The sequence below is a fragment of the Glandiceps talaboti genome, chromosome 15 (assembly GCF_964340395.1).
Source record: "Glandiceps talaboti chromosome 15, keGlaTala1.1, whole genome shotgun sequence".
Taxonomy (NCBI): Eukaryota; Metazoa; Hemichordata; class Enteropneusta; family Spengelidae; genus Glandiceps; species Glandiceps talaboti.
Genome location: NC_135563.1, coordinates 5991731 through 6061921, shown reverse-complemented (window position 1 = coordinate 6061921; position 70191 = coordinate 5991731). Strand labels below are relative to the sequence as shown.

The 70191-nt window shown below is 35.9% G+C and overlaps 6 protein-coding genes across 6 annotated transcripts in view; 3 read left to right on the top strand and 3 right to left on the bottom strand.

Annotated features, from left to right (window-relative positions):
• The window catches only part of LOC144446876 (uncharacterized), an 8507-nt gene extending 6538 nt beyond the window's left edge, over window positions 1-1969 (bottom strand). The window contains exon 1 of the mRNA XM_078136721.1: window positions 1796-1969. Within this exon, the coding sequence (XP_077992847.1) occupies window positions 1796-1969 (174 nt within the window). The remainder of the gene's footprint in view (window positions 1-1795) is intronic.
• Window positions 1970-13016: 11047 nt separating this feature from the next.
• On the top strand, window positions 13017-18523 carry LOC144446393 (testis-expressed protein 36-like). Its single transcript, XM_078136142.1, has 4 exons — window positions 13017-13405; window positions 13901-14047; window positions 16683-16763; window positions 18085-18523. The coding sequence occupies exons 1-4, from the start codon at window positions 13355-13357 to the stop codon at window positions 18424-18426; spliced, it is 621 nt and encodes a 206-aa protein (XP_077992268.1). The 5' UTR covers window positions 13017-13354; the 3' UTR covers window positions 18427-18523.
• A 4424-nt stretch (window positions 18524-22947) lies between these two features.
• On the bottom strand, window positions 22948-27112 carry LOC144446583 (TM2 domain-containing protein 2-like). The gene is made up of 4 exons (XM_078136383.1): window positions 26945-27112; window positions 26463-26550; window positions 25230-25345; window positions 22948-24564 (listed from the first exon to the last, which is right to left on the bottom strand). Exons 1-4 carry the CDS (start codon window positions 27097-27099, stop codon window positions 24351-24353), a joined length of 573 nt encoding a protein of 190 aa, XP_077992509.1. The 5' UTR covers window positions 27100-27112; the 3' UTR covers window positions 22948-24350.
• Window positions 27113-27375: 263 nt separating this feature from the next.
• Window positions 27376-40738, top strand: LOC144446436 (syntaxin-18-like). The gene is made up of 11 exons (XM_078136198.1): window positions 27376-27525; window positions 28419-28486; window positions 28954-29069; window positions 29423-29500; window positions 30181-30247; window positions 30446-30528; window positions 32898-32983; window positions 36406-36464; window positions 36757-36826; window positions 37559-37639; window positions 38281-40738. Exons 1-11 carry the CDS (start codon window positions 27376-27378, stop codon window positions 38371-38373), a joined length of 951 nt encoding a protein of 316 aa, XP_077992324.1. The 3' UTR covers window positions 38374-40738.
• An 854-nt stretch (window positions 40739-41592) lies between these two features.
• Window positions 41593-54072, bottom strand: LOC144446439 (fucose mutarotase-like). Its single transcript, XM_078136200.1, has 6 exons — window positions 53988-54072; window positions 51930-51998; window positions 50139-50209; window positions 44366-44467; window positions 43206-43279; window positions 41593-42478 (listed from the first exon to the last, which is right to left on the bottom strand). The coding sequence occupies exons 1-6, from the start codon at window positions 54070-54072 to the stop codon at window positions 42421-42423; spliced, it is 459 nt and encodes a 152-aa protein (XP_077992326.1). The 3' UTR covers window positions 41593-42420.
• A 7213-nt stretch (window positions 54073-61285) lies between these two features.
• LOC144446940 (uncharacterized) lies at window positions 61286-63176 on the top strand. The gene is made up of 2 exons (XM_078136785.1): window positions 61286-62051; window positions 62773-63176. Exons 1-2 carry the CDS (start codon window positions 61574-61576, stop codon window positions 63003-63005), a joined length of 711 nt encoding a protein of 236 aa, XP_077992911.1. The 5' UTR covers window positions 61286-61573; the 3' UTR covers window positions 63006-63176.
• The last annotated feature ends 7015 nt before the right edge of the window (window positions 63177-70191 follow it).

The following is a 70191-nucleotide window of genomic DNA, read 5'->3' as shown; positions in this document are numbered from 1 at the left end:
TGCTTGCCATGCTCGAGCTCAAACGCATTCCTTGTTTATTGAACTAGTGCTACAGAGGGGTAGGACACGGCATCGAATAAACCAATCAGGGCGTTTCAAATCGACCATGTGACCCATGAATTTCCTCTCGAAAGCTTGATACCACCTGCTGCCCTCTTGTGGTTAGGTATATATTTCGCATGTTGCCGTATATTGTGGCGTTTGTGGGACATTAAAACAGATTGCCGATACAGCATATCATTTGAAATGAAGCTGCGAAACGTCGCGTCTTTTGCGAGGGAAATATACGAAAACTCAATTGATAATATTTTACTTTAATCAATAATATTTGATGCCGTAGAGTTGCGGTATAGGCTCCAACACACAGTTGATTCCGGTCTATATTATTTTCATAAAATTACGTAAAATAATCATTAAACAGTAGTCGTCATATCTGTGTCTCTTTAATATATACACTTTGAATGAAGGAGAAAACATAACAACATCATTTGAATGATTAAACAAACACTGGTAGGTTTGCACAAAACAGAAAGCGCCCGATGGACGTAGATCTATGACGCAATGATCACGGCGCCCTCTGGAGAGGCAAACGTTTGCCAAGATTCGCATTCGAGCTCGATCACGCGACAAGACAGAGAAGTAAATTATTCTACGACCGTTAGGGGCGCTATTCAGTCAGTACACTCCATGGATTCACATATCAGCTTTCCTTATATATTCTATTTATATTCCAGCGCGATTCGATCGAGTTAAATATATGTATTTTTCTGTGTATTATAATTAGATGGTAATTATCTATTCAAGATACTGAAATAATTATAAACAAGAACTTGACGGAACTTTTTGATGTTGTCTTTATACATACTAGTATGTTATTCAATATTGTTATAGAAGACACCAGAATTGTTGCCTCATGCCCTTGAGTGGACATATCGATTGATATTCTTTTCACTGGAAATAGAAACAATGTTAGGAAATGCTGGCTGGTCGTCTCTAAAAATAATGGCGCCAAAAATCCAAGATTCAGCGCAGACATAAAAAAGGGACTATTGGAAAATTATCCAGTTTAGGCATCTCCTTGACTAATAAACATTAATACACTGGCACAATAATATGTGGCCTATCGACAGACATGTATATCTCTGCGCAAGTACGAACAAAATCGTTGTAAACCAGACGGTAATATATTTTAGTCGCTTCAGTCGGCGCTTCGAGGAATAGGAAACAAATAGGTACCGGACCCGCATCAGTGTAGAAGAGGTGATTATGACGAACACCACTGACTGCATGCATGGTAAGATCTTGATGTAAACACACACCCTCCTCCACCTGTTGGTGGAGGGTCTATGATGTAAACATGACCCGAGTTGTCTTCTACTATATGGTCTGTGCATTTAACAACTTGAATCGAAAGTCCATTGACGATATGTAAAAGGCATCATTCGCAGCATTCTATTCCGACATCTCATTTCATATTCCAACAATGTAAAAAAAAATACTGAAGGAACTTGATAATGACCCGAAGCTTTGGGTCAATCGCCTGATAGACGTTTCTCTCCAACGTCTATGCCGGAATTCGAACTTAGCATGGATGTATTAGGAGAAGGATTATGAATGAGTCGTTAATCCCATTGCCGCTCTTTGTTGAGCCTTTGTCTTTACTGCCTATTGAACTTGAAGTAAAATCATTGTTACCTACATAGCTACGCACTCTGTCACGGCCTTTATTGGCAGTACTTGGCATAATTCTTCTCCTAATACAATGTACATCCATATGGACTTAGTAACAACCCACCTTTTCCGTGTCAATACCGTGATTTTTCAAATATATAAATCCAGTGGTGTGAAGGGCAAGATATATATCGTCAACTAGCTCGTTCAACTTTTCTCGGCACACGACGTCTTTTTCTACACTATATGCACCGAAGTCAATCACAGGAATTTCTTTTGACGTTAACGTCGTCGACATGTTTCGGTTGGTAGAGAGGATGTTGTTTACTGCCGGTAACTTTGGCACCTGGGGATCATGTACTACTTTGGAGGCGATGTGCTACAGTATATATTACATGTACATATCACGCAACCGCAGACTGCTGATGTACACAAAGTTCATGTGCAAGAGGTCACAGTCACTTAATATTGTCACGAATTGTGAATTCTGTTGCTCGGCCATGTGGCCTACATACCCGAGAGAGGGTATAAATGAAAGTACAATGTCAAATTAATATATTGCAGTATGTTTATACAAAGAAATGGTTTATTTGAGTATTTTTTACCCCATAATCATTGAATAAAATTAACCGTTCAGAAATAATTGAAATGTCCCTTTTTCTTTCCACAAGGGAAGATAATATGAATATCATAACTCTATGTGTGTGTGTGTGTGTGTGTGTGTGTGTGTGTGTGTGTGTGTGTGCGCGCGCGCGCGCGTGTGCGTCTACAAGACGATATATCAGAAACTACGTCAATTTTAATGAAACTTGATACGTGTTTATTTATTTATTTATTTACTTATTTATCAAACTTTATTTAAAGAGGATAGCCCCGTTGACCGAGGCCAATCTTCCCTGGGGCCCTCTAAATAAAAATAGTACAAAAACAAAAGAGACAAATACAAACTGTACAATAAGGACATATAATAAACAGCAAAAGTGTCTAAAATTTGTCATCAAATATTGGTGACAGTCATGTGTGAAGGAAGGCAACAATGTTCTGTTTCTCACTTCAAGTGGTAAGGCATTCCAATTAAATATTATTGCACCAGAAAACATAAAACTTTTCTTTAAAAAATCAATTCTAGGTCGAGGTACTAACAAGTCGTTGTTTTTGCTCGACCTGGTTCTATAATTATGACACTTGTGAGTCCAAATACTCAGGACAGAGTCTGTTTAAGTACTTAAAGGTAAAAACAGACAGACCGGCTCCCTGTAGCCTAGTGGTTAGCGCACAGGATTAGCAGTCGCAAGGGTTCGAATCCCACTGGAAACAGGGGATTTTTCTGTGACCGACCCAATCCGGCCCACAGGGTGAGTGTTTTGCAGACTTGATGGGTAGGCTGTATCACTCAGCCGTGTCTCACTTACAAGACGAGTGCGAATTTGGGGGGATTCCTGGAGTAAGGGAGCATTCAGTATTTACAGGGGGGAGAGGAAATCACACATGGTCTGTTAAGTAAAACATGACCCCCCCCCCCCATTCTCCATTTGTAAAAAGTGGCCCTCCCCTTTGTCCCATTTTGTAAAACATGACCCTTCCCATGAAAATTGCATATACTGAACGTTATGGACAGAGTCTGTTTAAGCATCATCATCATCATCATCATCATCATCATCATCATCATCATCAATAGTCCCATTGTACATACAAATTATATGATTTTGACGCTGTATTAGAAAGCAATATTTGTACACATGTAGTGACAAATATTTTTTTAAAAATGGCTAGTTACCTTTCTCTTATAACCATACACAATCTAGTTAGTATCTAAAACGTGTTTTGCATGTTGTGCATACTCTGCCTGATCTGGTCACTTGTAAAAGTTCCCTGATATTGTCACCATCATCACCTTCACCTTCAGTATTGCCATTATCAGTGTCACTGGTACTACTTGAGTCGGTACATGTATCACTGTCCGTGTTCTCTATGACATTCAAAACTAAATCATCATCATCATCATCATCATCATCATCATCATCATCATCATCATCATAATCATCATCATCATCATCATCATCATCATCATCATCATCATCATCATCACCACCACCACCACCACCACCACCACCACCACCACCACCACCACCATCATCATCATCATCATCATCATCATCATCATCATCATCATCACTGCTACCATCACCATCATATTTTAACAACAACATTCACGTACAGCGTGCGTGATAAGGTGAAATGGGTACACTCAACAAAATGCATCGTTCTATTAAACAACTTTCTTACAATATATGTATTTTATTTTTTGTATTTTTGCATGTGAAGTTCTCGTAAAAATAAAAGTTGAGTGCTCATCTCTCTTTTACATATACATCTCAAAAACACTCAAAACAAATTGACAATAATTGAATCTTCAATTTGATCACAAAACTACGGATTGTAAAATGTGACCCCCCCCCCCCAAACATTGTAATGCAAAATATGACCCTCCTCCGAGAACAGGTTTATAAAATGTGACCCATCCCCCCCAGCCCTGATCCCCCCCCCCCCCTGTAAATACTGAAGACTCCTTTACGCGTAACACCTTCACTGGACAATCATGTCTTGACGCGCTCACGGCTCAGTAAATTAAATTTAGCATAGTCGAAGAGTACGGTCATATTTACTACACTGCAAACCAGAATACAAATTTCAAACTTAGTGTATCATGTACATGATATTCAGTACTATAATATATGGTATTATGAAAGCCATAATTACATAATTTCAATATTTCATAGAATCGCAAACATTCATATGCCGTACTAAAATTTGAAAGACGGAAAACTTAACATTTTTCCTGAATGAAAAAGTACAACTATAGAGTTTTAGGGCGACATAGTTAGACATGTCATCTCAAATATTGGTTGCAAGTAACAGACAAATATAAAAGTTAAACCAAGGGGTTTTATGAGTCGAGGTGACGAGTATCCACGGCGATGCCGTGATTTTGTGTAATTTCCCATAGCCCACAATGGCGTTTTCTGAATTCAACAGGGGGCGGACTTCTCGTCGGTTCAATTTTTTCAAATTTCGACTTATAATTTTCAAATTTTGTATGCATTTGCCGAGTATAATAGGCAAAATTCGTATCGTTTTAGAATTTTGAATTAATACTCTATATTATTGTAATCTGTATTTGAGTATGATTTTATCGTCAACTGTTCTTTAGCCATTGACAAAACTAACGATATTTAAGCCAACACGCACCTTTAAAGTAGGCTTGAAAATACGAAAATAGGTCAGTAAATGTTATAATAAGTACAAATTACAAGGGCAATTCATCCTAAAATCAAAACCCACCAAATGTTGGCTGGTATATGTAAGATATAAGGTCCTAACACGACAAAATATCAAGGAGTGCGCAGCGAAGCTGCCGCGTAGCGGCTCAATGACTACCGTACTCTGGTCGTCATATAGGCGACATAACATCGCCATGCATTGCAATATTGTAACAGTAGGCCTGTTGGCACGATTATCATAACATTGCAACGAGTATCGAGGCATCACTTTACCCCTAGAAGAAAGTTTGACGGACGGTACGCGATACGGACCACTGATGACATAGCGCAGTTGAATTTCCGGGTTGTGGAACTGTGGTTTTGACATTTATATCGTCGCTAATTGAGTTTTTTGGACATGTTCTAAAAAGAGATAACTACTTTCCTATGTTTGTTGGTATAGTAACATTCCTAAATCATCAAGTTGAATTGAGAAATCGCGATGTTCGGCAACACTATGATGTCAACAAAACATTTGTCCAAAGACCAACGTTAATTTATAAGTTGGTGCAGGGTCTATGATATGTTGGCTGATTGAAAGTGAACAATATTAACCTAATGGCTATGAAGTTTTTTAAAACCAACAACTGCTTAGAGTGTTGACTTTCTTTAAAATGTTTTGTGATATATTGTGAGAGCCGTCGTTAATTAATTCTCGTCCATGTCAGAGATGTCATTCAATAAAATAAATTTTGATGGTCAACACCCCTGAAAAATGACCCAAATCAAGTGTACGAACCCTGGCCCAGGCAGCCTAACCGGTCACAAATGAATCTACCCTGCACGCGAGCTTATGGGCTTTGCCTAGTTATGATATTATACATGCGCGTCGTATATACTATGCGAAAAAAATTGGTGGGTCTCCCAGAGATGCATTGCGGCGCGCAGTGACTACATATGCGCCTTCTACATACTACGTGCATTCTCCGGGCTACCGTATCGTCATATAGCATAGGCGACATAACATCACCATGCATTGCAATATTGTAACAGTAGGCCTGTTGGCACGATTATGATTACATTGTAACGAGTATCGAGGCATCACACACTGTACCCCGAGAAGAAATTGTTACACTATTTGGAAGTGTGTTGCATGGTACACAATACGGACCACTGATGACATAGCGTAGTTTAATTTCCGGGTTGTGGAAGTGTGGTTTTGACATTTATATTGTCGATAATTGATTTTTTTACATGTTCTAAAAAGAATAACTACTTTCTTATGTTTGTTGGTACAGTAACTTTCCTAAATCATCGAGTTGAATTGAGAAATCGTGATGTTCGGCAACATGTCAACAAACATTTGTCCAACGTACGTTGGTGGAGGGTCTATGATAAGTTGGCTGATTGAAAATGAACAATAATATCATAACTAGGCAAAGCCCATAAGCTCGCGCAGAGTAGATTCATTTGTGACCGGCTGCCTGGGCCAGGGTTGATACACTTGATTTGGGTCATTTTCCAGGGGAATTGACCATCAAAATTTATTTTATTGAATGACATCTAATTCTCTGACATGGACGAGAAGTAAAGAAAGTCAACACTCTATGCAGTTGTTGGTTTCAAAAACCATCATAGCCATTAGATTAATATTGTTCATTTTCAATCAGCCAACTTATCATAGACCCTCCACCAACGTACGTTGGACAAATGTTTGTTGACATGTTGCCGAACATCACTATTTCTCAATTCAACTCGATGATTTAGGAAATTTACTGTACCAACAAACATAAGAAAGTAGTTATTCTTTTTAGAACATGTAAAAAAATCAATTATCGACAATATAAATGTCAAAACCACACTTCCACAACCCGGAAATTAAACTGCGCTATGTCATCAGTGATCCGTATCGCGTACCGTCGTGCATCAAACTTCCAAATACTGTAACAATTTCTCCTTGAGGTACAGTGATGCCTCGATACTCATTATAATTACGATAATCGTGCCAACAGGCCTACTGTTACAATATTGCAATGCATGGTGATGTTATGTCGTCTATGATGCTATAGGATGATACGGTAGCGCGCGCGTGGAGAATGCACGTAGTATATGGAAGGCGCATGCGTAGTCACTGCGCGCCGCAATGCATCCCTGGGAGAACCACCGATTTTTTTTCGCATAGACTTTCGCATAGTAATATATACGACGCGTATGCGTACTAGTCATTGAGCCGCTACGCAGCAGCTTCGCTGCCGCTGCGCGAGCTATTAATCTAATGGCTATGATGGTTTTTGAAACCAACAACTGCATAGAGTGTTGACTTTCTTTAAAATGTTTTGTGACGGTGACATATTGTAAGAGCCGTTGTAAATTACTTCATGTTCATGTCAGAGATTAGAATTAGATGTCATTCAATAAAATAAATTTTGATGGTCAACACCCCTGGAAAATGACGCACATCAAGTGTACTAACCCTTGCCCAGGCAGCTGGTCACAAATGAATCTACCCTACACGCAAGCTTTATGGGCTTCGCCTAGTTATATTCTACATACATGCACATGAACTTTCCACAGCATGTAACTGAACAGTGGCCATATCGATCGATAATCATTTTCACTGGAAATAGATACAATGTTACATATACAACATGCTGGCTGGTCGTCTCTAAAAATAATGGCGCCAAAAATCCAAAATGCAGCATAGACATAAAAAAGGACTATTGGAAAATTATCCAGTTTAGGCATCTCCTTGATTCATAAACATTAATACACTGGCACAATAATATGGGGCCTGTCGACAGACATGTATATCTCGTGCGCAAGTACGAACAAAATCGTTGTTATCCAGACGGTAATATATTGCCTTATGAATATTCATTAGTAGATTGCCAAATTGACCCAGTTGTTGACCTTTCACACACAGTCGGCGCTTTGCGGATAGGAAACAAAAATAGAAGAAAAAAATTGTCTGCAGGTGAAGGAGGAAAATAAAGTAATTTGATCCCATAATAGCTTGAGAAAAACAATTTTTTCAAACAGACAGAAAAAAAAATAGTTGTGATGTGCTGAAGTCAGCTAAATTTTGGCGGTAGGGGACTCCGAACACCATCAATATTAAATAAGTGTGTGACATTGCGTTTACCATATAACCACAGGGTTGTTAATTGAAGTTTGTTAATAAATGGAAGCATTTTTCAAAGCTGGTTCAAACTTGATTATTTGGTTAAATTGGTATAATAAACTGGTTTAAAGGTCAGTTAGCCAAGTGACCGGTTTGTCAAGGTTATTGACCCTGGTATTAGGGTAGGTTAGCAGGGAAGACATTAGCGATAAGTCCCCTGGTCGATACCGAGTTGACCCTTCTTTTAAGACGTTTCGGACCGGCTGATTGGGTCCTTCATCATTCTTAGATTTTGATTATAACACAACTGTTGGTGTGCGGTGTCTCTCTCTGCCTGAGTGTAAGAGCGTACGTGTATGTGACGATACCTGTGTTGCTAATTCCTAAATTAGACAAGCTCATAGATCCTGGTACGGGCCTAGAAAGACAATTAGAGTGGAGAATAGTTTACCAGGCTAACCAGTGACATGTTGGTATACACACTGAGGGAACCTTGCACAGGGGGGGGGGGGGTACCTGAAAATAAATTGACATCATGACTTTTCAAACATGGGAAAATAAGCTTTTAAAATGTTGGTCTTCCTTTTTCAACAACAACAACAACAACAACAACAACAACAACAACAACAACAACAACAACAACAACAACAACAACAAATACAACAAATACAACAACAACAACAACAACAACAACAACAACAACAACAACAACAACAACAACAGCAGCAGCAGCAGCAACAAAAACAGCTACCAGCTAAGTGCCTTACAGGATATATTTTTTCACAGCCCTCGTACATGGTTGTGAAAAATAAGCCTGTTGAATTGATGCGGAATGCCGCCTCTGTGTCAGGACTGTTTTGCTCATTCCAGTACCATAGCTGTGTACTGCATACCTTTATTTATTTATTTAATTATTTATATATTAAACTTTATTTAAAGAGGGTGGCCCAGTTGACCGAGGCCAATCTTCCCTCGGGCCCTCTACATAAACTTACAAAAACAAAAGAGACAAATACAAACTGTACAATAAGCTTAAGGACATACAATAAACAGCAAAAGTGTCTAAAATTTTGTCATCAAATATTGGTGACAGCCACGTGTGAAGGAAGACAACAATGTTCTGTTTCTCCCTTCAAGTGGTAAGGTATTCCAAATATTTTCACCAGAAAACATAAAATTTTGCTTAAAAAATTCTATACCATGTCGAGGTACTAATGTCACGTTCTGGGGAAGCTTCATATAACGTTTCAGTGTCCTAGTATGGTAGTTGCGGGTAGGTCAGCAGAACGTAAACGATTCTCCACTCTAATTGTCTTTATAGGGTACCAGGATCTATACGAGCTTGTCTAATTTAGGAAATAACTACACAGGTATCGTCACATACACGTACGCTCCTACACTCAGGCAGAGAGAGAGACACCGCACACCAGTTGGGTTATAATCAAAATCTAAGAATAGTCTTTATTTCTGGATCGTAACACTAACAAGTCGTTGTTTTTGCTCGACCTGGTTCTATAATTATGACACTTGTGAATCCAAATACTCAGGACAGAGTCTGTTTAAATACTTAAAGGTAAAAACAGACAGACCGGCTCCCTGTAGCCTAGTGGTCAGCGCACAGGATTAGCAGTCGCAAGGGTTCGAATCCCACTGGAAACAGGGGATATTTCTGTGACCGACCCAATAAAACAAACCGACCCAGGGTGAGTGTTCTGACTCGATGGATAGGCTGTATCACTCAGCCGTGTCTCACTTACAAGACGAGTGCGATTTTTTTTTGGGGGGGGGGGATTCCTGGAGTAAGGGAGCCTTCAGTATTTACAAGGGGGGGGGCCGGAGGAAATCACACATTTAAGTAAAACATGACCCTCCCCCGGCCCCATTCTTCATTTGTAAAAAGTGTCCTCATTATCATCATCATCATCATCATCATCATCACCACCACCACCACCACCACCACCACCACCACCACCACCACCACCACCACCACCACCACCACCACCACCACCACCACCACCACCACCACCACCACCACCACCATCATCATCATCATCATCATCATCATCATCATCATCATCATCATCATCATCATCATCACTTTATTGATGTAGCTTTTAATTTTGATGAGTTACTTGCATGATTAATACATCCATTTATAAACGGGAGGAAATATCATGTTTGGTGGCTCAGAATGTTAAAATACGAACCACAGTCTTTTACAAAGAACAACTTAAAGAAAAGTCGTTCACCTGTATTATGCTCCAGAGCTCCCACCATCTCCTTTTGCACCAATGAATTTAAGTTTACGCCCTCAACGACGTCCAAACACATGTCTGTACTTTATAGAATCTCAAAGCCTAGCCCCTCAGCTCAGTCTTTTAATAATCTATAGAGGGACTCTGCTCTCGCCACACAACTCCAGAGTTTGTATACTGGTATTTGACCATAGCCCCTACTATTTGACACAGTCACTTGTGGGCTATGAGTCTTGGACAGTATTTTGTACTAAACCATAACATTAAGTTAATACGCAAGTGACAGAACTATTCTTAGTCTAGGATTTCAAGGAACCCAATGGAATGTATATGTTTCATCATGTATTATCTGTGGGAAATCACTTCTTTTCTCCAGTAATATTATATTCACACCACTTTCACATCACACACAAATTATCATGATTCTTTGTCACCAAACCCACTGGCAGAGGTCTTGAGAACAAAGGACATCGTTCACACCTCAAAACCACCTGTGGAAGTTCCTGGCCAGATCTGATGTCGGGTAAACCTTGGAGAGACTATTGTTTTCGTTGTACGTGTACATTGGCTACAACGGCTATCACATTGTTTTATATGTAGATGTGATTTTTCCTATATTGACACCGACAAGTATGTGATTGACAGGAAGTATGGGCTAGAAGACTCGAGGCAACCGGTTGGCAAATGAAACAGAAAGTAATGAAATAGCAGACAGTCAAAACGAAAGTATACAATATGGGGCCCAGGGATCGAGAGAGAAGGGTATGGGATGGGGTATGTGATCTGACGGATTGATAGAAACATACTAAATGGCGATGTTTAATAATAAGGTCCAATTTTAGACGTTCATCAACCGTGCAGCATTCATTATTTACACTGAGGCTGTTGTCAGAATTTACAGCGGGACTGGGTACGGTGGGGATAGTCTGTAAGATCATGGGTGTATATTATAGGGGAGTCCCTAATACATCCATGGTAAGATACAGGTATATGTTCGTGCCACGCTATCAGCCAGCAGTACTGTGTAAGGGGGGGGGGGATAGGGTTCAGCTATTTTAACGTTGTTTGCTTATTCGATATATATCCACACGGAATTAGGTAATATATCGATATGTACGGGTACAGCCCTTACACGCACATAATCCTCATTGGGATGGACAACGTGCACCATGTATCTTACAGTCTAGGATGGGGGATATGTCAGTCAAAACATTTGTGCAGCCCCCTCCGGGGGGCTTTAGCGCTCAAAATATTACAAGCCCCCCCCCCCCCCCAGAACTCAAGAATGTTGCAAATGTGCAATATCACATAGACGTTAATAAGAGCCCTCTAACATCCATAATTAGCGGGGTTTAAATTGATAATTGGCTCAGAGTCACACAGATCATCTTTCAGAGGCTATCAGGCTTTTAACAACGAACCTTTACTAGCATCACGAATACAATGTATTTGTTTTGGCTCCCAAATTTCTCCCCCATCTCCCGTAAATTCTAAATCTCGGTCTAAAGAAGCAAATGTGAATCACGGTTTAGAACGTTTAGAGGCTGTTATATATGCACAGCCTTGGGGCCTAGGGGCTTGGAAAGTGAGAGTGTGCACGTGGTGTCTTTCGAAAAATGATGGTATTCTGTTACTTTTTTTATACAACGTATCATCATGGAAGTACCACCCACACGTGGTACTTCCATGATGATACGTTGTATAAAAATAACAGGATACCATCATTTTTCGAAAGACACCACGTGCACACTCTCACTTTCCAAGCCCCCTAGACCATCTGTGCATATATAACAGCCTCTAAACGTAAAACCGTTATTCACATTTGCTTCTTTAGACCGAGATTTAGAATTCACGGGAGATGGGGGAGAAATTTGGGAGACAAAACAAATACATTGTATTCCATGCATGATGGTATCATGCGCACAGCATACTAATTCCTGACTACAGCTCTCCCGATTGCTAGCAATGGTTGCACATAGTAATTAGTTTTTGGGACTAATAGAACAACTTCAATATGAAACAAAATTATTAATCACCAAAAACACACAGTTTACTTACAGACTGTGTATGTCCCTTTTATAACCACGGGCATGGTTATTTGGCTATAGTAGTTCTTGTATAGAAGTTGTAATTTTTGACTCATTATTTTCAGTTTTATTTCAGTGAAAACGGTATTAATATTTTTAATTTCGTTTATTTCAGTGTTCTTTGAAAAAGGGATCACTGAGCTGCATACTCGGTCTAGTATGTCTAACTGATGAGTGCCCAAATATTAATATTGTATGAGAAAGGAAATGTAATCTCAAATGTATTACATGTATTACACCATAGTCCCTCCACATATGTGATTATCAGTCACAGTAAATATTGTCAAGAATGAATAGAATACCATGTACAGCAACTGGACCGCTTTTTATGGACATCGCCGTTGATGGCGCCTCGCCGTTACCGAGGAGACCGCCTATCAACAATCATGCCGTTTTACTAAAGGTTTCGAAATAACAAGTGTTCCGCGTTAAGTGAAATATTGACTTTTATATGTTATATTTGCGTGAAATATTGTCATATATATAGTATCAAGTAAGATTACACGATAATTGTGTAGGCACGCTGAAATTTTAGGTAATATTGAGGAGAAACTGTAGAACTACTTTTAAGTACTCGTCATGTTACGAAACAAATATGTGTGTGCTACGGCCCATGTGCTTGGTGAGCGATGACTGCAACAACCTGTCGGATTACGCCTGAATACAAAGTACACAGCATCGTCCCAACGTATTGAGCATTTTGTTAGCTCGTGGATATCCCAAGAAATCTAGAATTTAAGGGACAAATTCTTCTCTAAACAGCCTGAATTATCGTAAATATGTTTATTACTACTTGAGCGTTGGGAGGACAGAATTATCGGATCACTGGGTTTCAGAGAACAGGTGTTCTTCAATTAATTTCCGGTGCTTCAAATTAACGTTGATACGTTGGTCTGCTTACGTTACGACAAACAATATTGGTATTTGATAAAAGGAAGAAAATATCTCGAAGAATTCACCATGCCGAAAGGGAGACGTTTTGTACCGTCCACTGAAATGGATGGTGTATGGGTAAGTTCGTTGCAATGTATGTATGTATTAACGAGTTGATCGTGTCATGTTGTATTTTGTAATCGAATGTCGGGTGACATGTTTTAATTAGCGCTGCAGAGGCCTAGAGCTATAGAGGCTAGATCATGTAGATACTAGCTTCATTTTAATCATAATAATTACATGTTAACAGGTCAGGGTTTGTACATGCGTAAATAAAAAGAAAAACGAAAATCAAGAGATTTGCTTTCATATTTGATAATCATACTTCTAGTTCTACCCGTAGCTAGATCCCACGACACCCATCACTACCTTTTGTTGTTATTGTTATTGTTTGTTTATAATTATTTGTTTTCATTTCTGATTCATTCACAACAATGACAATTTATCATCGGTGCTAGAGTAGTAACAGTTCTTGCCATAAGACTATTATCGACATTGGACAGAAATTAATCTCTCCAGTGACTCGACTTATAATTTTATAACGTGACTTTTTTTGTCCCCCTTTCCCTTCAGTTCAATACACGGGGCTACCACTCAGCTCCACTCTTCAGGAATACCTGTACAAGTACAGGAGAAATGCTGTCAACTCGATTTAGATCCGAAACAGCGGCGAGGCAAAGACCTGCTCCACCTCCTGAACCATTTGATGACTGGTCTCAGGTAATACGAGATTTTATTCTATTGTAAAAATCTTTAGCAGGTGTGTTTGTTTAGAACTTTAAAGTTGTATGTATAGTTGAGAAATTTGGATACCAGGAAAGTACATTAGTCAATAAGGCTATAGTAAATTTATACATAAACTTTTGGATACAGTTTTCTTAAAACATATACAACTGGAGTCAATGGAGGAGATTGTGAATTCTTCAAACATTCAAATGAAAAAAGTGTTTATATACTAGTGGGAGATTATAAACAACTCTTGTCACAGAGAAAGTGTCATTCAAGATATTTTTTATTACTTGCATTTCTAGACTTTCAGACCATCAAACTTTAACAATGATAAGTCGTTTTAACTAGGTGACCACAAAAAGACCCTAAAAGTTACTATCAACAATGAGAACTGCATGTAAGTTTTATGTCTAACCTACATGTCATGTAGTTGATGTTGCCATGGGAAATATCAATAGGTAATTGATAAGCTCTAAGTAGTCTGTGTGTGATTATAATTATAAATTGAACAGATTACTTGACATTCATAAATATTTTGCTTTGATTCAATTGATTATTTAATTATGGCCAATTGTAAACAGAAGTAGTTATGTCATAGTTTGTTTTATTCTATGTTTAATATTTAACAACACAAAGAAAGAAAGGGGGAAAAAATTAACCACAACCTCTAGAAGTTAAATTTATAATCTGCTCTCCCATACTAACGTAATGAATGAAATTATACCTTGGTATAAACTTTTGTGGGAATTGAGTCTGCGTTTTTAAAATGTTTGAAAAGTTCAACCGTACTTTCATACATCTTTTTGTTTTGACCTTTGATTGGATCATTTTACAAAGATTACAAATGGAGATAGGTTTCTACTGCACTGAGTCACTCCTGAAATAAACTTTACTGTACATAATGATACAACTGGAAAAAATTGTCTAAATTTCACCATCGTGCCGGCACCCCCCCCCCCCAACAATACAGAAATCTTAGGAAAAACATAGATTAAGTCTGGATCATTCTTGTTGTCTGTGCAATGTGATAATCTCAAATCACAGACAACCACACAATTCCCCTCAACAATAGAAACACTAGTAGAAGACTGTTGTATGCATGACAATAGAGAAAAGAGCAAGGGAGCAATTCCCATCTTTATTACTCTACCAACAATACCAAATATACACTTATGTTTTCTTTGTCATTTAACCTGAATAGAAACCCCTGATTGCAACAATTGAATCGTTGAGTAGAAAGTGTTAGGTCTTAAATTTCTCAAAGTGTAATTTCGGAGTTGACAGTTCAAGGTCGCTGTACATACTAAAAGTGTGTCATGTATACTTGTACAATTACTGTGGCTGACTATGGGGGACTTTTACTCCATGAAGTATTTTGACTATGAATACCAAAGTGTAGAAAACAAGCATTTGAAATGTGATGCTGATAATAAAGGTTGTCTCCTCCATTAACATTCCATTTGTATGGTCCACACTAATCCAATATTTAACATTGTTTCTATATGTTGACACTACCTGTTATACAGTCATTGGAAGTGAACAATGGTATTTACAATGAGTTGACAGTATTAACAATTACTATAGTAGTTGCTAAGTGCAGAATGCAATCACATCTCAAAGCTATACACTTAGTAGTACAGTCATTTTGTATTTTATATTGCATTTTGAATTTTGCATGACTTATTTTGAAAATGATAAGATTGATTCCTTCGTGTAGATTTTTTTTGTGAATTTGAATTTTAGTATCTATATGATATCAACAAAGAATGTTTATATACATATATATATATATATATATATATATATATATATATATATATATATATATATATATAACAAAGAATGTTTATATACGTATATATATATATATATATATATATATATATATATATATATATATATATATATATATATATATATATATATATATATATATATATATATATACATGTATTCTGAAGACTTGAGCAAGTCTAGTGTAGCACATGTATCTGTAGTTCTTCAATACATTAACAATGGTATTTTATTGATATATATTCTGTATCAAAAACCTGAGTTAGAAGCACAGCTTGATAATTATAATAATAATAATAATAATAATAATAATTATTTATTCCCACGTACAAAAAGTTGATACAGAACAGAACAAAATATCCTTATGTATATGTACATAAACGTGTTATTCGGGAAAAGGGTGTGGAAGTAGTTGTTACACAACTAATCGAGTCCTCCCCTCACAAAACATATGACACTCATCATTTAATTTTGCCCTGTTTCAATGAAGACTATTTAACGTGGTAGATGATACATGGAAATACACTGAAATTACAAAATAAATTAAACATGAGCTCTAGATCCCGAAACAACCAGACTGTAGACATTCCCACTTAAACTCTGACCTGCATTGTATAGTCCTAATATGCACTGGTATTTTATTCCATAGTTTCGCACCTGCATATTTTATGCTGAAATGGCCTGACCTATGTTTTGTTCTTGGAATATTCAAATCGCTTCTCCTGCTTTGCCGTGATCAAATTGTATAGCTTAGAATTATAGACAGGTTTGGAATGACTGTGTGTGTGTCTGCATATATACTTCAACTCTGTGTCTATATATTTCTCTACAGGGAACCTATAATGAAACCAATCCATTCTCTCTCCATGACAACCGGCATTCATTTCAAGACCATGGAGTATATTTTGGTCACGTAAGTTTGCAGTATTGATCTTTTCCATTCTAGTTAATTAAGTTTATATGAATATGAAATCCACACTGTTGAACTTTTGATATTTCAAATGAAAAAAAGGAAATTAATATGTAGATAAATTACTGTATAGTACCCCTGAACTTCATTTTGAACTGATTTGATGCTGTCCCATGTTGCTGGACCTGTGACTATGCTAGAGGTGGTAGAAAGAGTGCTAGTGTGTCGAGTCACAGGTTTTTGCCAGCATATTAATGTAGATGGGCTTGCCCAGAGACTTGTCTTGGTATGTGTTACCGTGGATGTATCTCTCCTACTACATCCATGGTATTTAACAATCTCAAAAAGCTCTCCAAACCAGCTTTTTGAAATAGTAACTCTAACACCTAGTGTCTTGGCTAGCTATGGATAAAATGATAAAAGCCAATTTGGATTTTTCTATTTGTTTATATCACAGCTATGTAGGTTTACATATTACAGCGTTGTGTGACACATAGTGCAATTTACTCAGTTACAAATCACAATGGACATGTAAAATTACCTTTTTTTTTGAACAAAAATCAACACATCTGGTATTCAGGTTGTTGTGTGAACCTTGTCTGAAATGAACAATAGTGATGTTTCTATGCAAGCTATAACCTTTGACCCCTTGTCATCAAGCCCCCCACTTTGCCTGGTTGATTTATAACCTTTAGGTGAATTGTCTACATGAGAACACTTCACCAGGACTTCTCTAACCCTTGGATGAATAGAAGACTTAGCCTTGTATTAGTAAATTGTGTACTAGAACACTTTTCTGCTGTTTAGCATCAATTTACTGCTCAAGTTGTTATGAAAGGGAACAGTTTGGCATGAAATTATTGGTCACATCTAAATCACATACTGTATTTTACAACCGGTTTTCTAAGGCTTAGTACAAATGCATATCCCCCTGCTTGTTTGTCTTTTTAATTTTTCTTGCCCACCTTTCTTGCAAGAACATTGATGTGTTTTTGCAGTATTCTTTTTTCAGTATGAATTTTTTCCCCTTCTTTTCTTCACATGTATCATTGTGTTTGTTAAATTACCTTGTTTGGCAAGACTTCCATTCATCCATTTTTTTGAGATCTCAAATTTGAAGTTCTTATAACTGTGAGAAAGCCAGCTAAATGAAATCAATTGTACATGTATATTATTGTGCCTTTTATTATTTCTCCGTTTCTAAGTTTCAGGGATGACTAGTTTTGGTATAACAGTATTTCTAAATTTATGAACTTTAACTGTTTATCCGCCAACCCCGAAGATTTATAAACTAATGTACTAATCTACATGTATCTTTTTTCAGGGTCTTGGTAAACGTCTTTTACCCCCAACCGAAAGACAACACTTCTCAAAAGACCTAGTATCGTGGGAAAAGAAAGATTTCTATGGAAAAACAAATTACAAAGGGGAATATCAACAAAGACATTGTAAAAATCCTCCAACGAGGAGAAGATTCCCTCAAATTCATGAAGAAGGCAAACCCGGACCTAAGAAATTAGACACAACTACGTCAGACTGGTATAGAGCTCCAGAGGTGCCTCATGAAACTTCAACCCAAGTTCTTGCATCCTCACAGGAACCGTTTTTGAAACACAACCCTTGGAAGTATTCATACAAAGCAAGCACTGCCAGACTTGTACTGTAAAACTTAATGCAACGTTCATGAAAGTATGGGAATGTGGCACTTTAAGATATAAATGTTTATCATTTCTGAGGTACAGTTCCTACAGAAAACAGCAAGGTGGGAAGGGGGGGGGGGGTATTACCATTGTTGCTAGGATCAAATAAACAAATCTTTAAAGGTTCAATCATGGAGCATTTTTTTTATGATTTCTTAAGACGAGATAGTAGACGTCTTCAAAGCATTGTGACAGAATGTAAAGCTTATAAACACCGACTGCTCTCAGTCAATCACGTTTTTTGAATGCGAACTGAAATAAGACGATTAATGCCAGCTGAAAGGAACAGTTCCATTTACAACACTGACCACAATAATCCTAGCACTATATCCAATGCTTGGTTTTTCTTTGAACCATTGTGTTGGTAGGTTCTATTGTTAGAAGTCACTTGTACTGTCAAAGGCAATTTGAATACAGCCATGATACCCTGCCAGGCAGTCTGGTACTCATTTATTTAGCAGTGGATAATGGTTGTTGGGCTGTTGTTAGTTGATTGGAATGTGTTATGGGAACTGCACAGAAAAGCCAAGGATTTATAAAACTCAGAGTCTAGTCCGCACTGGAACATATGATAGGATTTTTAGGCACAGATTAACTGAGATCTCGTTGAACTCAATACTTTCATACATTGAATCACAATGCCAAAAATTTAATGATAAAACCTTGACAGCATTGTTGCATAATACAATTCAATACTTGTAGACTAAATAATTGTGTTTTTTTATATTGTTGATTCTGTGATATACCCCAGATCCTACAGTGATTTGGCACAACTACAACTTATATACGAATCCATACATTCATGACCAACAAATTGTTGTTGTCATCATATAATCTTCAGTTCAGTATTGGCTATTCAGAATTTCAAATCAAAACTTGTTTCTTTATGTCATTGAATAAATCAAGGTAGCAATTTGTATACAATTTCTTTGAGTTGCAAGGAAACTTTGACTCACGAGGAACGTTTTTAGAGATTATATGGTATTTGATGACAGTGTTAACTAAACAGTACACATTTTGTCTTCTAGTACTTTGCTAAAAAGATGATGTTCTTAGCTACTACACACCATTGATATGACAAGAATTATGTCAAAACCATCAAATATAGTATTTTACACAATCATGACTTGTGTTTGGCTGTAAGATACATGTTGCTGTGTTGTTCCGTCAGCAGGGGTAGTAAGGCCAATGGAGGCATCCTGACATGATGTATCTCACACTAGCATAAGACTTGTGTTACTAAGGAGCATAATTATACATGATTAATGCAATGCAAGGAACTAGAAATAATATTTTTTATACAACTTAAGTCTTTGATAGCCAGAAACTTGGTTGAGGCGCTGACGTTACAATGTTGTTAGTCTGTAAAGTCAAAACAAATGTTGAGTCAAATCCCTGGGTAGTCTGAAAGATCCAGTCATTGGTCGACTTATGTAACCACTTGCTACTACGACAGAAGTCGTCCAGGTAGGCTGGAGCATATTAAAATAAGTGGAAACAACAACATATCTTTCAGGCTAGTCTCTGGGCTAACTCTTGGCAGTTTTTGGTATTCATTGATTCATTGATTTTGTAGAAATGGCAGTTAGCCTGAGATGAGCAAATGAGCTGTTTTCAATGTGCCATTATAAATGGCATATCACTCATAATTGCATATGTCCTGTAAATGTCTACATTGTGATGCAAAGTCACAGACTGTCATGTACTTCAAGTTTGTACTGAAAACGTAGTTGACATGGTCCGAGATATATAACTGTGCCTTTATCTGAAAACAAATTGGATTTTCATGTTATGCAATGTTTAATGTGCCTTCTATTTAATAACTAATCAAAAGTTATGCTTTAATCCTGATGCCAAAGTGTGTGGCAGTTCTCAACTCTATGCAGATTTGCTGTGATGTTTGTTTGTGCAATAAAATATATACTTTTCTTCTCATTTTCATAGTAAAATACTAGCTGTTATAGTACCAAGGTTATAGCTAATATACTTCAGAATGCAGGGAGGGATTCAATTTTTTTGTACTGGAAAATGAAGACGTTTGGAATTCTGAGATCCAAAAATTGATGTTGTTTATAAGTTCTCTAGAAAACAGGCCCATATATGGTGTTGATATCAATATCATAAATTATAGGTCTGAAAGTGTTTACATTTTGATATTAAATCATGTGTATTAAACGCCATGGCTTGAGTTCTTCACTCAATCCATAGGCATGCAATAGTTCATATAACTTGTATTCTGGAGAAAGTATTCCTGATTTAAACGTAAATGTGTGTTTTTATCTAATTATATCGATTTGAGCAGCTACATTCATAATGTTGTTATTTTATGTAGTTAAATTCATGCGGGTTTCTTTCACTGTTGATGTGTGTATCATGGCCGAAATTATAAATAAGTTCTTTACTGATTTTACATTTTGACAAGAAACTCAGTGAAGATGCAGGCCACCTTGCACAAATTTCATGAAATTTTTACTCTTCAAGACAACAGAATTTTTGCATTGCTCATTCATTCAAATTTTAAAAGAAAAATCTTTTACATTTTCATATGAGTTTTATCACATAAAGTGATTCGACTTTGTAACTTTACTCAAAACAAGAATTGAAACGTGCAAGTTTTAAGTGACAACAATGATGAGAAATGGGTATTTTATTTTGGCTCTTTAATTTATAAGGTAACTTTAGTGTATTTTTCTACTTGAAAAAACTATGTGGAACAACATACAAATCTGTGTTTGTAACTTAATACATTGCAAAAACTAAAGAGTGTGTTTTATTATTGTACGTACAATAACAAACATTTTACACATTTTTTAATGTTTTGCAATTTATTGAGTTACAAACAATGACTTGGTGCATGTTCTTTCACTTTAAATTTCCAAGTAGAAAAAATATAGTAGAGTTGTTTTATCAATAAAAATCCAAAATAAATAGCCAATTTTCATCCATATGGCTACTTTAACATGATGAACTTGAACGTGTTACAGTATTCATTGTCAGGAACACCTGAATTCATAGTTAAGGACGAGTGACTTCACTTTATCACTCATATTTGTACCAGGAGAAGATAATTAGATATTATGATACATTTGTACATCAACAATTCAAGTATTATGTATAATTAAATGAATTTTGAAAATACTTTTTTTGAAAATGTTCTCAGATGGACCTCTTGCCAAGTATTAAAATACAACTCAAAGTAGTCCATAACTTTCATTGTGCCTTCTATCAAATACCTGTTTTAGTATATTTTATGATCACCATTTCCGTCCATATCGACAATGATCGCCGGTTCCGTCCACGCTGACGATAATCCCAACATGCTTTAAAAGTCGGTTTAAAATGTAACGGTATATTTCTATATTCTTATAGGTTATGTGTTATGTAAGGTGTTGGGTCTAATGTTTGTTTAAAAAGGTTTGATTTGTGAATCATGTTTTTGTAACTGCTTGAAATAATTGTGATAATAAAACTATGTGGAATTGAAAAAAAAAATGGTATTGTATGTTTAATTACCCCTCAATTCTTTCCCTACAAAACATATGGTGCCTTTGAAGTTGTCATTAATATAGTTATGAAATTCTTAAACATTGTTCATTAATTTACACAAATGGATTGCCTCAGTCCTCTCCAGGCCTTTTTATAAAATATAAATACATTTAGTCATGCTTAAAGAATTGACATTTTTCTTTAAGATAAGACACAGTTTATTTTACACCAAAAGAAAGTACACTGTGCAGAAGGGATACAATTGTTGCATGTGACTGTCTCTCGCAAAGGGGTTTATGTACATTGTACATGTAATACTGCTGATGCATGTGACTGTCTCCTGCAAACATTGATTTACATACATACAAAAATACAAGTACATTGTAAAATGCATTTGTTACTTACACTTGTCTGTCTCCTGGAATCGGTGATTTATAATGCATTTGTTGTATGTGACTGTCTCCTGCAAGCAGTGATTTACATACATTGTAATGCATTTGTTGTATGTGACTGTCTCCTGCAAATGGTGATTTACATACATTGTACTGCATTTGTTGCATGTGACTGACCGTCTCCTGCAAACGGTGATTTATATACATGTATATTGTAATGCATTTGTTGTATGTGTTAGTCTCTTGCAGTCAAGATCAATCAAACCCATGCTTGATATCTTCCACACTCATGATTGTGCTATCGTGATGTGATGCATTTTTTTTGTCTGTCAAAAATTATTACAAGGGCACATGCTGTCTTTTATTTAATCCTTATGTATTAAATCATAGACCCTGGACGGTGTAGGGTTGAGAGTCTATCACCCTCTCAAAGAGAGACAGACACATGCATCAATTGTATCTGTTCTGCATGTCAATTCTACACAGCTTAGTATCTTCTGCTGTATTAGTACTTACGAGCAGCACAAGGGCTTAAATAAATGAATAATCACACAATTCTTTACAATATTTCATCCATTTTTTATTTTGTAATCAATATTTACATACCTAACAAAATATTTTGGATTTTTCTCTTTTGCAAATTTTTCAGTTTATCCTCTTTCACACAAATTATTGGAATTTCTCCTTGTTAGAAAAAAGTTGTTAATCTGTAAAATATGTAGCAACACTCTACGAGTTGTTTTTGAGTTCAAAATATGCCAATGAATACACAAGCACTCAAGGACCATAGCCTCAGTTGATATACTGATCAAATTTGACTCATGATAAAGTTCAGAGGTCATTTAATATGTTGAATACCTTTTCTTTCATCAACCTTGTTCTAACACTCCATCAAGTTCCGTTACAACAATACACAATTGATTCATAAATGTCGACAAATGATTGAGAAATTGTACCTAACTTTTATAAATAAACTTAAATACATTATGTAATGATGAAAGAAAAGGCAAAGTAGTAAAGGCAAAAATTACTGTAAGACAAACAACAGGAGCAAAAGTTGAACATGATGAAAGAATAAAAAATATTCCTCTCCAAGAGAAAACTGAGAACTTTTTCATTTCTAATGTTCACTGGAAGGAGAAAAATCCTGTTTGATTTTTCACTTTTTAAATATAAAATAGTACTTTTCGAAGGTCTTGGTGAGAGGACAGGCATAGAAGACATCCAACAAAAAAAAAAAATTCAACACCCATGACACATTACTACTAGTACGGGGAAACAATCTAGTAAAACAAAAGATACAAAAAATCCAACATTGAGGGCGCCATGCCAAACAACTGCTGTAGTCCTTTGGCAAATGTTAGTATTACAAATCGTACATTATCATATATAAACCGTTATTAAATAAATGTTCAGTTGACAGACAAATATTGCACAATGTCTACATCCTCAAAAAATATTGAAATGTAGGCAGAAACAAAAAAAATCCAAATTTGAAACTGTTCCAGTGAAAACATTTCACACAATAATTTTATATACAGCAAACTACACAGTTGATACTCCCTATGGCAACAAAATGACAGAATTCTGTCAAAGGATTGATTGAAATTCTGTTTTCTTCAATTTTGTTTTCTCATCTTACCTTTTTCCCAAATCTTGATATTTGTATTATTCAACACACATAATTGTATGTACATATTTGTGTACAAGGAAGACAATTTGCCAATGTAGCAGACCCCTTCTTCAGGAACAGACTACATATTCTTTCATCCTCTGTGAAGCCTGGCCTTCTTGCTCCTATGATACAAGGAGCTAGCCATCTGTTCACAGCCCTCATCTTGAGGCATTAACACCTTGCAATTAGGTGAAGCTAGAGATTCTTGCAATTACAGCAACTTCCTATCTCGTGATATAAGTACGTTCTTAGCCAGCACATTAGTGTATGGCTCCTCTTTCTACCTCAATTATATGGACACTAGTTACCAGCATAGTTGCATGGCTGTCTTTCTACGTCAATAATATGGACACCAGTTACTTCCATCAGCTGGAAGTAGTCCTCCTGTTACTAACAATATAACATCCACAATCCACCAAATTCCGAGTCCCCCTAATGTTAGTAATTTTCCAACAGCTGTGCCGGTGTATCCTAGACAAAATCTATCCACTCCCAAGAATCCAAGCAAGACAGAAAAAAGCAGTGTTGGTAAGAAATAATGGTGGGTATATCTATGACAACAAAAGAGAGAAAAACAGTATTTTCATGAGTAGTGTCTCCATGCAATTCTTGATTTAATACATATGCAGTATTCATTGATTTCATTTTAAAGATGACAATTTATTTACAACAGCCCACTGTAGTAAACCCCTGACGATGCTGACGAGATGTCAGCGAAACTTTGCGATTCACTTCCATGAAATTTGTTGACTCTGTGAGTAGAAATTTTCATGAATAAGTATGAACCCAGAGTCCATGAACATTCAGTCTTGCAATTTATCTATACTTTAATTTTAAAACTCATTTTTCATCTTTTCACTGTACTGCTTTATTAGTGACTACTAGTGTTCAAAACATGTCTACTACTAATCACTACTATGATGTTTTTTTTAGAACACACAGGGCTCTTTTACACACACTGTTTAATGGCTTTATGCACTACCTTACAGTCAGTAGCCATGACCAAATGAAAGTGCTCACTTTTCCAAATCTGGGGCGCCCTCCTTCATGCAAAAAGGTCAGAACTTCAGAAACTGGAATATGGCATAATGAGATGTGGTATTAATTTATGGCAGAACAACTGTGCATAATTTCAGTCCTTCTGTCTTCATTACATTAGAGGGACTGTGATAGAGGGACTCGGTGGTAAAATCAATAACGTAACTGTTGTACTTACTTAATACATGGGAAGCCACCTCTAAGAAATGTTCGTTTTCCATAACATTCAATTCCTTCAAGTGCATGACACTTTTTTGATGTAAACTCCACATCTTCATAGGCTTGGCCCCCAAACTGTAAAAGAAAAGATATCCATTATCAAGACACCTGTTTTCTGTATAATTTAAATTTGAACCCTGTAAAGTCACTGGTAGTCCCTATAAGAAGTAACCTCTCTGCACTGCTGAGAGTTATATGGGAGTTATCAACATCACAGATAGGCTATATAAGTTACTGATAGTATGTATCTCCAGAAATCACACCTGATTTGAATTTTCCATTTAGGTGATATCATTGGCTGATTCTGCCCTTCCACACAATACTTTCACCCCTGCTACCTAGGACTTCCTTGCAGGTTGCTCAAGACATTCAATTTCCTATTGTCACATAGACAGTGGTTTCTAGTGGTTTTTGTCTATGCTTTCCATTATGCAACATTTTTGTTGTTTTTCTACTAGCAATGATTACTGAAAACAAAAAAAAACTTTCAGTACCGAGGCACAGAAGAGAGTCAATGGGAGTAGGTTTTGAGCTTGGAATAGCTACTAACATACTTTATCAAGCTTTATAAGGGATAGGTCATGTTTGTGAACATTGCATTACTAGTGCTCTCAAAACTGATACCACATACTTAGTGTTGAATCAGAGCTTTAGTATCACCTGATCTTTCATACAAATACTCGAGTATGACATTATGACAGATCTGGAGAAAAGGCAATGATTGCGAGGCGAGTCAATATCTGTCCAAAAACAGAGTCTGGCCGAAATCTGCATGAGTGTACTATATGTCTGACTGTTGTTTTCAATGCCTTTCTCAGTTATGTGAACAATTAGATATTATTTCCCAATATTTGTCTCTGTCCAGCCGAGGAAAATATGAGTGACCTAAGGGGCCTTGTCACTACAAGTCACTAAATAAGTAGTGACAAATCCTTAGGTCATGGGTATTTTCTGGCTGAATGAAGATACATATTGGAGAATAACATAATTATACCAGAGCCAGTAATATCAAAGAAATATTGGGAAAATAATGGCAATTTGGAAAATTTTAACTCAATTTCGAACACCGCAGAACCAGTAACATAGACACATGATGATGTTGTTGTGACGTAGAATGACCAGAGTATAGTTCTTGTTCAACTTGGCTCATGCATGGTATGCATAATAACTTGTTACATCACTAGATCCTTACCTTTACACATCCATACCCTAATTCTTCCCTAGCTGTACTATTACCATTGAGATCTACAAGGTCTTCACATGCAATGTACTCATTAGGTCTGTAATAATTAAATACACATATGTATACATACACTAAATTATTGAGCATAGATACAACACTTGGTCCTATTCTGTACAAAAATGTGTCTATTATTTTACTGGAGGCACAAGTGTAGGTCTGTCATCGTTCTGATCCAATTTCGCAAAGGGCACTTTTAAATAAATCATGAAAATGGAAATTAAAAAATGTGTATATAAACTTGTACATTTTTTTTAACACAGACACAAACGTATACGTAACACGCGTACACACACGGTTTTTATACATGTATATACATCAGGAGATGGGAATGAATACAGTACTTCCATGCAGACCCACTCTATAACTACTTCCGGGCACGAGTACGATATCAAAAACTGAAATTTATGTGAACCCAAGTTCACAATACTTACAGGTATGAACAGATAATAAGAGGCGAGTGTGGTTCATACGTATCACCACAACTTTCATTCCAGCAGGGCCCCTCTACTGGCACTTCGTTAGAGTTTGCAAATCGCCATAATTCGACTACAACAGAGATAACAAACCAAAACATTGTCAAAGACATGTCATTTGACGCCATTTTTTGTACAGCGCCCCCAAAATGGGTCCTCTAGACACATAAACATTTTTTCATGAAGTAAAGTTTTGATATTTACTACCTTACGACTGTAGGCTCACTTCTATGAAAATATTACGGTATTGAAAATTCAAAAATTGCTTTGCACGACATTTTATACCAAATTACATTACTGTTTTAGTTGCTAACTGAAATCAGAATGACCGATTTCAGGAGTAATTGGTAACTTAGGGGTGCCTAAAATTGTCGTCATCTGTGTTCAATATGGCTGATGTAACTTCGTTGTGGAAAGCTTCCCTTAAAACTGTTAGAACACGTAATAAGGCCCTTGGTATGGGCCAGGACAATGGTAGGAACAGTATTCTTCCGCATGCAAGAACGAAGTCTGAATTTGCGAAAAAAACAAAGGAAGTGGTAAGGAAATTCAAGCCATTCAAATATGATGATGTACAGAAAAAGTGTATGTAGTCATCGGGATTCAAATATGGAAGTACACAATATGTTTGCGTGGCGTGGTATCATCTATCAACATGACGAAATTTTCCAGGACATAATGACGCGATACTATTTATACACGACCATGTCAGTGATATATATCTGTATAGCACACGATTTACTCATTCCACGATGTAGTTTAATTGCGAAAGAGTTGTTTTCGTGAGATGAATCTGGAAATTACATTATGATTATTAATATTTTATAAAATTGTGTAATAACTGTAACTCTTTACGATGTGTACATTAAATCTATTCTGATTGCAAAAATACGTTTATCGGTGGTTTAATGACGGTTTTAGATTTCATCCAGGAAACACAAGAGGATGTTTGTGTGTGTGTGTGTGGGGGGGGGGGGGGATAAGAACACATGCTGACATAAGATATTCCAAAATCCGGACAAAAAATCTAGACACTGAAAATGGAATAATGGCGAGCTTTGTAATCTGTATACAATAAGTGGAGTTGTCTTGTAACGAAGGCTTTTTACATCTCAGAATGTGATTTAAAGATCATATGATTTCAATTTGGGGTCCTTGTACTAGTTTTACATGTCCAATGTGGGACTGCCTGTCACTGCTGTGTTTGACGTTAAACAATTTACAAAATGTCCACAAATCTTGTTCAGGTTTGTGGGGCCAACGCTGTCATAAACATTTATTTTCAGTTCAAGTAAAAGTACATGTTTACTTGTATGAACTAAACCAGTTCCTAGCCTATCCTTGGTATATGCACTCCACTGTTCTACATTCATACATTTTGTACCTGTTATTTTAACATTATTTTATCCATATATATGTATATCACTATCAGGTGGATAATATCACCAAGTTGAGAGAATTCTTATTAGAACATAGGAAAGATTACATCAATGCTACCAGGTAAGTTTGATGCCATAACTAAACAATTTTACTTTGCCATAGAAAGTCATGCTAAGTTTCACCATAGGGCTCTAGAACTGGCAAAGTCTTCAGTTTATTGATTTGTGGCTAGGAGAAGAGTTGTTAGAAGGTGGGGGATGATGATAAACATGATGATGATGATGGTGGTGGTGGTGTCGGTGGTAGCGACGGAAGCAGCGGTGACAATGGTGGCAGTGGCGACACTGTTAATATTGATAGTGAGGTTGATGGTGACATTATTATAATAATGATAATAATATCAATGATTATCACGTTATTGATGAATTGGTGATGTTGCTGATAGTGATAACGGCATTGACAAGTCTATCACTGATGATGATAAAGAGGGGTTTAACAAAACAAACAGATGACAAGAGAATGAAAAGTGATTTGAACTCAATGTATCATCACATGACATGATTGTTTGTGTATTATCTCCTCCTCAGTCAGCTTTCATCTGAAGTGTCTCGTATGACAGACAAACAACGTGATCAGATCGACACCGATGCTCAGACATTCATGCGTACATGTTCAGAAACAATAAAGGCTCTAAGAACTGAAGGTAGGTTGTACACATGTTTTATTTTACCTGTCCAATTAGACTTTCGCAGTCAGTGTGCCCTTTAAGCCAATTTGACGTGCCACTGACACACACAATTTCTATGCGGTGACTCACAAGAAATGCCAATTTCTATCATACTGACCCATAACAACACCATTTGGCCCTCATTAGAGGGCACACTGGCACCAAATAACCCACTTAGGCTCAATTTCCGTTTACATATATAAAACCCTCCAAAAACATGTACATTTAGTTTGCAGTTGTGCTTCAATATCATTGGCGCTGTTTTGTTTTCAGTACCAACAATTCAATATATATTCAAATATATAAATTATTATAATTTTTTTTTTCAGTTGAAAACCAAACTGCATTCCCACAAGTGAGAGAACACAAAGAACGTGTTATTGAACTCATAGATGAATACTTGAAAGGTAATTATTCTATTTCTGTTATGTTGTTGGAGATTAATTCAAATTTATATATATATATATATATATATATATATATATATATATATATATATATATATATATATATATATATATATATATATATATATATATATATATATATATATATATATATATATATATATATCTGTTTTCATCCTGACCAAGTGTTTATATCGTAAAATCTAATTCTGATATCGAGTGATGTTCTAATTCTGACGTCTCTCGTTCAAGATTTAAAACAGACAAGACTATTGTTTATTAGTATTGTATTGATAGAAATTCCAACTACTAGTACTGTTATTTTCAGCATTTACTAGTATGGTAGTTCTCTTCCTGGAGACGGAGCTGTGACAGAAAGGAGTGAAATGAGCTTAATTGTCATCTCGTCAGAATATTGATCATTGTTACAGTAATTGAAATGATTGGAAATGCATGTTGTTAAACTGCAAAGGGGCTTCATTTCTGAGAACACATCATTGTTACCTTATTCAGGGAAAACTGGTAGGGAGTAGGTAAAATCTTCCTGAATGCTTCAGGCTTTTTAACACTCTTTCTCTTGAAAATTTGACATGTAACCAGAAATCATTTTACTTCATTTTTCTTTGTTGAAAATTCACTTACAAGTCAGTTAACACATAATTTGTTTTCTCTCTCCGTAGTTGTTTGTAAAATTTACAGTGAACAGAGAGCCATCAGGGTCAAGCGAGTTGTGGACAAAAAACGAATGTAAGTATGTGTATGAAGACATCAACTGTAACATAATAGTATGATATACTACATGCATCAAGTTTTATTTGCGTAAAACTTGTAGATTTGACTATATATAAACTTCATATAAACATTCCTCATATACATAAATGTTGTAATGTTCACTTTTCAACATGTGTAGTAACTTTGTATATATTGGGTATTTATATATTACAGAGGACGTCTGACACCAGAACAAAGACTAAGTCAAGAAAATAACATCACACCAGACAGTACAAGTACTCCAAACAAATCTAATGGTAAGAATTTATTACAAAACTAAGTACTCCAAACAAATTTAATGATAAGAATTTATTACAAAACTAAATACTGCAAACAAATCTAATGATAAGAATTTATTACAAAACTAAGTACTCCAAACAAATCTAATGACAAGAATTTATTACAAAACTAAGTACTGCAAACAAATCTAGTGATAAGAATTTATTACAAAACTAAGTACTCCAAACAAATCTAATGACAAGAATTTATTACAAAACTAAGTACTCCAAACAAATCTAATGGTAAGAATTTATTACAAAACTAAGTACTCCAAACAAATTTAATGGTAAGAATTTATTACAAAACTAAATACTCCAAACAAATTTAATGATAAGAATTTATTACAAAACTAAATACTGCAAACAAATCTAATGATAAGAATTTATTACAAAACTAAGTACTCCAAACAAATCTAATGGTAAGAATTTATTACAAAACTAAGTACTCCAAACAAATCTAATGGTAAGAATTTATTACAAAACTAAGTACTGCAAACAAATCTAATGATAAGAATTTATTACAAAACTAAGTACTCCAAACAAATTTAATGATAAGAATTTATTACAAAAGTAAGTACTCCAAACAAATCTAATGATAAGAATTTATTACAAAACTAAGTACTCCAAACAAATCTAATGACAAGAATTTATTACAAAACTAAGTACTGCAAACAAATCTAGTGATAAGAATTTATTACAAAACTAAGTACTCCAAACAAATCTAATGACAAGAATTTATTACAAAACTAAGTACTCCAAACAAATCTAATGGTAAGAATTTATTACAAAACTAAGTACTCCAAACAAATCTAATGGTAAGAATTTATTACAAAACTAAATACTCCAAACAAATTTAATGGTAAGAATTTATTACAAAACTAAATACTGCAAACAAATCTAATGATAAGAATTTATTACAAAACTAAGTACTCCAAACAAATCTAATGGTAAGAATTTATTACAAAACTAAGTACTCCAAACAAATCTAATGGTAAGAATTTATTACAAAACTAAGTACTGCAAACAAATCTAATGATAAGAATTTATTACAAAACTAAGTACTCCAAACAAATCTAATGATAAGAATTTATTACAAAAGTAAGTACTCCAAACAAATCTAATGGTAAGAATTTATTACAAAACTAAGTACTCCAAACAAATCTAATGGTAAGAATTTATTACAAAACTAAGTACTCCAAACAAATCTAATGGTAAGAATTTATTACAAAACTAAATACTCCAAACAAATTTAATGATAAGAATTTATTACAAAACTAAATACTCCAAACAAATCTAATGGTAAGAATTTATTACAAAACTAAGTACTCCTAACAAATCTAATGGTAAGAATTTATTACAAAACTAAGTACTGCAAACAAATCTAATGATAAGAATTTATTACAAAACTAAGTACTCCAAACAAATCTAATGGTAAGAATTTATTACAAAACTAAGTACTCCAAACAAATCTAATGGTAAGAATTTATTACAAAACTAAGTACTCCAAACAAATCTAATGGTAAGAATTTATTACAAAACTAAGTACTCCAAACAAATTTAATGGTAAGAATTTATTACAAAACTAAGTACTCCAAACAAATCTAATGACAAGAATTTATTACAAAACTAAGTACTCCAAACAAATCTAATGGTAAGAATTTATTACAAAACTAAGTACTGCAAACAAATCTAATGATAAGAATTTATTACAAAACTAAGTACTCCAAACAAATCTAATGATAAGAATTTATTACAAAAGTAAGTACTCCAAACAAATCTAATGGTAAGAATTTATTACAAAACTAAGTACTCCAAACAAATTTAATGGTAAGAATTTATTACAAAACTAAGTACTCCAAACAAATCTAATGACAAGAATTTATTACAAAACTAAGTACTCCAAACAAATCTAATGGTAAGAATTTATTACAAAACTAAGTACTCCAAACAAATCTAATGATAAGAATTTATTACAAAACTAAGTACTCCAAACAAATCTAATGGTAAGAATTTATTACAAAACTAAGTACTCCAAACAAATCTAATGGTAAGAATTAATTACAAAACTAAATACTCCAAACAAATCTAATGACAAGAATTTATTACAAAACTAAGTACTCCAAACAAATCTAAGATTTTATACAAAACTAAGTACTCCAAACAAATCCAGGCTAATGTAGTTTGTGTCTGTGTTAGCTTTCCGATAGTTGATTTGCCATGGTTGTACTGTAATACTACTGACGATATGTCTGTTTGAATTCAGTCGAACTGTTGTACATTTCTTTGAGCTTTACTTGAGTCTGTGATCATAAATGGATAGTTCTAGTTGATTTTCTTTTTTACACAAGAACCAACACCATCAAGAGAATCTATTGGGTACCCATCTGTTAATGTGGAAGAAGAGGAAGAACTCAGTTCAGAGGAACTTGTTATGGTCAGTAGTAATCAAAGTAAATTAGACTTCATTTTGATTTTGATTTTTGAGATTTCTACTTTTTAATGATGAAGCTGTATGGAATATATGTATTGTTACACAGTAAGGAGAGATAACTGTGAGACATCGATGTGCCCTCAATGGTGAAAACTGTGGTTTCTTGTGAGGCACTACATAGTAATACTATGACAGAACCCCATGACATGCAAGTACAAGTGTGGCATACTCAGGGTATTTGCATGAGTCCTTGCAGTGTTCTCTGCACCTGTACTTTCATTAACATACAAAAGTGCGACAGAAAACACTGCAAGCACGAGTGTAAATACCCCTCAGCACCTACAATGGAACTCATGTGGCATGGGGTTCAGTTATTATTACTGTAATATGTTTATCTGAAACGACAAATTTCCATGAAAATCATAAAAAATTATACAGCGAAATGATGTGATTTCATGTGTGGTGAATGACCGCTCCCTCATTTGCATATTAGTTGCATGCAGGTATGTAATTAGAATGTTTTCGGTATTGCACTGCAGTGAATATACCACTAGTGTGAGTACTTACCAATACAAGTAATCTCTGGTACATGTATAATGTAATGGATATAGTAGGGGAACACCAAAATTTGATGTGTCTCAAGAAATTGATGAATGTCATTGATGCTTCAAATTGGCATAGAGAGACATACATGCAGATATGTGTTATATTATTATTATTATTATTATTATATTATCTTAATTTCTTAGAAAACGCACTACACATACGTCACAGTGCGGTGTACAGATACTCTAGTAAAAAGAATATGCAAAATTTAAAAATACACAATGCAAGTGGTAGGGTAAAGAAGACACAGTCCTGCTTTGAAATAAATGTACAGCAAAGCAAAAACGAATCAATGATAGTACATATTAAAAAGATAGGTTTTCAAACCGCGTTTAAAAGACTCAACATTCCTTGCAGTACGAATCTCTACAGGTATCATATTCCACAGCGATGGCGCACAAACTGAAAAGGCTCTCTGGCCGTATGTCTTACTGAATGTATCGCGGGGTGAAATCAGACGTAACTTGTCTGCAGAGCGGAGATCTCTAGAAGAAACATACATATTATACTTTATTTCACCAGAAATTGAAAAGAAAAATAATGCAAATATTTGAAAGTGACCAAATAATTCTGGTGAGGGCCATGAAAACTGTTTGTTGGAAACTAACCAGTAATCCATAGCCCACACATACAGTACAAGCCATATCAAACTTACGAGTTACACAATAATAGAGAGATAAAGATTCATTTTGTACAAGTATGGATATGGATATATACATGCCAACACAATATTTTAACACTTATTACCTCGCTATGAGGGCGCTAGTAGTCATCTATTACCCTGTGGGTTGTTCTTTAGCTATTATTGTCCCAAGGCTGGGTGAAAGCTTCGGAAAATGGTTGTCACATACATACAGACATCTACTACTAAATGCCAAAATAAGGCCAGGCAATAAGTGTTTTATAATAACACATGACATTCTTAGTCATATTATATCCAGAGTCAATCCTGTGCTACATAAATAGTGCCCTAGGGAAAATAGATAATGTATAATGCCAATCATATGCAAATGGGGGTCACAATTGGTCACAAGTCCATAACATTTAACATAATGTAATAAAGCCAATCACTGAAGGTTGCATGAAAAGTGATGTGTTATAGAAAGATATTAAAAAAATCTCTGGAGCAAATGTGAACAGAAATAATGGAAAAGAATCATAGCAAATGATAAAAGGAAATATTATCTACATGTAGTTAGCCACACAAATATGAAAGATTTATGTTAGCAAGATAGATAGACTAGGTGAGTAAGTTAGTTTGGGGCCATATCATTTTCATTATAGGTCTATCCATGGAGCTATATCCCCTTGTAGAAACTTCTATCTATCCACGGAGCTGTATCCCCTTGTAGAAACTTCTATCTATCCATGGAGCTATATATCCATTTCAAGGCATGGTTTTGCTTTTCCATGGGCCTTGGAATTTGTTTCTACATTTGACAGGGCATAGAGTTTAAATGTGGTGAACGAATTTAACCATAAAATGAAGAACTGGTCGTGTGGAGACAATTATGGTAGATATGGTGAGAAAACAGAAACGAGAAAGAACAGTTAACATCAGTAGTTCATCAGTGTCAAAATCATAAATTTCAAGTTTTATTATGTCTTGTCTCCTCTGTGTTTATTATTGTATGGGATACACTGTGATATATTAGGAAGTATAAATTTCGTTTTATGTATGCTTTCCAAGATCTTGTTTACAAAATAGGTAGGTCATCAGGCTGTTTATGTCAAAAGTGCTAAGCACACATAGTTCCTCTCCAATCACTGTAAGTTATTAATATTATGAGGAGTAAGAATACCAATGATGATGAAAACTTCAATCTTGTTCTGGACAGACCATGATGAACTAGATCATGATTGTCAGTTATTTTGTGTATTCGATATTAAAAGGATAACTTATGAATACACTGTATATATTAAAAGCGTGGATGTTAAATACTGTAAGCTAAAATGTGATACTGATAGTTTCGTTTAGCAGTAGTAGCCACTGTACAGAGCTTGGTTCGATCAGAACGTAGTCAGAAATGATGTACAGGCCTTTCTAGGCAACCTCCGTTGAACATGTTGTTGATTGTTTCTATTGTGCAATTGTATAAAAAAAACAAGCAGTCAATAATACCGTACATTTAAGGGAAGTTCCCAAGTAAGGCCCTTACTGCAGTTCTATTTAAGTTCACATCGATATCAGCTCTTAACTGATAAGTAAAAGTATATGAAACCAATATGTGTTATCTCAATCAATATCCAAGTTGGCAATAGTGAATTCACAAGGCATCCTGCCCCTTGATTCATTTTACTGCCACTGTGTGCATAGTTCATTTACAGGAGTTCCATATCCTAGGGTCCTGTGCACATGTCCATAAATGCATAAGTGTCTCTTTTAAAGGAGTATCAGTGTTTTTATTTAGTTTATCAGCCTGCAAATGTTTATACAGTCATATATAAGGTAATTACATGTTAATCCCCAATATTTTTCTTTATTCAGTCATGGAAAATACGAGTGACCTAAGGAGGCTTTGTGACTCTGAGTCGATAGACTCGTATTGACAACCCTAAGGTCAAGAGTATTTTCCAGCTGAATGAAGAAAAATGTTGGAGAATAACATAATTATACCAGTGCCAGTAATATCACAGAAAAATCGGGAAAAATAATGGCAATTTTGAACATTTTGAGACTCATATTTCGAACACAGCAAAAGCAGTGATGTAGACATGCTTCGTAATGATGTAGAGCGACGACAGAATATATTCCCAATTTTTTGTTCTCTAAATGTCTTGTGCATGGGATGATGTATTGTTTTTCTGTTGTATTACAGTTTCAGCTGGAAAATCAGCAACTTTTCAATGAAATGAATAGTCTTGTTGACGAAGTCAAGTGAGTTCTTTTTTTATTCTACTCTGAGTGAAGAAGTTTATGTAATATTTTACTCTGTTGTGTCGGTGAAATGTCACAGCTGTGAAATTGTAAATCATGTGTAGGTCTTTATGGCTAGAAGAGAATTGCACTGTTTATTATCTACACATCTGATTCTAAGATCAAGTTACACAGACCTTCTTTTAATGACAAAACAACTGCATAGTAGCAATTGGCATCCATAAATGCTGTGAATATTTCTGTTTTTTTCTTTTCTTGTATAATTTCCATAAAAAAAAATGATTATTTGCAGGCAAATTGAAGGAAAAGTTGTGCAAATTGCAAAATTGCAAGAGATCTTTTCTGATAAAGTTCTTGAGCAGGTAAGTTATGTCTGTAAACTCTGTTTCTAAGTTTGATGTTTTTTCTGTCTCTGAGATTAGCTTTAGTGATCACAAGAGTCATATGTTAGACGATATTGGATATTGTAATATTTTGTGCATCACTTTTTGATGCTATTATACCATGTACAAGCCAAGTTGTTTCGGGGTCTATATATGCAGAATGATACACTGGAAGTTCTATGTCTATGTTCTGTGTTGTTGTTATACTAGACAGTACTTATATGTACAAAGGAATCAAAATGTACACAACCAATTTGAAAAGGTTTACACCATCTTTTATCCAATAACGTAACAGTTTTGAGTTTGTGAAAATGTTGAAACTATTTTTTCCATCAATATACCACACACAAGTCAAGTTATGTTCAGTCAATCAAAAAACTGAGTTATTGTTTAGTTTACATCATAGTTGGGCAGGTTCAATATATGGGTGAAAATATGCCAAAACGTTGTTATTTTCCTTGATATAATATTTCCAACAATTTCCTTCATTCATTCATTCATTCAGTCAGTCAGTCAGTCAGTCAGTCAGTCAGTCAGACAATATTTGAGACACAACGCTTTTTTCAATGTTTGGCTCCAACTTTCAGTAGTAATGAAGGCCCCCTAGTGCCCCTTCTGGTTTCCTCGGCTGAACAAAGAAAAATATTGGCAAAAAAAGTATCTTATTGTCAGCTTTTGTCAAATGTATTGATTCAGTACTATTTTATATAGGAAAAAGACATCTATACAATTGAATCAAAGGTGGTTGAAACAACAGAAAATATTAAGGATGGTAATGAAGAAATCAGAGAGGTGAGTTAATGCAGGTTAATCTGTATTAATTAGATGCATAGCCTAGCGTTGTTATTAATCGTGCAGATATTGGAAGAGGTTATTTATAAAAACAGTACCATACTTATTATTAAAATAGAAGTCTGGAGCTTCAGACTTTTCAAAATGTTTCATTTCTAAGGCTGCGTCAGCATTAATGAAATGGACAATTCTAATATTCAGTCAAAATCAATAGTGTAAATTCATCAGAGTATTCAATTTATGGAGAAAGTTGACTGTTCATAATATATATACCACTTGGTGCGATGTAAGTTTGTGAGTATATATAAGTATTTTTAGCTCCAACAAGCAAAGCTCAGAGGGGCTATAGGAAAGACCCATGATTGTCTTGTGTGACCGTGCATGCACACCCAACACAAATTCAACCAAACCTGGCACTAATTTGTTATGAGACCAATTTTTGGGAAACGATTATATTGCCATTTTGAAATGTTCAAATGGTATTATTAGCATGGATCCATCAGTTTTGACAAAAAGGGAGTTTAACTAAGACTCAAGATTACTAACAAATGCATAGAAAAATTTACAAATTTACATAAGTACTTGTCAACAAAGGACTGTCTGACATTAAAATATGATCTGGTGTCTTTTCCTGTCTGTAGGCCATCAAGAACAATGCTGGTTTTAGAGTCTGGATTCTCTTTTTCCTGGTCATGTGTTCATTTTCCTTACTCTTCCTTGACTGGTATGGATGAAGGGAACAAGGAAACCACCAAATACCATGCCTCCGTTGCTACTTCTTCCATCTAATCATATCATCCACGTTAAGTCCTGGCATCCATGCTAGAGATAAGGAATTTTATGTGTGATATGGTCTGATGTCAAAGGCCCAGTTCTAATTAGAATTACAATTTAGGTGCGAAAAGCAGTTTTCTGGCAAAATGATGGAAAAAGTTGGTCAAGAACCAAAGAATGATCTGCTTTCAATCTGCATGGCTCCACTGATAATGCTTATGTGAGATCCAGGTATTGAATAACTGGCCTTTAAATAAACCCTGATGTACAGGATGATTGTTAATTGATTGCAGTTCTGTAAACACATATTGTTGTGTATGGTAAATCATCTAACAGTGCTACATAGAAACAGCTAATCAGTTTCAAAGCTGTAAACACCTCACATGGCATGTCTTTATTTCTTGAAGGAAAGTGACCCATTCTAAAATATGAACTCTGAATGAAGTATTAGATCAGCTAGCTGTGTAAGTGATATACTGTAGAACAGGACATCATGGATTCCAGGCTACAGATAGCCATACTATACAACATATAGTAGGCTATACTGTAGAACAGGACAGCATGAATTCCAGGCTATGAATAGCCCTGCTGTACTGTACTGTACAACAGGACAGTATGGATTCAAGTGTATTAGGATCCATACTTTACTATTGTAGAACACTAAAGTGAGGAATTCAAAGTATCACTTTAATGGAAAAAGAAGGAATTGAAAGATAGAAAGAAATGTTATTTACATTATCATGCAATTTTGAAACGATAAAGTATCATTTATTTATTTGAAATATTTTTCATCCAAAAGTTGCTATCATTGTTTATGTTCCTCAGATCTGTAAGACATATTGTAGTTCAATTCTGGTACATGTGACATGACCAATAGTTATAGACCCGTGATTCATATTCAGTTACTCTGCTTTACAGGTGTCAAACAAATACACGTTAGAATGCATACATGCACGTGAGCATTATAGTGCCGGCGTACACGTAATGACATCCCAAGTTTTGTTAAGCTATGCATTCAAAACTCAAACTTGAAAGATAGTGGAATGTGCACACACACATTGACATCTTCTGTTCAGAAGGCCAAACACATGACTTCGTTTTTCAAACTTGTCTGTACTTTGAACATTTTTCATTGAAAATCTTTTCAATGAAAAACTGAACAATTAGTTTACAGTTACATTTCCGAACTTCAACATAAAAAAAATGACAAAAAACTGAACACATATGTAGAGTTACATGTAGGTAGCCCTTTTGACCGTCAAAACACATGGGTTGCTTTGAGTCATGTGACTATAACACTACACGTATAGAACACCTACATCCGTGCATGTAAACCTCTTAACTATCCTATAATTTGTCCAACTCCTAGAAATGATTATATATGTACCAGTGATTACTTGCACTGGTGCATGCACATACTAGTGGTATGAAAACATTGCATATATGTATGCAGGTAATATGCAAATGAGGACATAATCGTTCATTCTACAGGAAAGCATGTGATTGCATAGTGACAATTTTACGGAAATTTGTTGTTTCAGATTAACATATATAATAATAAATAAGAGAACCCTATGTCGCATGAGTGCCTGTGTGGGTACTCAGGGGTATTTGCACTTGAGCTGGAAGTGTTTTTTGCTGCACTTTCACTCACTACACTGGTAAAAGTGCTGCTGCAGAGAACACCACAAGCATTCGTGCACATATCCTGAGTATGCCACACTTGCATGTCATGGGGTTCTTTTATAGTACTGAATCACAGCAACACTTACTGCATTACCAAGTAAATAGACATATTTATTAAATGTATCTCAGTCATTCATGCACAAGTAATTACAGTCTGTCATATTGAACGTGTCACTTAGCAATTGACTTGACAATTCAATTCTTGTCACGTCACCAAGCACCTGCCATTAGATCACATGACAATTCAACTCTGTCATGTGTTAGTATCCACCTGTCACCAGCATATCAGTTGGTCTAAAGAAGCATCAAGGATACGGTGCAACAATGTTACCACTCCACATTGTGATTACGCCAATATTAAGTAAATGGACAATTTGACAAAGCCCATCAATTGGAACAAGTGAAATGTTACTTGCTGGTAATATAACTTCCAGTAAATTTATCAGAATTGAACTACAATAGAAAAGTTCACGTTATTGTACCATTGATAATATCAATTTCATTCAATTTGGTAGATGTTAGAATTTGATGATTGTCATTCAATAATAATTTCCATCAAGATAATTTCTTTCATTTAATGCAAAATTTATTGAAATTATTTAAAACAATATTTTGAAAGTGTAAGTTAAACTTTTTTCTTGTATATTGATATTAGCCAATATAAAGATTATACGCCTGTACATGTTTATTGTGTTGTTTATAGCACTGATGATGTACATATATATGTATGTATGTATGTATGTATGTATGTATGTATGTATGTATGTATGTATGTTGTATGTATGTATGTATGTAAATGTATGTATGTATGTAAATGTATGTATTATGTATGTATGTATGTAATATGTATGTATGTGTGTGTATGTATGTATGTATGTATGTATGTAATATGTATGTATGTATGTATGTATGTATGTATGTACATATGTATAAATGTGTGTGCGTGCTTGCATCCATGCCTGTCCCTTTGTGTGTGTGTGTGTGTGTGTGTGTAGAGATGTGTTGTCCAATCAAACACTGCTAGGTCTGCAACGAATCAGATTTCCAGATGAGAGAGAAATACAATTTCACAGTTGTTGACATGTTGTTGAGAATTACAGGAATTGCAATGACTACCATGTTCTTTACTTCAGTCTGGAAGATTAGTAGCTGTGGGTACTCCTCGTACTATACTGCCACGTTACAAACCCAACAGCAACAAATCTATCAATTGTTCTTGCACACTGCACCACTAATTAAAATCCTATGTGTAATAAAGGTGTTATTCATGATAGCCACCTAGCTCCAACACCATATAGCTCGTACCCGGTACCTTGCAGTGAATGGAACTGAATCAGACCATTTTATGGTAACACTGCATATGACATTTTACAGTAACTGAGTTAATGATTACATAACACTCCAAACTACATACCAGGTAGTCAACACACATAACCATTGTTCTCAAGTGAAGTTCTATTTATTTTATTCTGATTCAAATCTATACAAATATATACATATATCCTTCTAAAAAATCTCTATCTAGACACTTTAATAGTAAGAAACTCCTATTTGAATGACCAAAAAATTCTTATCGCTGATTGTCTAGTTGTTTTCCAAATCATATACTCTACAACATGCTTACCATACATGTTAAGTAAACATTTTATACAATCCCCCATGCCATCACCCCCCCCCCAAAAAAAAAAATCAATTGTAGAATTTCTTTGTTTCTTTAAGTCTATATATACCTTTGAATACAATCCAAGAAGTACAATAACCCTGTATTATGTTTTTCACCCTGTTTGCATATTACAAGAATTCTGTGATTTCAAAGTGATCTGTACTGTGTTTATGGTAAGTTTTGGCCTGTACAGCAGGTACAAATTAATCTCAAGAATACTATGTACCAACATAAATACTAGTGAGATTAACACCATGATACAAGAAGTTGGGTCACCAAAAGCACTCCATAAATCTGAGATACCCATCCATAAATCTGAGATACATCTGAGATACCCATCCATAAATCTGAGATACCCATCCATAAATCTGAGATACATCTGAGATACCCATCCATAAATCTGAGATACCCATCCATAAATCTGAGATACATCTGAGATACCCATCCATAAATCTGAGATACCCATGTATACCATCTAAAACCTTTATCAGTTGATTGATGAAACAGGAAAGGAAATTGATCAGAACTGACTTTAAAAAATAGATCTTTGTTATTAAGCTATGTCAATCTTATAGACAAGCCAGAAAAAATAACAAGGGTAACAATCACATCTTGGAGAAATCATCACTGGTCATAATGGCACTGTGAGGAATCGTCTTCATTCCTCTGCAAGGACTCCTTTCTTAATGATTATATTTCCATATAGAGAAGTCTCCCTGTTGACAAACATGCAAGAATAAAATAGTATAATATATTTAGCCAAAGTATAGTTAGCCTGTCTGCTCACTTGATCTCTTACTTTGCTACACATGTTTTCTCTATCTCCAGCTTGTCCTGTAGTAATTCCAACCTGTTATTTAGCCATACCCACAAAGGTTGGTGTTAGAAAACTCATATTGTATAAATTTAGATAATATGAGCATTACATTGAAATTACCAAATTTATTGTGCACTAGTCTACTGAATGTGTGTTTGGCAGAGTTGGATATGTTCATTTACGCAATGACTTCATTTGAATAATCAAACAGTCTGATGTAATGTAATCACTCCCCACTGTGACCATAATCACTCCCCACCGTGACCAATCAGCATAGATGGATATTTTTAAAACTCAATAATGAGGTGGAACTGCTAACAGCAGAAGCTGGATAGAGAATGAATGTAGCAGACTTGCACATCCAGCAAGTGGATAGTCTAGTGTTATGCTTCATGGAATATTTCTGGTGCTATAGAGACCACGTTGGTATCCAGACTAGCGAGTAGACAAAAAACCTAAGGTATTGGTGAAGACAGTCTACATATTGGTAATTGATTGAGGTAATTTCCAATCTGTCAAACAGACATGAACATATACATAAGCATTTTTGTGTACATCATTATTGCTACCATGGAAACATATAGAACATCATTATCATAGAACTTATAGATATAAAATGCACCTACCCTGTGTGTACCACAGCGAAGGTTGTCTTGGCTCTATCATAAAAAGCAAATCTCTCAATGCGACCAATTTTTACCTTGGTATAATAAATAAAAGCAAAATGAGTATCATCAACCAACCATGTATAACAACATTAGTCTGGAGAAGGATGCCATCAGAGATGTTGAAACATTTCAAACAATTAGTATTTGAAGTGATGAGGCAAATTAAATTTATGTGAATGTGTAAAGATCAGTTGCAACATGGGAAAGGTACCATCATAGGGGATTGTTGCTATGGGAAAGTTTAGAAAATGAGTTCCCGAAACTACCAAAACTGTGGAGAGACCTCGTATAGGAAAATGGATACAATTAACTTAAGAAGGGTGGTTATTGATATTGAATAATACTGTTCAAGGTATTACTTTTTGAGAGTAGATACACAGTGCATCTTGTAAGAGGCCTATAATCTGCCGAGATTAAAATGATGTTAATTATGCTAAGATGACTTTGACCATGTCACATACTCATAGACTAGGGGGGGGGGGGGGGGGTACTCCCTCCAATTGGGTGTATGTATATGTGCTGGCCTTTGGGGTAGGGTTTTTCGCCCTTTGATCTAAAATGGGTACTGTCTTTTTAGAGCTAATGAGTCTAAAATGGGGTCCACTTTTCAAATTTTTTTATTTTGTTTGGTCTTAAATGGGGTCCTGGAAGGAACTCCTTAATAAATTCTCGACTAGTTCAGAATTTCTGGGAGTTTTACTCAAGAATTACCCCTGCACTGGTTGACATTTCAATATTGGTGACTATAAGATAGTAACACACACCCCCTGAAATGCTTGTTTTTAGATATTGCCCCATAATGCATATTTATGTTAACTGTGCATGTGTAACACTATTCATCGGTCAACCATCCATTGCAACCATGCATTCAACATTGGTCTAAAATGGGGTCTTCTAAAAAATTGAACGGTCTAAAATGGGGTATTGCTTTTGAGTCAAAATTGGTCTAAAAAGGGGGTCTGGGGTAAACAACATTGGCCACACACGCCAACCAGACCTGGCCAGTAGTACACAATTTGCATTTTGGGAACAACATCATGTTGATGAGCGTTAGGAAGGGCTGCAAACACTAGAAAAGTGTATATATTAAGAAAGAAACAATGTACAAGACTGAATACCTGTTTCCCTTCAGATTTGTTGAGGATATCTTGGTACTTGTCCCATACAGGAGTCTTTAACCCCTTCTCCTTATCAGAGTCAACTAAGTCCATAACATTGGCCTATTCACAAAATAAATAAATAATAGACTGGATCACAAAGGCTGCAATTGGCAATGTCCGTCACCAGAAATCACATGATATATCTTCCATTTCTCAGCAAAGACTGAGGACAATATATGTCATGTTCCCTTGAGAAAAAGGCATGAAATATCCATCATACGTAATAACTGTCTTAATAATTACAGGACAATGGTTACCACACATTAAACTTTGGTATCATTGCTAAATAATCAGTTTTCTTCAATAACGGTGTGCTTGGACAATAAAGTGATCATGATCTTTTATCTTTTACCGTTGCACTGTTCTGATTAATTAACATATACTCCCAGAAGACTGGATAAACTCTAGTCAAGTGTCAGTCAATTTCACTGTACACATGGCATGCATATATACAGCAGATGAAAGTAAGCTGTGCAAGAACAAAAGTCAAGATGGATGCAGTTGATATGTCTGCCTCTTGTAGACGGTGATTTACTAAACAAGGACAATACAGAGTGCATCCCCATCATAATTTTGATAAACAAAACAAAAAAGTATGCAACATACAAGTATCATGATATATGTGGACTATACCATGCAACAATTATGTGGCCATACATACAATGGCCACATAAATGGACACATTTATCAAAGAATGAAATCCCTTCCTGGGAGTGCCACACACACATATATGAACAGATTTCCATTTAGTTTCTTGGGAACAATGTCGATCCATTCATAAATATCAAGTGATCATTGCTAAATGTATTGGAACTGATTTTCAAAATTACGATAGTAAAACTTTCACACAAATACAGTACGTATGAAAGCAATTGCTGAGAACTTTCAACCATTTGACCAGCACCTCTACTTGTTCATTTGTATTACTATTATGTGTGTTGTATTGCTTGGTCTTACCGTTGCACGTTCTGACTTGATATCAGTGACAGTTTCTGATGTCTTTCTCAATATTGATGTTCATTTCAGAGTTTGATGCCATTGTGCATTCTTTCAGTTATGAATGACTGAAACTGTGAGTGTGCGACCAATTAAAGACTCTGGAGGGAACTAGAGAGAGAGGCACCATTTATTCCCTCATGGATTGTGATTGCATTAAAATACTTTGAATGTATTACATGTACTAATTGTGAACAAGTCATTGAGAATGACATAGTCCCCGCTATGATTGGCTTTTAAGGAATTATCACTACTCTGATCACACAACAACACTTGTGAACCTAAATCAAACAGACATAGATATGTTGTGTCTGCTTGTTGGACATGGAACATGCCTACAACAATAAAGGATTGGTCGGGTATGGGGGATCATATCACGATGAAAATGGATATGCACATGTATGTCATAGAACACTGTCCTAATACCAACTTTGAATGTGATCTGTTCAAGTATGTCCGAGTTATGGCTTTGCCAAGTTTGGACATGGAAAATTCACAAACAAAATGGCTGCCAGGCAGCCATATTGGATCGCATCACGACGAAAATGGATATGCACATGTATGTCATAGAACACTGTCCTAATGCCAACTTTGAATGAGATCTGTTCAAGCATGTCTGAATTATGGCTTTGGACATAGAAAAATCGCAAACAAAATGGCTGCCAGGCGGCCATATTGGATCGTATCACAACAACAATGAATATGCACATGTATATCATAGAACACTGTCCTAATGCCAACTTTGAATGAGATCTGTTCAAGCATGTCTGAGTTATGGCTTTGGACATGGAAAATTCGCAAACAAAATGGCTGCCAGGCAGCCATATTGGATCGTATCACAATGAAAATGGATATGCACATGTATGTCATAGAACACTGTCCTAATACCAACTTTGAATGTGATCTGTTCAAGTATGTCTGAGTTATGGCTTTGGACATGGAAAATTCACAAACAAAATGGCTGCCAGGCAGCCATATTGGATCGCATCACGACGAAAATGGATATGCACATGCATGTCATAGAACACTGTCCTAATACCAACTTTGAATGAGATCTGTTCAAGCATGTCTGAATTATGGCTTTGGACATAGAAAAATTGCAAACAAAATGGCTGCCAGGCGGCCATATTGGATCGTATCACAACAACAATGAATATGCACATGTATATCATAGAACACTGTCCTAATGCCAACTTTGAATGAGATCTGTTTAAGCATGTCTGAGTTATGGCATTGGACATGGAAAATACGCAAACAAAATGGCTGCCAGGCGGCCATATTTGATCGTATCATGAAACAAATTGACGTGCATATGTATGCCATTGTATGTTGCCCCTGTACCAAGTTTGAAAAAAATTGGTCCAGGCATCTCCAAGAAACGGCTGCAGACGGACGCACGGATGCTCAGACACACAGATGCTCAGACACACGGACGCACGGAACCCAATCCATAAGTCCCCGTCCCGGACTTTGTCCGGCGGGGACTAATTACATGTACACTTCTGTGTCTATACACAAAAATGTCTCATTTACAGTGAATTTTGGCCCCTTGTAACCAGAACAAGTACATCCCACATAAATCTTCATATATTTTGACTATGCAGCTATTATCATCTACTTAAAAATGAATTATGTGACAAACTAAAACAATCAAAGTCTGCATAGTGATTTATTTGCATTTCAACAGTGTAGTTCCTAAACATAATTCACTATATCCCGTATTTGATGACTACTTGGCTAACACCATTGATGTGCACTTCACTTGTTGGTGTTAACGTAGAATACACAGTGGAAATACACTCTAAATTTTTGCTGTTACTTTTTAAAAAAAAATCAAATCCATTCTCAGTTAAAATCAATTTTGAAAATCTGGGGTCACTATTAAAAGTTACAGTGCAAACTTTTTTGATAGCTGTCAAAATGATATAAATTTTAGTCATTTTAAGATCCAATATGGCTGTTGAATACTACAGGTGTTAACTCTATTATATGGGAAAATAAAAAGATTGACAATTTCCTTGAAAACAAGACAATGAACCTAAAGTTCTTTTATTTATCAAAATGACCTCGATAGGATTATAAAAGTTGGACCCATTTTCTGACCGACGAACATTTATTGAAATAATTTTGTATTTGTAAGGGTGGGTTATCAACTTATGAGGATGTAGAGAGAATTAAATCATAGATCCTGCATAATATGTAATAGCAAACTATAGCCAGTTCATTGACTTCAATGAATGTAGGGTGCTTAGATCATTTAATATTTTACCAAGTAAATGGAAAATGGTGTTTAAAGTGGCCATATGGATTAGAACTGGGTATTTATTTTGAATTTTTTTTTATAAAACAACTTTACTATGTTTTTCTACTTGGAAAACAATATGAGTCCTTGTCTGTAGCTCTATAAATAGCAAAAAGTGTAAAAACGTTTGTTATTGTACGTACAAAAACAAACATTTTATACATTATTTTAATGTTCTGCAATTTATTGGGGTATGTAACAAGGACTTGGTATGTTATTTCAAATTGCTTTTCATTTAGAAAAACAGAGTAAAGTTGTTTTATAAATTAAAAATCCAAAATAAATACCCACTTCTAATCCATATGCCCACTTTAATGAAATTGGAAGAAATCAAGAAATGCATTCGGTAATCTATTATGTCATGAACAAAGTGGCAAGCTGTGCTTTGTCAAATGTCAAATTTCAACCATGTGTACTCGTGACTGCAGTGGTTATTACTCTATTGCCTGAAATATTACACCAAGGTTGTTTGGGTCATGACATAAGACACCAGACTTCCACACTCAACATCCAACATGAGGCAGAATTGTTTTAGGCCTAATAATTGTTTTATTGACAATGTAAGTCTCTTGAAATAAAAAGATAATTGCAGTTGGTGATCGGTATACCTAAATACTTAAATGATGAACATTTATTTTTTTTCAAGTTTAAGTATTGAAAACATGAAGCCAAAATGTAATTAAGATATAACTGCATAAATCAGACATCAGTCTATGTAATGTATTTTGTCAATGAAACGTAAACTGTAAACTAATAATCTATACTTCTTTGAGTCACCATAAAATGCATGTGGAGTAAATGCACTGCGCCCTCAGCAATTATATTAAAACACCAAATATTGTTCCATAGCAGAAAGATGAGATAACAGTAACCAGTCATCTTTTTGAGATTTGCTGTATATTAAACATGGAAAATGTCAGAATATAGGGATGTTTAGTTATTTTCTAGACCACAACTCTGTTTTTTCCATATCCGGGTCAAGAACTTCCTCCTATTATTGTAGGGTCAAGTCACAGGGTCAAACCATTATGTCAACAATTCATGTCATTTATTATCTCATTCAAATACTTTTGAAACTTGTAGATCCATGCAGTTCAATAATTTTGTTCACCAAAGCATATGGTGTGCTTTACAGCCTTTAGCCATTCAGCACTACTGAACATAACATTGCTCTGGAAATCGGCGCTATAGAAATTTGATTGGTTGGGTGATTGAATAATGGTCTATTTGACATAGAATATGGAAACCCTCTTATACATATATCAGAAAAATGTTACAAAACCAATTAAATGTGTGTGTGTGTGTGTGTGTGCAATGCAGGGTGGGGTCCAAGATATTCACCATCAGTCATGGGTCCGGGGTAGCACACTTTAGTTTTGTGATCAAAACTCAGTAATTAAACATTCTGTTTTGTTCTGTTCACATTGCTAAATGTTGTATGAGGGATGAACTGCGTTATTTCTTGTGGGAACTTACATGAGGAAGGGGTAGTGTAACACATCTAGTCCCTTGTGATTTGTCAATACATGGTCATGTGGTATCATAGAATTTTTACAAATGATGTTTATCGGTCAACAATTTTTATGATGATGCTTCACTAAAGACTGATGTGCATGCGTAAATGTTTTCACAGCAGTTGAATATGGTGTCACCTTCTCCTGGCAAAGTAGACGATAGCTAGAAACTTCATGGCTTTTACAATTTTCAGAGGATGAACATTGTCACTCTTATGTCACAAGGAATTTGCAATAACAGAGTTGGTAATTATTAAAGGATTCCTGTTTTGTTTTTTAACTACATTCACTGTTGTTGTCATTGGGATCGAAACCCTACAGCATACAAATGAATTGCCCATTTGGGATAAATAAAGTTATTGAATTGAATTGAACTGAATTGAAATGTACATGTAACCATGAGATTATACTTTTTCGGCACGATATACAATGCTGTAAATGACGTTGTGTGTTACAAAACACATGTTTACTGATCATGTTTGTGCAACAACATCCTATGTCAGATTACCCCAACATACACTAGTCTGTTTCCTTTGGGCTTTGTCCTGGGGTGAGGAACAATCTGTGTTGTTGTGATCGACCCACTGTCCCTTGAGAAAACAGACATATCACGTTGCTCTTGTGACCAGTGAACATGTGCATATTCTTCCACATTTCATTCCCTACTTGACCTTTTAAACTGAGAATCTAGTTCACAATCGAGATGTGGTGATATCCGCTATCCCACCCCATGACAACACACACTACATATCAGGTGACACACACTGTGTCAGGTGACCTAATGCATGGTTAATAAGTCTTGAGACATCCTGAGACATTTCCATCTGCATTGAAAAAAAGTTACATATTCCAGGCTACAGTTTTTCCAAAGAGTTGAACTAGAAGTAAATAAGTTAAAACTGTTAACTTTAATACATACCGGTTCATTGACATACTGATCCAGGGGCACTAACCTCATAATGGCATCTAAGAGCTCTGGAATGCCATGACCTAAGAGATCACAAGACATTGTCATGACAACATGAAGAAAGAGGTAGGGTTCCTAGCCCTTTGGTCAGTAATGAGGTGTTTTTTTCAAGCTGAACAGTTTACAATGGGCCCCACTCTGCATTTTATATTTTCAATATTACTTGGTCTAAAATGTGGTCCATTGTCCTTTACCAAATCATTACTGTGCCCAAAAATGTTCCTTCCTATTTTAAAGAAAAAAATTGTATTTTGGTCTAAAATTTGATCTTTTTAAAATAATGTACAAATGTTTGCAATTGTCATATCAGACGTTAGAAAGCTAAAGTCATACAGAATGATAAGTGTATAAATTATACAAAACTTGATGCAATGTCATGGATTCATGATAAATAAGAAAATGGAGTGAAAATAACTACATAAATTATTGGTTTCTGTCACAAAATCGAAATGTTAAATAAAGATACATGGCGAGATTTCTTTGTGTGTGTGTATGTTATTGGTCTTCATGAGTGTTAAAAAATTGTCATAGTGTGGTTGTCTATTATAAAATGCTGGAATGTATTTCTGTCGTATGTCTGTGTACAGGGGACAACAAAGTATGAAGTGGTATTCGTCTTTAGTACTGTTTTACAATGTTCACAGAATCTCTAGTCTCTCTGTGTATTACATCTCGTACATAATTTACAGAAGCCAAGTCAGTAAATCCAGTTGTTTGTGTCCTAAATGTACAGAGTTATAGCAATTTTTTTTCATGTGTTCATCACATGAGCTTTAGGAAGCCATAAATAGCAGTGAAAATTAAGTTATAACACACTTGGTCTTCCTCAAGGGATGTCTAACTAAATCACATGCAAAGCATGCTTTTCCCATAAACTCCCGTTTTAGGTCAAAGGTGCAAATATTAATTTAAACGAGTACAATATTTCCTCACTTTTGTAGCATGTGACATTCATCTCATCTAGACTACAGAACAGGGTCAACTGAACATCCTGTTACACATCAAACTAGTGGCCAGCTTGGAATCTGCAGGTTGCAGGTTCGAGCTCTGTTTGTTTCTGAATGGTTATAAAAGTCCTTGGGCAAGATTTGAACCATGATTGTGCCTCAGTCAACCCCGCTGTATAATTGGGGACCTGGTAGGATAGAGATTGCACTGTGAATGCTTTAACCCTATGTGCTTATAGAGGCTGCAATGGACTTTATGCTCCCCTGGGAGTTGAGGAAGTAAAAGGCTGTTGTGCTGATTGCCAGTGATAATAATTGTCAACTGCTTTGGGCACAGTGTGGGAAAGTGCTATATAAAAACTAACATTATTATTATTATTATTATTATTATTATTATTATTATTCCATTATTATCCAAGTTTACCATATTACCCATTCTTTACCAAATATTTGTCACAACAGTTTAATAAATCGAAACAGATAACATGGTCTGAAAGGGGCTATAAGAGACTATGTCTATGGGAGCTGGATAATGACTTTTGGGGGATGTGGCTACCTGAATCATTTGAAAATTTTCTGTACAGAAGTGGAGAATACAAGGGCTACCGGGTAGAAGGTATACAACCATGATGTATCTCAACAGTGCAGTAAAAACAGGCTATGATTAGGGTGGGCAAACCTGTATTGTGTTTTACAGAGAGGGGGGTCAGGGACTTTTTGTCAGCCTGATGAAAACTCACCAGACCCCCTCCTCACACTCAAGACTGGTCCCAAGTTAAATTTCAATGTTACATACCATCCGCTCTGACTTCCTGTGGCCCATGCCTACATATGGAACTGGTTGGAAAATATGCATCTGCCAACACTGGAAAACAAATTCCATAAGTCAGTTATACTTAATTAAATTACAATAATGTAATGCAGTTTAAACTGTCTTTATCTTCAAGCGGTCATATGAATGGGGATTGGGTATTTAGTTTTGATTTTTTATTTATAAAACAATTTTATCAACTTGAAAAATCAATGTGAAACAACATATGCCAAGTCCTTAATTATAACCCAATAAACTGCAAAACACAGATAAATGTATACAATGTTTGTTATTGTACATACATTAACAAACTATTTTACATGTTTTTAGCTTTTTGCTCATTATTGAGTTACAAACACAGATTTACTCGAAGTAGTTTCACATCGATTTTTCAAGTAGGAAGCCACGGTGAAATTGTTTTGTAAATTAAATATCCAAAATAAATACAGCGACAATCTTTATCCATATGGCCACTTTAAGTTGTTGGTTTATTGTAGTAATGTGGGGAAAAATTATATCACCAACATTTAAAAAAAAAAGTAATTGTGTGTTTCCGATCACATGGCCTCAGAAAACAGAGTAGGTTAAGGTTGGATTTTATTTTATTTTATTTTGTTATTTTTACCCTTTTAATTGTTTTTATTTTCGAAAACTATTGCTCCCACCAAAAACAAACAAAATGTCGGTCAGAATACCCCTTTTGTGATAGTTTGATGAAATATGTACAGATATTGCTAGGGAAAGAAAACAGACAGGTCAAGAAGAAAAAGACTTATAATTTTAATTGTTTAAAATATGTTTAGGGTCAGCGGAGGCGGCGTAAACCCTAGGGTCGGTCAGGCTAGCGGAAATACACATTTTTTTTATTTTGCCTCAGTGATGGTCACAGCGACATCTCCACTAGTACCATGACTATATATATAATAACTACATCTTAGGCCTAATATATAAAAAATGTGTGGTTCCGGTTATACTCCATTTTAGAATAGGTGGGGTAGGTAAATTTCTGATTTTATTTTATTATATTTTTTTTCATGTGTGAGTGTCTAGTTCAGGTTTTCCAGTTTTCCAAATGGTCTCTGTTTTATTTATTTCTTCCTATCAGATGTACAATGTACAGCCATTACAGATTGGAAGAACAGTTTTATATTGTCAGTTTCTGCTTCCACTATTTCTCGTGAAACTTCACACAACTTTTGTGATTTCTTTTTCTCGAACACGTAAAAAAATATTTTAAAAAAAAGTTCCACAATGAAAAACTAGGCCCGTGGGGGTGGAATAACCAGAACCAAACAATTATATTTTTTATGCCTTATTGATTTAGTCGAAATTATTTTTTTTTCTTGTTACATCATTTTTTCCCCTGACTTTTTTTAATACTTTAAACTACAATTTTAATCACAGACACTAGAATCAATCTTTATGGAATTTTTTTATATCATACAGAATACATTTTTATACACACCAATTCTTTTACGACGGGGAATATAACGATGATTTCTGGCAGGGAGGTACAGGACATTTTGACAATATTAATATTTATCATTCTACAATAAGACCGATTAGGTGCAAGGTATAGTGTTTATAGATAAAGTTCTTATCTTTGACGAGTGGAAGTGTAGATGGTTGACCACCATATCAATGATGTCCCGTGTACATGTCGCGTTGGACCGCATAACCTCGTACGCGTAATTATATTTTTTAAAAACGTTTTTGGGATTATTGTAGCTTGCGATCGTTAAGATGTTACTCCTACGTACTTGGTTTATGTTTCACCTATAAAGTCATTTCGGGAAGTACTTATTATAACATCAACTTCGAAAGTATGGTTCGGTACCCTTCGCCATGTTTGGACGTCAAAAATCAACCGGGAACTCCCACTTTATTTCCATGTACATGTATGTACAAGGCACAGCCAAGCCAAGCCGCTAGCACGTTGCGAGATCATACACGAAGCTGAACACATGCAACGTGTCACAATTTGACAAGTCCATGTCTGTCAGATAGTTCCTAAGGCCCATAAAAAATTACAATGATACTGACCTAACTCGTCACCGTGTCCCATTCGAGCCAATACATTCAACAGTTCAGGAGAGATGATTCGTGGAACACCTTTTAGCACGACCATATTTGCTGCAAAATGACGTCATAACCTTCGGGTGATACCAATACATATACATCGTGTATTTTGAAGGGGTTACATGTGATTGGTTATTCGCACATTGATTCTGATACGTACGTAAGGCTGGTTAAACGTATTATGGAACTTGACCCAATAAAATAACGTATTGCATAAATAGATAAAAGAATATTCCGCTTTTCTTCTCAAGTTTTGCTCTCTCGGCCGGTTCGGTCCCTTGCCCCCTGTCCAGAGGGTGGATACTTAGTGGTTTGTTCTACCGAGGGATACCCAACGCCACACTTTCCGTGTGAACTTTCGATGTGACTCATGTAATACGCGACAACTTTAAGTAGATGGCACGGATATAGGTGGCTGTTTCGGACTAGCGGTCCAAAAGTCATAACTTACACTAAGTTATGTATTATTTCTGAAGTTTGTTGCAATAATAAATGAAGCTAATGTTAGTCTATTCTGTATAGTGTATATATAGGTCTTATACAAAATCACAGATAACTAACACTACAGTATACATTCTGTGACAAAATGTATCTAAAGTTTATCTATTTTGTTGTCCTGGAACTCCACCGCTTACTGCTAAAACATCGTTTAACGGTCAGCTGTCAGTTATAAAACCACAAACGTGACCCATTGTCGTTGCAGTTACAATTAATAATGCGTTCACCACAATACAAGAAAATTGAATGCCTCTAGTAATATCAAGGATTATTTGTGAAGGTTAATTTCCCAGGTCAAAATTTACTTTCTACATATATCTTCTTATATCATGCACAGCCAAGTTTTTGTCTTTGAACAGAAAATATGGATTATGTACCCTGCTGTTCGTTCTACGTCACAATGACCCATGTCTACAGCAGCGGTTCTATGAATGGGCGAAATATGAATCTATATTTTTCCCGATTTTTTTTTCAAAACTCTTGCTTGACGAGGTATGGAACTTATATTATTCCCAATATTTGTCTTTATTTAATCGGACAACTTACTTGTGCACTAAGGGGTATTCTTCTAACGACTCGTAGGACAAGACCCTTTAGGCCACGAGTAAGTTCCTATGCTGAACGAAGAAAAAATATTAGAGAACGTGGAAAATCTAGGGGTGCATGTACAAGTGACATTTAGGCCTTGCGAATTTGGTTAATCTTGTTTGACACAATAAAATAAACTTGAATTAAAAACTTGAATTAAAAATATTCACTGGACATTTGTTGATTTTCTATAAGTTTGTTTTGTCACAGCCAAATGCAAAATTATGACCAGTATACGCAATTCGTGTATATTAATCACGATAACAGACCTTTTTGTCAAATTAACGGTATTCAGAAGTACTTTCACATCCAGGAATCGTGGAAGATAGCGATCTTGATCAAAATCAAGGAGCATGACACATAAAAATTATTTCTTCTAGATTGGAAGCTTCGCGGGGTCTAGTTCGAATCGTATGCTCGTTTCCTGTCATCCAGCGCAACACTGAGTTCCCTTTTCCTTGCAAGAAAATGAGAACATTGCCCAATTTTTAGTTCACGTGTCGAATACCGAAGTAGCTGACACAATTTCGTAATATGTTTTTTCTAAAATAATTTGATCAGTACACTGAGAAGACAACTTTTATTGATCACAATGCCTTGTTGACGTTAACGCAGCAATTAACCTTCTTGAATTTCAATATATTTAATCACAACGTATTGTTTCAAATCTTCAAATCGAAAGTACAATCGTGGTGTCGTAGTTGGTTTCGAATTCCCAAAACTCCCAAAACTTGTCCATGACGTGACCCGACAGTCACGGTTTGATTACCCATGTGTTCCTTGTCATTTGATGAGATAAAAAGGACCAATTTTCGCAGAAAACTTCATTCTTTCTTGTGACTTGCAAGACTTCAGAAGGTCTGCGCATTCACTAGCGTCCATACTATATTATCTACAGTACATCTGCACCTTTCGTGGCATTTCTAGACACATCGAAGTCATATAGATGAAAGTGCAGCATTTCTACTTAGCGACGATAACAAAATCTCTCACACCGACAGTTTTATATTTATCGACCCGTCAGAAGATTTACAAAGCCTAAGGCATGGTGATTTCAACAACTCTAATAACAGGTACGTTCTGATGAGTAATTTTGGTCCTTTTTTTAAAAACTTATATCTAAAATTTATCATTTATCCAGCCCGACTAACCCCCAATACTGAAACGCAATTAAGAAGTGACACTTTTGTAATTTATTACATGCGACTCTATCTTCGAAAGCTACCACAAATATATGTAAACACAAGACTGTGTTCCGAGAACAGTTTATGAAAGTTTAGACTAGATAGCAGTGATGACCTACATTTTTGGTAAATAACCAGCACGTACGAATTTTGTTTAATGGATACTAAAACACTGAGTTTTGAGGGGATACTTGGAAAATCATTGCACTTTTTGATGAAAGGAAAGCCGTACATATCTCTATACTCACTTCAGGCTTTTGAAGAAGTCGACCACTACATACAGTTAATATGCGTACTACGATACATTACAAGCATCCCTGTGTATTCAACTAGTTCCTTTTATGTTTGCGTACGTGTGCAGGTATAGAACGAATTGTCCTTTCATGTAATTTACATTTTGCTTCGTTATGTACGAGAAGATTTTCACATAGGTGTAAAGGTTCATGAAAAGACAGAAAATCTGAATTGTTGGAAATGCCATTTCTGTGATAGATTACTATTAAGCTTTGAAATTATTGTGATTATCTGTAGTTACTGACGTGTCTTCTGACATTGATGTGCATAATTTTGCATTTGGCTGTGACAAAACAAACTTATAGAAAATCAACAAATGTCCAGTGAATATTTTTAATTCAAGTTTTTAATTCAAGTTTATTTTATTGTGTCAAACAAGATTAACCAAATTCGCAAGGCCTAAATGTCACTTGTACATGCACCCCTAGATTTTCCACGTTCTCTAATATTTTTTCTTCGTTCAGCATAGGAACTTACTCGTGGCCTAAAGGGTCTTGTCCTACGAGTCGTTAGAAGAATACCCCTTAGTGCACAAGTAAGTTGTCCGATTAAATAAAGACAAATATTGGGAATAATATAAGTTCCATACCTCGTCAAGCAAGAGTTTTGAAAAAAAAATCGGGAAAAATATAGATTCATATTTCGCCCATTCATAGAACCGCTGCTGTAGACATGGGTCATTGTGACGTAGAACGAACAGCAGGGTACATAATCCATATTTTCTGTTCAAAGACAAAAACTTGGCTGTGCATGATATAAGAAGATATATGTAGAAAGTAAATTTTGACCTGGGAAATTAACCTTCACAAATAATCCTTGATATTACTAGAGGCATTCAATTTTCTTGTATTGTGGTGAACGCATTATTAATTGTAACTGCAACGACAATGGGTCACGTTTGTGGTTTTATAACTGACAGCTGACCGTTAAACGATGTTTTAGCAGTAAGCGGTGGAGTTCCAGGACAACAAAATAGATAAACTTTAGATACATTTTGTCACAGAATGTATACTGTTAGTTATCTGTGATTTTGTATAAGACCTATATATACACTATACAGAATAGACTAACATTAGCTTCATTTATTATTGCAACAAACTTCAGAAATAATACATAACTTAGTGTAAGTTATGACTTTTGGACCGCTAGTCCGAAACAGCCACCTATATCCGTGCCATCTACTTAAAGTTGTCGCGTATTACATGAGTCACATCGAAAGTTCACACGGAAAGTGTGGCGTTGGGTATCCCTCGGTAGAACAAACCACTAAGTATCCACCCTCTGGACAGGGGGCAAGGGACCGAACCGGCCGAGAGAGCAAAACTTGAGAAGAAAAGCGGAATATTCTTTTATCTATTTATGCAATACGTTATTTTATTGGGTCAAGTTCCATAATACGTTTAACCAGCCTTACGTACGTATCAGAATCAATGTGCGAATAACCAATCACATGTAACCCCTTCAAAATACACGATGTATATGTATTGGTATCACCCGAAGGTTATGACGTCATTTTGCAGCAAATATGGTCGTGCTAAAAGGTGTTCCACGAATCATCTCGCCTGAACTGTTGAATGTATTGGCTCGAATGGGACACGGTGACGAGTTAGGTCAGTATCATTGTAATTTTTTATGGGCCTTAGGAACTATCTGACAGTCATGGACTTGTCAAATTGTGACACGTTGCATGTGTTCAGCTTCGTGTATGATCTCGCAACGTGCTAGCGGCTTGGCTTGGCTGTGCCTTGTACATACATGTACATGGAAATAAAGTGGGAGTTCCCGGTTGATTTTTGACGTCCAAACATGGCGAAGGGTACCGAACCATACTTTCGAAGTTGATGTTATAATATGTACTTCCCGAAATGACTTTATAGGTGAAACATAAACCAAGTACGTAGGAGTAACATCTTAACGATCGCAAGCTACAATAATCCCAAAAACGTTTTAAAAAAATATAATTACGCGTACGAGGTTATGCGGTCCAACGCGACATGTACACGGGACATCATTGATATGGTGGTCAACCATCTACACTTCCACTCGTCAAAGATAGGAACTTTATCTATAAACACTATACCTTGCACCTAATCGGTCTTATTGTAGAATGATAAATATTAATATTGTCAAAATGTCCTGTACCTCCCTGCCAAAAATCATCGTTATATTCCCCGTCGTAAAAGAATTGGTGTGTATAAAAATGTATTCTGTATGATATAAAAAAATTCCATAAAGGTTGATTCTAGTGTCTGTGATTAAAATTGTAGTTTAAAGTATTAAAAAAAGTCAGGGGAAAAAATGATGTAACAAGAAAAAAAAATCATTTCGACTAAATCAATAAGGCATAAAAAATATAATTGTTTGGTTCTGGTTATTCCACCCCCACGGGCCTAGTTTTTCATTGTGGAACTTTTTAAAAAAATATTTTTTTACGTGTTCGAGAAAAAGAAATCACAAAAGTTGTTCGCATCGTCTCGATATTCAGTTTGCATGTCAGAAACATGCGTAGAGACACTGCCTGATCTCGGTTTGTTAATGGTGGGTTGACCGAAATAAAATATACGCACAGGAAATCCAGCGATATATTTTGATTCATTTTGCCATAATATGGGGACATAATATTTTAGTATTTATACCCACAGACACTGCCAATTAGTCAGAAAGTGCAAGTAAAAATCGGTAAATGTTGGTTAATAAGACATGTAGTCTGTAGTTTTGGTTTACTGATGTCTATTACAACCACCAGCAATGTATTTTTTCACAATGCTGTTGAGTTTTATTCACCTGTTGACTACACTCGTCATAGCGACGTGCTAACGATGGCTCTCTAATGACGTCACAAAATCGCGTGGTCTAAGTGGGACCGGAAATACCCGAAAACTCTCGAAGTAAATCCGAAGGGAACTGACTTTTAAAAAAGGTCATTTTAAGGTATTTGCAGACGCTTTTTTAAAGTTTTAAAACCAGAATACATTTCACAAACATGTCTAGCAAAATAGCAATAGTGAATGTGAGCATTTTGAATCACCTTTAAAAAGACAATATAAAACTGTTTTTCCAATCTGTAATGGCTGTACATTTGATGGGCAGAAACCAATATCACACAGAGACCATAACGCAACGGACAACATAACTACGTACCTGAACTAGACACTCATAAAATCTAACTACCCAATTTGTTGTAAAATTGAATGTAATCGGAATCACAAAATTTCTTTTATTGGGCCTGATAAGTTATAACCTCCATAATCTACCAAGCTGATGAACCTTTTTTGGTTAGTTTGTATTTGGTAATTTGATATCTTATAAGTGTTAAGTAATTACAGGGAGTGTTCAGTAATTACAAGGGGAGGGCCTATGGAACTGGGGTGTCACATTTTCAAATCAGCTCTCGGTGGAGGACCATGCATTTTATTTTGCGTTGACTCATTGTATTATCTAACTTTGTATTATTTTGTGATTTTGGCACCCTACCGCTGTCCGCAGTTTCACATGATGTTCCACAGATCCCACCACTGCCATCAATGTACTGCAATATCAGGACATATCAGTCAAATCGCTGCAGTCAACCATTATTTGCGGTGTAGAGAGAGGAGTGGGTCTCGCAGGAGTGAAGGATGAACAGAGAGGCAAGATGTTAGTGATAATGTCAAGGAGTGGGGATGTTGACCTAGTTCCCAATCACAAGGTGTGTCGTGCGCCCTAGTCTTTGGGAGTTCTGGCCTTCAGCTATGCCAATTACCAGTAGATCCAAACACGAGGATGCAGTGCTTACTGACAAATTCACTGTGGTGGTAGTAGTGGGCAACAACTTGAACTCTAATACTCTTTTTTTTTGTTATTGACTGAGGTGGCAGTGGAGAGATATAGTCCTTGCCATTGATTCTGTGACACAACCGACAGCATTTGTAACCCTGGAGTCTTTAAAGAAAAGCATATCTCAAAGGGTACGGGTCATGTTTTAGAGAAAGGCGTTTGGAAGAGGGCCACGTTTTAGAAAACAGAATTGGGGTAGGGCCACATTTTACATAACAGACCAATGCTTCACACCCCCCTCCCTTAGTAATTACTGAAGGACCCATAAGTGAGTGTCAGGTACACCCCATGTTTGTACCCGGCATGAATTAGAAATGATTGAAGTATGAATTATGATTATGAAGTTTTAGTTAAATCATGTTATCTTTCGGTTTACAGAATTGCTACATTTTCAATAACTTCCAGTATTCCAATCGGTACAAGATCCGTTGATTTAACATGGAACCAATTAAACAGAATGTGTTGGTGTTATGTCCGACAGTTCGAGACGAATATCACGCAACAAGAATTGACGACATGCCTGCCGATGTGAAGGCAAGGTTTTGTTTTTATAAAGTGACAGCTGGTGAGAGTGAACACTTTGACTTGCTTGACTACACCGAGATGTGTGAGAAGGTTGTTGTGGATAACAGCATACAACATACTCTTAGTGTGACTGATATTGGTGCACTAGTACATGCCGCCCTCGCGCAAAAATTCCCACATATTAGTGGACCGTCGATGGAGTCTGTGTTACTAACATTCCATAAATACTACACTCGTATGTATTTGGATTTGGAGAAAACGACGCTAAAACACACCGTTTTAGATGCTGGCAACGTCGATGATGAAACATTGAAAAGTGCATTGCTAGAAGTTTGAATTCCAGGGTTCATCAAACCATGCACTGGTACCGGGTCATTTGGGGTCAGCCAAATTTCCTCAATCAACAATCTGAAGGACCACATCACGTGGTATAATGATCAGAGTCTCAGCCAATCCCTTGCAAGATTTATCGACAAATATTCAAATAAAGAAGTGTACCCCAAATTTGCCAACAACAGCTTAATTCTGGAAGAGTTCGTCGATGGCGCCAAGACTGTCACTGTAGATGGATGTATCTTTCACGGGGAGATCCTCCATTGGCAAATAACGGAAAACGTGTACTGGAAAAGTAACCCGTCGGCATTTATGGGTGTTAAGCTGCCATTTGAGGCTAGTGAGAATCTAGAGGTTCAATTATGGGCTGTATACGACGCCATAGTTGGCAAAGCTATAGATAAGGGATTCAACAATCAATTTATCGACGTCGAAGCCTTTGTTAGACCGAATGGAGATATCAAAATTATGGAAGTGAATCCACGAATGTTTGCGCAAGTCATCCCTATTTATCGCCTTTGTACTCGAAACGGTGACCCGATGGTAGCTTTGCTGAACCTAACAAACAGTGATCTTAAACCAGAACCATGTGTTTGGAATGGTCAGCATGGTTTTAATGGTTACGTCATAACATTTGCCACTGGAAAAGCAGGAGACCTTCTGGATTTTGAAGAGGCAGCGAAGTTTCCAGAAATCTCTCTTCTCTGTAGCTATGGTGACGAAATAACAAATAGCGGAGAAGCAGGTGCCAATCTAGCGTTCGTGAATATTGCAGGCAGTAGCAGAGAAGGTAACTCTAAAGATATATAATCGAACGTATCACTTCTTACGTGAGGGACTGGTAAAAATCACATGGGAAGGGGGGGGGGGTGATTTTTAGAAGTTCGAACCTGGATAAGATTGACCCGCTCCTAAGACCTTGTACAATACTGACACAACCAATCCCCCTGTCATTGGAATATCTGTGACCAAAAATATTCCACACAAATATTGACCATCCCTCAACAATTCCAAGAAAAATGGTTGCTCTCCCTTAAAAATACCACCCCGCCTCTAATTAATTTGTGTCATTTGTAGTCCGAATTACTTTCGTAAATTTCCAAGTACCCCTTTCCAGAAAGGTTACTCAATAAAGAACGGACAAACGGACTTTCTCACTTTTGGATCAATTGTCATTTTCACATTAGAAAAAAAGGTCAGGCATGGAAATTAAAAAAAAACATGTGACAACATCAACTGATAGATAAAAAATAGACCAATTAATCAAAAGAAAGATAATTAGAAATATCGAAACATAAAACCTCTTTTGGTCTAACAGGATATTGAAGATGTATGTATGTATGTATGTATGTATGTATGTATGTATGTATGTATGTATGTATGTAGGTATGTAGGTAGGTAGGTAGGTAGGTAGGTAGGTATATATATAAACTCAGTATTGGTAAAATGTATATGCTTAAGTAAATAAATGGCAGGTTTGATCAATAATTACACCCTTCTCATTCATGTAGATGTTATTCGGCGACACCTCGATATTTGCAAGAAGATCCTGAAGAAACCGGAATTCAGTCCCAGATTGGAATATGGAGAAAATGAACTAGTTCACACACACACACACACACACATACGCACAAAACCTGATCTTGGGGTACAAGTTTATGGGGAAACCCTGTTGTCTGCAGATAGTATATATGGGGACACTCTCTATTCCTTCCTTGTGGGATCGAAGGATAATGAATATTAAGTATGTTTTTATTTTCTGTGTAAAACCAGTAAACAGCTATATGGGGTATTTTTACCGTTCATTATGCTACATTATTTGTCACAGACAACGCATAATTTGGATCGTTTAATTTCCTCTGCAATGAGTATTTGTCATATCAAAGTCAATCATTATATGTTGGAATGCAGGCTAACCGTTCTACTTGTACATATTTACATATGCTACTTCTATTCTATTTTAATACCGCTCTACTTGTACATATTCTACTTGTTTCAGAAGCTAAAAAATCATACATATATCATGATCTACACGAATTTTAACTGCTGTTGAGACCATACTCTATGTTACAGTAAAATTACAAGTTACAACTATATAAGTGTAAGTACTGCTTTTCGGGAGTTTTTCATCAATTTTTCAGGGTATTTCAGTTCAAGTTTCAGTCACTTAAGTAGGGCGTTGACGTGACCAGTGAAATGAGTTTTTCATAAGCAAATTCACTAGTCTAATTCCTATACAATATCGTTACGATATGTATAGTTAAAAATGTATACTTGGAACTAAATTCTGCATCCAGACTACTATCACACATGCGTATTACATCTATTGCTCTCTACAAACAGTTTGAAATGCATTTAAATTAATATCTAGGAGATCAGGGTGGACTACCCTTCCTCTTTACTTCAAGTCCGGGATTATTCTTCTCCCCGTTTAATACAGTGGCTTGAGTGTGTCTGACTATTTACATGTTCATCGAGCAAAACTTAATTTTATCAGTCAACAGTGCAACAAAATATCAGCGTGTTCCAATAACAGCCATCTTCATCTGGCAATAGGCAATGACCTCTAAACTTGGGGAGGTCTCTAATTCTGGACAGAAACAGTATACCCATTATAGCTATTGGGAGGGGTGTCCCATTCCCACAGTACTAAGCACTTTGATAAAAATAAGGACATGTAGGAGGCCATTTAATGGCATAAAATTTCAAACTATGGACCAAGTCGATTGTAGTACGTACATTTGATGGTGCGAGCGCTGGAGTGCTGATATAGAAAGAAAATGGGATACAACCCATCCGACACTAGTTCTCGTCGCAACATTACAATATTCTTTGTTTTCAATATGTATTTAATATTTATAATCAGTATTAACAGTTATAAATATTTGTGCAATGAAACCTGTCAGAGGTTTTCAAGTCAGTATCATCCAAGTATGTAGTATATTTTCACTGACTGACATATATTCTACACAGTGATATTCTAGATGAGTTGGTCCTATTTGTTCAGACGTTGCCTTCCTGTATGGCTTCAACACAAATAAATTGTGGGAAAGCTTGACAAGGAGCAAGCACTTTGATAATAACCCCACCGCCCCGAATAATTGCTTGTACAATGCGCTTCGAATATCGTAACACTGAAGTACCTATCGCGGACAGTTTTGCACGAAAAGAGACAGTTTGAGCGCGGTATATCTATTCCTCGTGTGAGTATGCGCGATAACAGTTCAAAGATGTTCCGTGTCTGTCATTACTAAATTGGAATCCCACTGTTTGGACAAAGTTGGTCGAACACATTTTTGTCACTTGGCTAGTTCATATATACGTTTACAAAAGCTACTTAAATTACAAACGCTTAAGCTGTGATCATATACGTGTGATTCCCGCCTTTCCAACCTAAAAAAGTTGGCAGTCTTGGAGCGGTTGATTTCTCCTTGATTTACGTGATGGTCACGACTATTTTTATTAGGGTTATTTGCATGCTTGATATGCACTTTTCTATGCAATGTAACAATTGTAATTTATGCTGATAGTGGTTTTATCAGTATGGGATGATTGATATACTCGAATAGCTTATCACCATTTATTAGCCTGTGTCCATACAAAGTGATAGGTTAAACGATTTATGGTTTACGTGATTTTCCTTAGTTTGTAAAACTAATCTTTTAATTGCATGATGAAAATAATAATAAAATAATCTAATATTTAAAATTATAACAACAACAACAACAACAACAACAACAACAACAATATACAGCGAATTGTGTATTACCATATCGCTCTATATATTATCCTGATATGGCGCTCAATTTCACCTCAAAACTCTCAATCTATATACATGTTTAAGATTATGCATTGGTCTTTCACTTATCTTCCCTCTCAAATTCGAATGCGTGTTTAACCTTTCGACATTGGAATCCATCAATCACGTTAATTTGATGCCCATGACAGACGCATGCGTGGAGAAAACGCGGCAAAAGCACTCAACTCAGACGGGTGCGCGTTGCTCAAAGGCTCGGTCGGAAAGACATTCTTCTGAAATATTAATGGACAAAATCTGGTTCCCTTGAAGAACATCATACGTTTTGCTGTAAATCAATTAACTAGGTAAGTTTCACTTTAAAAGCTTTAACATGAAAGAGATGCAGTGAGTTAGGGGACATTTTCATATCGATTGATTCCTATCCAGGAACCAGTCACAAGAATTCCTGTGATGCCTTAATTATAGATTACAGTATGTTGATGATTATATAAAGGACACCGAGACAAATTTTGTTTTTGGAATGCCAGTTAGTTTCTTTTTTGGCGTTGAAGATACAACTGTAGTCACTATTTTTGAGCTAAATCACATAACTATGTTGTAATCACTTTCTTTTTGAGTATTTCCAATCTACACATCCTTGAGTAACGTTCTTGCCAAATACCAAGGCAATCACTCTGGTACAGTGGTAGTTTTCATCCCCTTTGACATTGTATGGTTGGTTCCCTCCCTACAAATTCCAAACTTGTGTGTATAGCTCTGTGCTGTACTGAATTATACAAATTGAGGTTGAGTGTTCCATTGAAACACCACATGCACATACACACTCGCACACATGTATACATATGCATACATACATACATACATACATACATACATACATACATACATACATACATACATACATACATCCATATACAATATCAAACTTTTTATTTTGAATTTCCATATAACGTTATGAATGTAGCATATTTCAAGAGGAAGGGTAACAATGAATGCAGCTTATTCCCAAAGTAGTACCATAAGTAAAATTTGAAATTAGGTGGTATTTTTTTGCGATTTCATGAAAATCAAGATGGGGTCGGGTAACTGGAACCAAACATGAATAATTATTTATGTTGCCCAATTCTAAAAAACGTGAATGTTAAATGATTGAAATTGCCCAATTATTAGAAATGCAGTATGCTTGGTCAGTGTCAATGGATGGTGTTTGACAACAGATATTAACAATTACATTGCAGGTAATGTATATGTTTGTCATCTGCCAGGAATTATGCTATGGACATGGGAACGATATTATGGATGTGATATTATGGAGGTATCGTGCACATAATGAATAGGATTAAATAAGGTAGGACTGACCTGAATGAATTACATGTCATCAAATGAATACTTGATACTTAGCATATTTGAACATTGGTTCTGTAGTGCTGTGGGTATTGTAAAGTGTCTCTCTCTGTTTGTAAACAACTTAAAGTCAAACATTGCAGGACCAGTCAACTTTGTATTTATTTATTTGGTGAAGATACTACTTTTGAGTTTTTTTTCGAGTTTGAAAATTATTCAAAGCAAAATGTGTGTGACTAACTTCTAAACTGAACGTTCTTTGTGTATAGATTAAGATTTGTTTATGATATAAATTAATAATCCCATTGGTGATATGCAAATTAGATCTGAAAATCTGAAAAGCTACATGGTGAATAGGGATGACATTTGGTGGGATATCTTTGGGTGTTATATTGTTCAGAACAAACTGACTCTAGCTATAATGATCATGTCCTTAGCAACAGTGAAATAAATGATGTGTGTTACAAAGACAACATGTAGGTAACTAATTAAAGACTCAAAGTATGAATCGAAAATGTGCCTAGCAACAAGACCATGCACATAGCACCTGCCAAATGCAAATGATGGTGCAACAATAAAACCAGGATGGTTTTAAGATAAGCAAATAAATAGTAATGTAAATGATGGATTCAAATACAACGAGCAACAAGACTATATGCCCACTAAGCGATGATGATGTACATGTATATTGCAAAGATAATAACAGCGATTAATTGGCAAAAAAATAAAAATTGACAAATAAAGTATGCAAATATGTACTCTGTAGGGACCTAGAGAGTTGCCACACAACTATTAAGCCATTTTGTAATATGTACTGTGTAGGGATAACAAAGTTTACATGGTTTGTGGTGTGACGGTCAATGATCTCTGATGAGTGTGGCCACACAACTCAGCCATTTTGTAATATGTACTGTGTAGGGATAACAAAGTTTACATGGTTTGTGGTGTGACGGTCAGTGATCTCTGATGAGTGTGGCCACAAAACTCAGCCATTTTGTAATATGTACTGTGTAAGGATAACAAAGTTTAGATGGTTTGTGGTGTGACGGTCAATGATCTCTGATTGTGGCCACGTAACTTAGCCATTTTGTAATATGTACTGTGTAGGGATAACAAAGTTTACATGGTTTGTGGTGTGACGGTCAAAGATCTCTGATGATTATGGCCACACAACTCAGCCATTTTGTAATATGTACTGTGTAGGGATAACAAAGTTTACATGGTTTGTGGTGTGACGGTCAATGATCTCTGATGAGTGTGACCACACAACTCAGCCATTTTGTAATATATTGTACTGTGTAGGGATAACAAAGTTTAGATGGTTTGTGGTGTGACGGTCAATGATCTCTGATGAGTGTGGCCACATAACTCAGCCATTTTGTAATATGTACTGTGTAGGGATAACAAAGTTTACATGGTTTGTGGTGTGACGGTCAGTGATCTCTGATGATTATGGCCACACAACTCAGCCATTTTGTAATATGTACTGTGTAGGGATAAAATAGTTTAGATGGTTTTGTGGTGTGACGGTCAATGATCTCTGATGAGTGTGGCCACACAACTCAGCCATTTTGTAATATGTACTGTGTAGGGATAAAATAGTTTAGATGGTTTTGTTGTGTGACGGTCAGTGATCTCTGATGAGTATGGCCACAAAACTCAGCCATTTTGTAATATATTGTACTGTGTAGGGATAACAAAGTTTAGATGGTTTGTGGTGTGACGGTCAGTGATCTCTGATGAGTGTGGCCACACAACTCAGCCATTTTATAATATGTACTGTGTAGGGATAACAAAGTTTAGATGGTTTGTGGTGTGACGGTCAATGATCTCTGATGAGTGTGGCCACACAACTCAGCCATTTTGTAATATGTCCTGTGTAGGATAAAATAGTTTAGATGGTGTATGGTGTGACGGTCAGTGATCTCTGATGAGTATGGCCACAAAACTCAGCCATTTTGTAATATGTACTGTGTAAGGATAACAAAGTTTAGATGGTTTGTGGTGTGACGGTCAATGATCTCTGATTGTGGCCACATAACTCAGCCATTTTGTAATATGTACTGTGTAGGGATAACAAAGTTTACATGGTTTGTGGTGTGACGGTCAATGATCTATGATGAGTGTGGCCACACAACTCAGCCATTTTGTAATATGTAGTGTGTAGGGATAACAAAGTTTAGATGGTTTGTGGTGTGACGGTCAATGATATCTGATTGTGGCCACATAACTCAACCATTTTGTAATATGTACTGTGTAGGGATAAAATAGTTTAGATGGTTTTGTTGTGTGACGGTCAGTGATCTCTGATGAGTATGGCCACAAAACTCAGCCATTTTGTAATATATTGTACTGTGTAGGGATAACAAAGTTTAGATGGTTTGTGGTGTGACGGTCAATGATCTCTGATGAGTGTGGCCACATAACTCAGCCATTTTGTAATATGTACTGTGTAGGGATAACAAAGTTTACATGGTTTGTGGTGTGACGGTCAGTGATCTCTGATGATTATGGCCACACAACTCAGCCATTTTGTAATATGTACTGTGTAGGGATAAAATAGTTTAGATGGTTTTGTGGTGTGAAGGTCAATGATCTCTGATGAGTGTGGCCACACAACTCAGCCATTTTGTAATATATTGTACTGTGTAGGGATAACAAAGTTTAGATGGTTTGTGGTGTGACGGTCAGTGATCTCTGATGAGTGTGGCCACACAACTCAGCCATTTTATAATATGTACTGTGTAGGGATAACAAAGTTTAGATGGTTTGTGGTGTGACGGTCAATGATCTCTGATGAGTGTGGCCACACAACTCAGCCATTTTGTAATATGTCCTGTGTAGGATAAAATAGTTTAGATGGTGTGTGGTGTGACGGTCAGTGATCTCTGATGAGTATGGCCACAAAACTCAGCCATTTTGTAATATGTACTGTGTAAGGATAACAAAGTTTAGATGGTTTGTGGTGTGACGGTCAATGATCTCTGATTGTGGCCACATAACTCAGCCATTTTGTAATATGTACTGTGTAGGGATAACAAAGTTTACATGGTTTGTGGTGTGACGGTCAATGATCTATGATGAGTGTGGCCACACAACTCAGCCATTTTGTAATATGTAGTGTGTAGGGATAACAAAGTTTAGATGGTTTGTGGTGTGACGGTCAATGATCTCTGATTGTGGCCACATAACTCAGCCATTTTGTAATATGTACTGTGTAGGGATAACAAAGTTTACATGGTTTGTGGTGTGACGGTCAATGATCTCTGATGAGTGTGGCCACACAACTCAGCCATTTTGTAATATGTACTGTGTAGGGATAACAAAGTTTAGATGGTTTGTGGCGTGACGGTCAGTGATCTCTGATGAGTATGGCCACACAACTCAGCAATTTTGTAATATGTACTGTGTAGGATAAAATAGTTAAAGATGGTGTGTGGTGTGACGGTCAGTGATCTCTGATGAGTATGGCCGCACAACTCAGCCATTTTGTAATATATTGTACTGTGTAGGGATAACAAAGTTTAGATGGTTTGTGGTGTGACGGTCAGTGATCTCTGATGAGTGTGGCCACACAACTCAGCCATTTTTTAATATGTACTGTGTAGGGATAACAAAGTTTAGATGGTTTGTGGTGTGACGGTCAATGATCTCTGATGAGTGTGGCCACACAACTCAGCCATTTTACAATATGTACTGTGTAGGATAAAATAGTGTAGATGGTTTGTGGCGTGACGGTCAGTGATCTCTTATGAGTATGGCCACACAACTCAGCCATTTTGTAATATGTACTGTGTAGGGATAACAAAGTTTAGATGGTTTGTGG

Excerpts from the sequence above, each read along its gene's own strand:
- LOC144446393 (XM_078136142.1), top strand. The coding sequence starts at position 13,355 with ATGCCGAAAGGGAGACGTTTTGTACCGTCCACTGAAATGGATGGTGTA. Across the intron at positions 13,406-13,900 it reads CTGAAATGGATGGTGTATGG|TTCAATACACGGGGCTACCA; the intron begins GTAAGTTCGTTG and ends CTTTCCCTTCAG. Across the intron at positions 16,764-18,084 it reads ATGGAGTATATTTTGGTCAC|GGTCTTGGTAAACGTCTTTT; the intron begins GTAAGTTTGCAG and ends ATCTTTTTTCAG.
- LOC144446583 (XM_078136383.1), bottom strand. The coding sequence starts at position 27,099 with ATGTCTTTGACAATGTTTTGGTTTGTTATCTCTGTTGTAGTCGAATTA. Across the intron at positions 26,551-26,944 it reads CTTATTATCTGTTCATACCT|ACCTAATGAGTACATTGCAT; the intron begins GTAAGTATTGTG and ends TAATTATTACAG. Across the intron at positions 25,346-26,462 it reads TAGGGTATGGATGTGTAAAG|TTTGGGGGCCAAGCCTATGA; the intron begins GTAAGGATCTAG and ends TTTCTTTTACAG.
- LOC144446436 (XM_078136198.1), top strand. The coding sequence starts at position 27,376 with ATGGCTGATGTAACTTCGTTGTGGAAAGCTTCCCTTAAAACTGTTAGA. Across the intron at positions 28,487-28,953 it reads GATTACATCAATGCTACCAG|TCAGCTTTCATCTGAAGTGT; the intron begins GTAAGTTTGATG and ends TCTCCTCCTCAG. Across the intron at positions 30,248-30,445 it reads GTTGTGGACAAAAAACGAAT|AGGACGTCTGACACCAGAAC; the intron begins GTAAGTATGTGT and ends TATATATTACAG.
- LOC144446439 (XM_078136200.1), bottom strand. The coding sequence starts at position 54,072 with ATGGTCGTGCTAAAAGGTGTTCCACGAATCATCTCTCCTGAACTGTTG. Across the intron at positions 51,999-53,987 it reads GGGACACGGTGACGAGTTAG|TGTTGGCAGATGCATATTTT; the intron begins GTCAGTATCATT and ends TTTGTTTTCCAG. Across the intron at positions 50,210-51,929 it reads ACAGGAAGTCAGAGCGGATG|GTCATGGCATTCCAGAGCTC; the intron begins GTATGTAACATT and ends GTGATCTCTTAG.
- LOC144446940 (XM_078136785.1), top strand. The coding sequence starts at position 61,574 with ATGGGTGTTAAGCTGCCATTTGAGGCTAGTGAGAATCTAGAGGTTCAA. Across the intron at positions 62,052-62,772 it reads TGCAGGCAGTAGCAGAGAAG|ATGTTATTCGGCGACACCTC; the intron begins GTAACTCTAAAG and ends TCATTCATGTAG.